The sequence below is a fragment of the Heloderma suspectum genome, chromosome 15 (genome assembly GCF_057233095.1).
Source record: "Heloderma suspectum isolate Gila_16-S chromosome 15, 16-S_ref, whole genome shotgun sequence".
Lineage (NCBI taxonomy): Eukaryota > Metazoa > Chordata > Lepidosauria > Squamata > Helodermatidae > Heloderma > Heloderma suspectum.
This window is the reverse complement of record NC_139472.1, coordinates 18,604,465-18,665,412: the sequence shown is the minus strand read 5'-3', so window position 1 is coordinate 18,665,412 and position 60,948 is coordinate 18,604,465. Positions and strand designations below refer to the sequence as shown.

Genomic DNA, 60,948 nt, shown 5'->3' with positions numbered 1-60,948 from the left:
AAATAACTGTAAATAACAAATAAATAGCTCCGGCTGCAGGGCTGCACAGAAATGTAATAAGTAAATAAATAAGCAAGCAAGTAAAAATAACTGTAAATAACAAATAAATAGCTCCGGCTGCAGGGCTGCACAGAAATGTAATAAGTAAATAAATAAGCAAGTAAAAATAAATGTAAATAACAAATAAATAGCTTCGGCTGCAGGGCTGCACAGAAATGTAATAAGTAAATAAATAAGCAAGCAAGTAAAAATAACTGTAAATAACAAAGAAATAGCTCCGGCTATTGGGCTGCACAGAAATGTAAGACATAAAGCCATCAATCTGGGAGGGGGAGAATTGGCGTCAAAGAGAACCCGGAAGTTCTGTCTCCAAAAGAGAAGCGGACGCTCTAGACCTTTTGAAAGTCTATGGGTCGGCGACGGCGGCTTCCGTGTTAGAGCCGCGGCCGGAAATCCCAGCAGCGCGCCCCTCTATCCCCCATCTCTATGGCCGAGGCGCTGCACGCCCCCTCGGGCGTCATCAGGCGTCGCCGAGGGCGGCGCGGCGCTTCCTTCCCGGAAGTGGGTCGGAGGAGGACGCCGGACGCGGGTAGGGGCGGCTGGCTGGCGCGCCGCTCCGCTCCCCGGGAGCCGGACGTGGCGGCATTGCCACGGGGACGCGGGCCTTGGGGTCGGGGGCTTGCGGGGGGCAGCGCTGCGGGGGGGCGTCCGTGGCTGTGACGGGGAGGGGGCTGGGGGACCATGAAGCGGGCAGAGAGCCCGGATTTCTCTACGGCCCGTGCAGGCCGCCTTTCAGGCCGAAGGCCTCCCAAGGCGGCCTACAAAAGAGGCTCAACTTTCGAAAGGTGGTCCACTCCCGTAATCCCCCAGCCAGCTGGCTGGGGGGTTATGGGAGATGTAGTCCAGCACTTCCGGAGGGCTCCAGGTTGGGGAAAGGCTGACTTACACAAGAACGTAAGAAGAGCGGCCCTGCTGGATCGGACCAAGGGCCCATCCAGTCCAGCGTTCTCTTCGCACAGTGGCCAGCCAGCTGTTGATGGGAGGCCACGAGTGCAGTGGCACCCTCCCGCCCATGTGCCCCAGCAACTGGTGTACAGAGGCTCACTGCCTCTCACTGGAGAGGGCATGTAGCCATCACGACCTGTAGCCTCCTCCTCCAGGAATTTGCCTAACCCGCTTTTAAAGCCATCCAAAGGGGTGGCCATCACCACGTCTTGAGGGAGCAAATGCCATAGTTTAACTCTGCACTGCGTGAAGAAGCCCTTCCTTTTATCTGTCCTGAATCTCCCACCAATCCGCTTGATAGGATGACCCCACTGGGTGCTAGTATTTTGAGAGAGGGAGAAACATGTCTCCCTCTCCAGTTTCTTCACACCAGGCATAATTTTGTACACCTCATGTCTCCCCCAACCCTCCTTTTTTCCAAGCTAAACAATCCCAGCAGCTGTAACCTTCCCTTATAAGGGAGTTGCTCCAGCCCCTTGATCATTTGAGTTGCCCTTTTCTGCACAGAACCACCCGCCACAAGATGGGATGGACTGCCGCCTCAGAGACATAGCTGGCTTGGGGGTTATGGGAGTTGTCCATCACATCTGGAGGGCCCCAGGTTGGGGGAAGGCTGACTTGCAGAACCACCTGCCGCAAGATGTGGGGATGGACTGCTGTCTTGGAGACAGCCACGGTACACCACCCCCTCTAGAGCTGGCCTTTGTCCCCCCCCCCCCCGGATTTTTTGGGGAAAATTTTCTTCTTGCAACATGACAGACCATGACAGCCTCCATTTAAAGAATGACAGCTCGTTTTAAGAACAGCAGCAATTTAAGAATAGGACCCTCTGAAAACTTCAGTGAATTAGGCAGGGCGAGTGCACAACAGACTTCATTGAATTAGGCAGGGCGAGGGCACAACAAACTTTATTGGGAAGAGCTCCCAAAAGTCTGCTCGCTCAAGGCTTTCCCTGACTGAGGGTGGATTTTTCATGATCACAAGCACCCTATAGTTACGCAAGTGATTCTGAAAAAAACAGCCTGTATAGTAACATGACCCTTGAAGAGTTAACTATTAGAACTTTGTATTATGGGATACAGTTAGACTCCACCCCTTGGTTTTCCCTTTCCTCTGCTTTTGACTTTCAGTTGTGTTGGTCCAGCCAGCAATAAAGAATCATGTTTGTTTCCCTGCAGTAAGAAGTAAGAATGTGTTTATTCTGCAGTTATTATGATGAGCAGAGTGGGACTGGGTGCTTATTGCTAAAGGCTGAAATAAAGAGATAAAGTGTTCTGAAAAAATATTTTCCCTAAGTTGCCCTTTACTCTCTTAAAGCATTCACTCTGCTCACAATCATAGGAGCTATTTTCTTTTTCTTGAGTATTTGGTGGCAAAGGATGAAAACAGCCCTAGAGGAATAGAAACACTGCTGTGCACACCACTGTTAGGCTGTAACTCAGGCCTAATTTCTGATTTTCTCAATATGTGCAGCTCAGCATGAGGCCTTTTCAGGGTTTCTGGTTGACAAATCAACCCAGCAACCAGTAAAAAAAATACCAGTTGCTTTCCACAATTAGTTTCCAAGTGCTTAGTCCTTTATATAGCAACCAGTTTAAAAGTTTTCCCTTGATTGGAAGAAAAAACCAAAGGCCAGGAACAAGTCTAGAGGAGGGTCCCTCAAGGAGGAGTTAACAAACACACCTTAAAGTATTTATTTTCTCCTTGCCCTTCCCTAAACGTGTAGTATGGACAGGTTTGTTTTTTGGCCAGACTCTAAAACTGAGATGCCTAATCTAGCATCAAAGCCATGCTCAGAAACTCACTGTCATTACCAAAGTAGTTCAGTTCATGAAGAATCAGAACACAGGGACAGACGATAGGTGAAAGAGCCAGCTATAGGCAAAGTCAAGCTTTTGAGTCTGGTATTTCTGGGGATCTGTCAAAAACGGGCAAGCCAATTCAACAGATTAAACTTAATTCATACCCCAAGAATGCTTCACTAGTGAAAGGGGGAGGGGGGATTGGCTAGTGCAATGTGCCTCCCCCCCCCAATTCCCCACCTAGAAATGTGGCTGCCCCACCTAACAAGGGGCTACAGGGTTGCTTAGAGAGCTTTAAAAGGGGATGAGGCCATTTTTATGGAGGAGGAGAGTAGCCATGATGGCTGGATGGAGGTAGAATGCCTCTTTATGTTGCAGTTCTGTGGTTATTTACCTGGGAGTAAGCCCCACTGACCTCAGTGAGGCTTGCTTTTTAGTAGGCGAGTGTAGGTTTGCACTGTTAGTCCCAGTTGTTGGGGGAAGGGGGGATAAATAGAGGGAGAGGGCTATTGTCTTTGCGCCTTGTGTGTGGGCTTCCCACTGGCATCTGACTGGCCGCTCTGGGAAGCGTTATGCTGGACTATTTATTATTTATTTATTATTAAATTTATTAATCGCCCATCTGGCTGGTCACCCAGCCACTCTGGGCGATGTACAACATACAATAAAAACAGTTTAAAACAATAGAATTCTACAATAAAAACATTTTCTAAAATACCCTAACCCACCCCAAATGCCTGCCTGAACAACAGCGTTTTTAATGCACGACGGAAGCTCATTAAAGAGGGGGCATGACGGAGTTCCCTAGGGAGGGAGTTCCACAGAGTGGGGGCCACCACAGAAAAGGCCCTCTCCCTTGTCCCCACCAGTCTAGCTGTCCTGGCTGATGGGACAGAGAGAAGGCCATCCGAGGCTGATCTTGTTAAGCAGCCTATCTGGTGCTGCTGGAGGCGCTCCTTAAGATAGGCTGGGCCGGAACCATATAGGGTTTTAAAGGTCAAAACCAACACCTTGAATTTGGCCTGGAAAACAACTGATAACCAGTGCAACTCCTTCAGCACTGGATCTTTGGTCTGGTCAAGTTGGGCTTTTCCTGTTGAATTCTTATGTTACATTTTTTAACCTGCTGTTCCTCCAAGGAACTCAAAGCAGCGTGCAAAGTTCTGCACCCCCTCACAACAGCCCAGTGAGGTAGGCTAGGCTGATAGTGCCTAGCCCAGGGTCACCCAGTGAGCTTCATGGCTGAGTGGGGATTTGAACCCAGGTCTCCCCAGTCCTAGTCTGACCATGCTTACTCTCTGTGCTAGTTCTTATGAGCTCTTCCTCAGCCTGACACCTTCCAGATGTGCTGGATGACAACCTCTATAATCTCCAGGCAGCTGGGGATGATAAGAATTGTAGTTCAACACACCTGGAGGGAGACAGGTTGTGGAAGTTTGAGCTAGTGGCTGGAAGATATCTTGGGGAGCTGGATATCGGGGTCTTTTGGCTGCAGCAGGTGTTGCCTGAAAGAACTGTAGCTACTTTGTGTATTGTGGCACCTTGAGCAGAACAGCTTTGCTGTGGCGTTGTCTTTCACAGACTAGAGCCCTCTTCAGTGGATGCATAAAGTGTTAGCCTTAGTTCTGAGTGAAGTTACCTGCTTTGTGCAACTGACAGTGTGGGTTATGACAGCTGATGCCACAGTGAACTGGCTAGTCTTAAAGGGGCTGCTAGATAATTTATTTCAAGAATAGTAGGTAGCCAAGCTAGTCCCTTACATGCACAGAAGTCCAAAAATAATGGCAGTGTCCAGTGGCCTCCTTGAGTGGCACTCCTGCCACAGCTGCTAATTTTTGGCTTTTTCTTAGCCCTTTTATTGCTTTTGTTTGCTGTTTCTTTCTGTTTGCTGTTTTTATGATTGTATTCATAGTTTTTAGGATAACTTGGGGATCTAATTTGTCCATGAATTTTTGTGGGAGCTCACTGTGGACTGTAAAAAAGCAGCGTATACATACTTCAATAAAACATATGACACGATAACACATCTGGTTGTGTAGTACTGGGGCTATCTGTTCAGATCAAGAATCTATATATTCTAGATATGGATTCTTGATCTGAACCGATCACCCCTAGATTCTGGAAGGTTATCTCTCCTGCAGATAATAAGGCAAGACTTCAGTTGAACTGGTCCCACAAATGATCAGGCCACGTTCCAGATTTCAGCAGCCTGCTATTATCTTTGAAATCTTAGTGCTATAAAAGCTCACCATAATGAGTGAAGAGAACGAACATTTTCTGAGCCACGAAAATCCTGTATAAATGCATATCAAGGTGAGGTTCTGTTTACTTGCACATCTGCTGTATCCAGGCTGGATAGCTATATTCTAATTTTAATTAAGCTTATAGTGGCTAAAAGCAAGCATCATACTGGTACAGTTGGCTATTACCTGCTTTTTGAGAAATTTCTCTCTTTCAAAACTGAAGAGATCCCCTGATTCCCTACTGGCTTGCTTGGTTGCTGTGCTCATCCTGCTAGTGGGCCAAGATTTCGGCGGTCCGGTCTGTCATGGCTTGGAATAGGGCCTTTAATATTGTAGCGGACACTCTCTGGAGCTCCCCACCACTACAAATTAGGCAGATGGCAAACCTGAAAATATACCCTTTCCAACAGGAATTCCAAGGAAGGTAATCTTGTCCTCTCTGAAGACTTTTTTTGCACATTGCTTAGACATTTCTTTGATGTAAGAGATTCATAAATATAGTTAAATAAACAAAGGGAATAAACTTGCCTCAGTCCGTTAATGCTGTTTGTGAGAATTTGAGTGCTCTTGCAAAGGCGTTGAAGATGAGTCTGGAAGGGATGGGATGGCTTGTTGGTGGGAGGGATTGGGAGGAGCAAAGTGCTGAAATGAGAGATCAGGGACAGCCCTGGGGGTTGGGGTTGTAGATGGGGCAGGCTACAGTATTGTGGGCAGTTGTGGCAGTAGAGATAACTGTATCAATGGTTCCACCAACATTTAAAATGGCTAGTGCTTCCCGGCTGAAGAATGTAAAGCTGTTCTCTCCTTTTTTATCTCCAGACATATATACTAGAGTGAAATTGTAACAATGGATGCTGCCGGGCATCCTTCAACAGGCCAAGTTATTCTCCTGGCGACGAGTTCAGCTGTAACCGCAGTTCTGTATGCCATTTACAGACACAAGTCAAAAGTTGTCCACAGCCTGAAGGTCAGTCCCTGCTTAGAGGTGGACTACGCCTGCATATTATTTTTAACACGCATGTATGTATTTCTTGACATCTGGCCCGCTTCTCGACTAACACGTTCCCAAAGCAGCTACACGTTCCGTTAAAAATCAAATGTATAGAAGATAAACGCCTCAGTTAACACGATGGATTGAAAGTAGAGCATCCCCAAACCTTAAGCCACCTAGAGATAAATAAATCCAAAAGGTGAGAAGGAAAGCAAAACATAACAAGGCCAATCGGTTGTGGATGCTGTTTTAAAACAATGTGAAGACCAACCAGGAAAAGCCATTCGTAAAAGCAAGGCCTGTGCTGGCGTCCATTTTAATTTGTTTTGTTTGCTGGAAGCGGGAGGAGGAAGCTCTCGTGGCAGGCCCCCTCCCCCTCCCCAGGCCTGCCATCCATGCGCTGGTTGGAACACGTGTGTTGTGGCCTTCGGAACATTGGGAGCTGTCTTATACTGCGTCACACCATTGGTCTAGCTCAGTACTTCCTACACCAGGAGTAGGCAACCTTTTTCCGCCAGGGGCAATTGGAGAAACTCTCCTGGGCACCGCCACACATGGGGCTTGCTGCAGACAAAAGTATCGTCCTGCTGCCAGCCACACTCTTCATTTCCTAGCATTGTCTCTGAGCCCCTTGTGCGGCCCAGAGACGTTCATGGGAAAGGAAGATGGGAGCAGCTTAGAGGCTCTCACTTTGCTTTGAAGCGTTCCCAACTGCCACTAAGAAATTCTGTTATTTAAAATAACAATAAAAAGCAGGGGGCTAGCGCACTTTGGCTGGCACCAAGAAAGGTGTCCAAGGGTGCATTGGTGCCCATGTGCGCCACGTTGCCTACTGCTGTTCTACACTTGACTGGCAGCAGCACTCCGGGGTGTCAAGCAGTGGTAATTAGGGATGGCGGAGAATTCCGCCACGGATCCCAGTGAGGCTGAATGCCACCACATTTGGCCCCCCGGAATCTGTGACGGAGCGAAGCCCCGCCACCCCGCGAAACGTGCGTGAAATGGAACCTACCTGGTGCCGTTCACCGGTGGGTGTTCCTCGAATGGCGGCAGCATCAGCGGCTGCCATTCGCCTCCCCAGGAATGCTGTAATAGGCTACGTAAGTATTTACGTAGCCTATCACGGCTAAAGCAGGGACGCAAATGGCGCAGGGGATGCCATTTGCATCCCTGCTTTAGCCGTGATAGGCTACATAAATATTTACGTAGCCTATCACGGGCTAGCGTAGGGATGCAAATGGCGCCCCCTATGCAGGACGCCATTTGCATCCGTAGCAGCCCGGCAGCAGCTGCAGGCCTCGCTGCGGGTTGGCCCGGCTGGCGGCTCTGCAGACTGGCCATGGAGCGGAGCCGGCCGGGCAGGATTCCAGGGGGGAGGAACGGATCACCTCTCCGCCCCCGTTGAGGATTCCAGGGGGAGGAACGGATTGCCTCCCCCCAACTGCGGACCCCAGTGGAGCCAGGTAAGCAGGGTTTCGTACACCCCTAGTGGTAATTCCCAGCCATACCTGGAGGCGCTGGGAACTGAGCCTGCGACTTTTTCGTGCAAAGCATGTGTTCTGCCATTGATGTACGTACGGCTGGGTCCGCACAGCATACTAACCCACCCAGGGCGGGTTGTTGCCTGAACACAGCACTTTTTCCACAGGGTACATTATTGTGTTGTCCGAATGCAGTGCTTTTTCTGCAGGGTTGCTCGCTAACCATGCACTGTGGCTTGGTAACCACCCTGAACAACCCAACAATAAGCCATGGGTTCTCAAGGTGGCTTGTTCAAGAAAAATAAACCATACTCCGTGGTTAACAAGCCACCCTGAGGAAAACACTGCGTTCAGACAACACGATAACCCACCCTGTGGAAAGTGCACTGCGTTCAGACGTGTTAACCCACCCTGCGGAAATGTGTTGCATTCAGACAACATGATAACCCATGGTGGGTTACTGTGTTGTGTGAACCCTGCCGTTGTGTCGTTAGAGTCTATGCAAATAAGCCACTGCATGTGCGCAAACGCATGGAGGTTGAATGTGTGGAAAGGGCGGGTCTTACGCTGTGACTGCAATCCCTTCCCCGCACAAAATGAACTTCTGCCCTGTCAGCTTCCTAAATGTCTGAATGGATCAGCCTAATTTCTCAGGAGGTGCTATAGTTGCTGCTATGGAGAAGTCCCTGTTCTAAGTCACATTCTTTGCCCATCAGCTCAAAGTGACTGCTAATCAAACAGGGTAATTGCTTCAACAGTCTAATAAAACAGCAGCTTTTACAGTAACAGCACCCCCCCCTCCCCCAAGAACAGATTCCAAATATCCTTTCAGGTGCCGGCAAAGGTTTATAAATCGGAGAATGTTTTTACCTGCTGGCCAAATGCCGTTGTCATTTGCATATTGTATTCTCTCCTCAGCGAACTTGCCGACTGAAGGGTGGTTCTTACAAATGTTCCTCTTTTCTTTCCCCCCTAGGGAGCCAAAAAGGTCTCCCTAGACCAGGACTTGAAGAGTGCCCTTATGGAAGCACCAGGGAAGTGTGTTCCCTATGCAGTGATAGAAGGTAACGTCTGTGAACTGTGTAGATTGCCAATGGTGTGTGCCTTTTTGATCATTAGACTTCTAGTCTGCTCCATCCGTTGGGATGGATTATGGTATCAATGCACACTAAAATACAAACACGCATTTTTTTCTTATTTTAAAACATTTCTTAACCACATTTCTACAGCTCAAGAAGGTTTCCATGATAATTAAAACTCAGATACAACAAAACACAAACAAACAAATCATCAGGGGGCTGGAGCAACTCCCCTATGAGGAAAGGTTTCAGCGTTTGGAACTGTTTAGCTTAGAAAAAAGGCGAGTAAGGGAAGACACGATAGAGGTGTACAAAAGTATGCATGGTGTGGAGAAAGTGGATGGGGAGACCTTTTACTCCCTCTCCCGTAATATTAGAACCCAGTGGGGTCATCCCATGGAACTGATTGGCAGGAGCTTCAGGACAGATAAAAGGAATTGCTTCTTCACACAGCGCATAAACTGTGGAATTCGTTACTGCAAGGTGTAGTGATGGCCACCAATTTGGATGGTTTGAAAGGGGGATTAGACAAATTCATGGAGGAGAAGGCTATCGATGGCTACTAGTCCTGATGGTGATACGCTTGTATCAGAGGTAGTGCACCTGTGTATACCAGTCGTTGGGGAACAGGAGCGGGAGGCATCTTATGACTACTTGTGGGTTTCCTATGGGCAGCTGGTTGGCCACTGTGTGAACTGAATGTTGGACTAGAGGGACCTTTAGTCTGATCCAGCAGGGCTTTTCTTATGTTCTTAACGCAGAGTAAGACTGCTGCTCTTCTGTGGGGGGAGACAGTTCCGCACTGCTGGGGCAATCAGTGTGTTGTTGTTCAGTCGTTCAGTCGTGTCCGACTCTTCGTGACCCCATGGACCATAGCACGCCAGGCCTTCCTGTCCTGCGCTCTCTCCCGGAGTGTGCTCAAGTTCATATTCATTGCATCGGTGATGCTATCTAGCCATCTCATCCTCTGCCGTCCCCTTCTCCTTTTGCCTTCAGTCTTTCCCAGCATCAGGGTCTTTTCTAGGGAGTTTTCTCTTCGCATTAGGTGGCCAAAATATTGGAGCTTCAGCTTCAGTATCTGTCCCTCCAATGAGCACTCAGGGTTGATTTCCTTTAGGATGGACTGATTTGACCTCCTTGCAGTCCAGGGGACACGTAAGAGTCTTCTCCAGCACCACAGTTCGAAAGCATCAATTCTTCGGCGCTCAGCCTTCCTTATAGTCCAGCTCTCACAGCCATACATTACTACTGGGAAAACCATAGCTTTGGTTAGACGGACCTTTGTCGGCAAGGTGATGTCTCTGCTTCTTACTATGTTGTCTAGGTTTGCCATAGCTTTCCTCCCCAGGAGCAAGCGTCTTTTAATTTCATGGCTACAGTCACCGTCTGCGGTGATCTTGGAGCCCAAGAAAGTAAAATCTGTCACTGCTTCCATTTCTTCCCCTTCTATATGCCAGGAAGTGATGGGGCCAGATGCCATGATCTTAGTTTTTTTAATGTTGAGTTTCAAACCAGCTTTTGCACTCTCCTCTTTCACCCTCAACAAGAGGCTCTTGAGATCCTCTTCGCTTTCTGCCATTAGGGTGGTATCGTCTGCATATCGGAGGTTGTTGATAATTCTCCCGGCAATCTTAATTCCAACCTCTGATTCATCCAACCCGGCATTTCTCATGATGTACTCTGCATATAAGTTAAATAAGCAGGGTGACAATATGCAGCCTTGTCGTACTCCTTTCCCAATTTTGAACCAATCGGTTGTTCCATGTCTGGTTCTGACTGTTGCTTCTTGACCCTCGTACAGGTTTCTCAGGAGACAGGTAAGGTGGTCTGGTACTCCCATCACTTTCAGAATTTGCCACAGTTTGTTGTGATCCACACAATCAAAGGCTTTAGCGTAGTCAATGAAGCAGAAATAGACGTTTTTCTGGAATTCTTTTGCTTTCTCCATGATGCAGCGAATGTTGGCGATTTGATCTCTAGTTCCTCTGCCTCTTCTAAACCCAGCTTGCACTTCCGGTAGTTCTCGGTTCACATACTGCTGAAGCCTAGCTTGTAATATTTTGAGCATCACCTTGCTGGCATGTGAAATGAGCGCAATTGTGCGGTAGTTTGAACACTCTTTGGCGTTGCCCTTCTTTGGAATTGGAATGTAAACTGACCTTTTCCAGTCTTGTGGCCACTGTTGAGTGTTCCAGATTTGTTGGCATATTGAATGCAGCACTTTAACAGCATCATCTTTTAGGATTTTAAATAGCTCGGCTGGAATACTGTCATCTCCGCTAGCTTTGTTGTTACTAATGCTTCCTAAGGCCCACTTGACTTCACTCTCGAGGATGTCCGGCTCAAGTTCAGTGACCGCACTATCATGGCTATCAGGGACATTCAGATCTTTCCTGTATAGTTCTTCTGTGTATTCTTTCCACCTCTTCTTAATCTCATCTGCTTCTGTTAGGTCCCTGCCTTCTTTGTCCTTTATCATGCCCGTCTTTGCACAAAATGTTCCCTTGAGATCTCCGATTTTCTTGAAGAGATCTCTAGTCTTTCCCATTCTGTTGTTTTCCTCGATTTCTTTGCATTGTTCATTTAAGAAGGCCTTCTTGTCTCTCCTTGCTATTCTCTGGAGCTCTGCATTCAGTTGGGTATATCTTCCCCTTTCTCCCTTGCTTTTCGCTTCCCTTCTTTCGTGAGCTACTTGTAAAGCCTCATCAGACAGCCACTTGGCTTTCTTGCATTTCTTTTTTTTGGGGATGGATTGAGTTGCTGCCTCCTGAACAATGTTACGGACCTCCATCCATAGTTCCTCAGGCACTCTGTCTATCAGGTCTAATCCCTGAAATCTATTCCTCACCTCCACTGTATATTCATAAGGGATATGATTTAGGTCATACCTGAACGGTTTAGTGGTTTTCCCGACGTTCTTCAATTTAAGCCGAAATTTTGCAAGAAGCAGCTCATGATCTGAGCCACAGTCAGCTCCAGGTCTTGTTTTTACTGACTGTATGGAGCTTCTCCATCTTTGGCTGCAAAGGACATAATCAATCTGATTTCGATATTGACCATCTGGTGACGTCCATGTGTAGAGTCGCCTCTTGTGCTGTTGGAAAAGAGTGTTTGCTATGATCAGCATGTTCTCTTGGCAAAACTCTATTAGCTTTTGTCCTGCTTCATTTTGTACACCAAGGCCATGCCTGCCTGTTATCCCGGTGATTTCTTGACTTCCTACTTTAGCATTCCAATCCCCTATGATGAAGAGGACATCTTTTTTTGGTGTTAGTTCTAGAAGGTGTTGTAGGTCTTCATAGAACCGATCAACCTCAGCTTCTTCGGCCTCAGGGGTTGGGGCATAGACTTGAATTACTGTGATGTTGAATGGTTTGCCTTGGATTCGTACTGAGATCATTCTATCGTTTTTAAGATTGTACCCCAATACTGCTTTTCCCACCCTTTTGTTGACTATGAGTGCTACTCCATTTCTTCTAAGGGATTCTTGCCCACAATAGTAGATATGATGGTCACCTGAATTAAATTCGCCCATGCCTGTCCATTTTAGTTCGCTGATTCCCAAGATGTCGATGTTCAATCTTGCCATCTCATGTTTGACCACCTCCAGCTTACCTTGATTCATTGATCTTACATTCCAGGTTCCTAAACAATATTGTTCTTTACAGCATCGGATTTTCTTTTCACCACCAGACACATCCACAGCTGAGTGTCCTTTCGGGTTTGGCCCAGCCGCTTCACTCTTTCTGGCGCTACTTGGAGATACCCTCTGCTCTTCCCCAGTAGTATATTGGACACCTTCCGACCTGAGGGGCTCATCTTCCGGCGTCATCTCTTTTAGCCTTGTGATACTTTCCATGGGGTTTTCTTGGCAAGAATACTGGAGTGGGTTGCCATTTCCTTCTCCAGTGGACCACATTTTGTCAGAACTCTCTGCCATGACCTGTCCGTCTTGGGTGGCCCTGCACGGCATAGCTTATGGCTTCACTGAGTTACGCAAGCCCCTTCGCCACAACAAGGCAGTGATCCATGAAGGGGCAATCAGTGTAAAGGCCCCAATTCTAGCAGCAACAGTTCTCATGTCACAGGTGGAAGGAAGGCAGAGCAGGGCCTGACTGGACGATGGAAGCTGGTCTCAATAAACACAAGACTAATTCCTGTAAAGCACAATTGCCGTGTTGGACACTTAAAAGTGGGCACTTGAAGCAGTCCAAATTTCCCCACCTAGGCTCTGGAACCTGGTTCCAAGGGAGGCCTGTCTCACCTCTTTAATGACCTTCCGGGAGGTAGTAAAGACTTTCCTTTTTAGGAAGGTATTCAGCCTGTAAATTTAATTGGTGTTTAAGGGTGCTGTTAAAGATTAAAGGCTTACAACTCCCAGCATGCCCCAGCCAGCCATGCTGGCTGGGGCATGCTGGTTGTTGTAGGCCTTTTTTCTGTCTAAACATGCATATGATTGTGCTTTTAAGTGGTCTTTTTTTTTAACATTTTAAATATTTCGATTGCTGTCGCGTTGTCTGCTGCTGCTGTTTTTGTGTTTTATGTCATGTAAATGGGAAGGTTGTTCTTAATGGTTAACTTACTGACTTTGTCGTAAGCCACCTCAGAACATCTCGGGAGATAAGGCGGTGTATACAGTCAGGGCCAGAAATATCGGAACAAGGATGACTGTTTTGGCAGTTAGCTTCTGTACACCACCACACTGAAGTTGAAAGGAAACACACCCAGATGGGAGTGAAGTCAGGACTGTCAGCTGTAATTCAAGGCATTTGACAAAAGTGGGGCACTAACCATTCAGGAAGGACAGCCAGTGGCATACACCCCCCCCCCCCATCGTTGGTGGCTTAGAAGTAATGGAACGAATGGCCGACAAGCAGCTGCATGGCCAGGTGTGGCCTGTTTCCTGGGTGCCCCATGACCAATCAAGCAGATAAAAGGCCTGGAGGTGGTTCTGAGTGTTACATTTGCATTTGGTAGCTGATCACTGGAACCCCCAACATGAGGTCCAAAGAGGTGTCCATGCAAGTGAAGGAGGCCATCGTTAGGCTGAGGAAACAAAATAAACCCATCAGAGAGATCGCAAAAACAGTGGGAGTGGCCAACACAACAGTTTGGAACATCCTGAAAAAGAAGGAATTAACTGGCAAGGTCAGCAACAGCAAAAGGCCTGGAAGACCACGGAAGACAACTAAGGTGGATGACCGCAGAATGCTGCTCATGGTGAAGAGGAACCCTTTCACAACATCTAGCCAGGTCAAGAACACTCTTGCGGAGGAAGGCATGTCATTGTCAACATCTACAATCAAGAGACGGCTTTATGAATGTAAATACAGAGGCTTCACAACAAAGTGCAAACCACTGGTAACGCTTAAGAACCGAAAGGCCAGATTAGCCTTTGCCAGCAAACACCTAAAAAAGCCTGCCCAGTTCTGAAATAAGATTCTTTGGACTGATGAAACCAAGATTAACTTGTACCAGAATGATGGGAAGAGAAAAGTATGGAGAAGGAAAGGAACAGCTCATGATCCAAAGCATACCACATCATCTGTCAAACATGGTGGAGGTAGTGTTATGGCATAGGCGTGTATGGCTGCCAATGGAACTGAGTCACTGGTATTGTTTTATGACCTGACTGCTGATAAAAGCAGCAGGATGAATTCTGAAGTGTATAGGGCTATACTTTCTGCTCAGATCCAGCCGAATGCTGCCAAACTGATAGGACGCCGCTTCATATTGCAGATGAATAATGACCCAAAACATACAGCAAAAGCTACCCAAGAGTTTCTCCAGGCAAAGAAGTGGGGTGTTCTTCAATGGCCAAGTCAGTCACCTGATCTCAGCCCAATAGAGCATGCTTTTCACTCACTGAAGACAAGACTGAAGGCAGAAAGACCCACAAACAAGCAGCAGCTGAAGGCAGCTGCAGTAAAGGCCTGGCAAAGCATCTCGAGGGAGGAAACTCAGCAGTGGGTCATGTCCATGGGTTCCAGACTTCAGGCAGTCATTGGCTGCAAAGGATTTTCATCCAGGTATTAAAGGCGATCCTTAAGTTTGGAATGATGATGGTTTGTTCCATTACTTATGAGCCACCAACGATGAGTGTGTGTGTGTGTGCCACTGGCTGTCCTTCCCAAATGGTTCGTGCCCCACTTTTGTCAAACCCCTTGAATGACAGCTGAACGTCCTGACTTTGCTCCCATCTGGGTGTGTTTCCTTTCAACTTCAATGTGGTGGTGTGCAGGGGCCAACTGCCAAAACAGTTATCCTTGTTCCAGTATTCCTGGCCCTGACTAAATGTTGTAAAATAAATGAACAAATAAAGGAAGGGACTCTCTGGGGCCTATTCATTGAATGTAGGGTCCTAGCTTTGGTCCTGGCATAATTTCTCTGTAAATCCGCAAACTGAACTCTGTTCAGAAAAGAATTCTTTTCTTTGGCACTGGTGCTGCCATACCTGCGTTATCCAGGTTCCATCGCTTCCATCTCAGAATGCTGGGCTTCAGTTGGTGTGATGCACAGATGAACTGACTCAAGAGTGAAATGAGTTTGTGTGTGTGTGTGTGTGTGTGTGTGTGTGTGGAGTATAATCCCTTATTCTCCTATGCCATTTCTGGTTTGAGACCAGTTTCTTTCCCACCAGATGAGTCAGTTAGACGTTTCATGTGGCCTAGATCCTCATGGCTCATCGAAAATGTTCCAATTCTGAGGTCACCCACTCAAAATCATGAAACGGACATACCGAAGGCATTAGGGTTTCAAAGGTTGGGGAGTGTAATTTGTCTTCTGAGTGCCTAAGGTACGCAGCTGGATGTTGTTCAGTCGTTCAGTCGTGTCTGACTCTTCGTGACCCCATGGACCATAGCATGCCAGGCCTTCTTGTCCTACGCAGCTGGATGACATCTTGTTAAATGTCCCTCCTGCTCGTCTGTTCCATTGTCTCATTATTTCGAGCTCATACGTAAGAGCGTTTTGGCATGGTGCCGAGCTTAAAAGCTGTACTTGCTGACGTTACACCATCCTTAGACTCTGGTACTTTAAGGGGTTGTTGGCCATTGTAGCTATTGGTCTTGCTGCTCTTTCATGCTATAAGGATTCTTCTCAGCACTTTTTGGTTGTTGGTGTCCCCCCCCCCCCCCAATAGGTGTCGTGCGGTCTGTTAAGGAGACTCTCAACAGCCAGTTTGTGGAAAACTGCAAGGGAGTGGTTCAGAGGCTGACCCTGCAGGAGCACAAGATGGTCTGGAACCGCACCACCCACCTCTGGTAGGTCCATTCCACTCCTAGGCTTGAAAATAGGCCAAGAGAGTTGTTGCATTCATTGTTTTCATGGGGCTGGTAGCTGGGAGTGGGGGAGCCTTTATTGGAGAAGGTGGGAGAAATCCTTGAGTAGACCAGATGCCATTTTGTGTTTTATTTATCTTAAAGATTTTTACCCTACCTCTCAATCTAAATGATCCCCAAGACAGCTTATAACAGACAAATTAGTACAAAGCTTTGACTTATCTCGGTGATGGGTCAACCAAGACAGGGGCGCACACCTGTGCAACCACAAAGGGAGGGTCCTGCATGATACCACTAAATTATAACTTATAAGGAAGTTAAATTGTATCATCTGTAGCTTGAATTGTGATAATGGTTTTCTGTCCCCATCAATTGCTGCTGTTGTACATACATTTTAAGCCTTAACACAATTGCCACAGAGTGTATTTTTCTGCAGTTCATTGTGATCTGACCTCATTGTGGACATACTTTTCCTGTGCCCATGTGTGTACCTGCCAACTGAAGATAACATTGTGTATAGATATGATGAAATGTGCTCTAATCCATAACGGTTTATGCCATTATAAATTTGTTAGTCTTTAAGATGCCGCAAGACACTTTGCTTAACTCAGGTTTGGGGAGCCTGTGACCTTCCAGATGTTATTGGACTCCACCTTCCATCAGCCCCAGCCAACATGGCCAGTGGTTAGGGAAGATGGGACTTGTAGTTCATCAACATCAGTTTATTTATTTATTTAATTTCATTTCTATACTGCCCAATAGCTGAAGCTCTCTGGGCGGTTCACAAAAATTAAACATCAAGTTCCCCACCCCAATTTAAACTTTCTAGATGCTGTACAAAGACGTTTTAAAAACCACACAGTGTGCCTGCCGGCCTACTATCGTAACAGTCATGATACAAAAGAAAAAAGGGATGAGAAGGGAAGAGGAAAACAAGCAAATCGGGGCACTTCTTCTTCATAGAGTTTATATAAGGTGACAGAACTAATGGGCTGTCTTTTGTTTACAGTGCTGGATTAATGTCTTGTCTGGTTCTTGCTTCCCAGGAATGACTATGAAAAAATAATCCACCAAAGAACCAACGTGGCAGCTTTTGATCTGTTGCCCCAGGACGGAGGAGCTGATGTTGCCGTGAGGGTCCTGAAACCCTTGGATGCTGCTGAACTCAGCTTGGAGACGGTGTATGAAAAGTTCCACCCCTCCGTCCAGTCCTTCACAGATGTGATTGGCCACTACATCAGTGGGGAGAGACCAAAAGGCATCCGGGAGACGGAGGAGATGCTGAAGCTGGGGGCGGTGCTTACCGGGGTGGGGGAGCTGGTCCTTGACAATCACACCATCAAACTGCAGCCCCCCAAACAGGGCTTGCGCTACTACCTCAGCAGCCTGGACTTTGACGCCTTGCTTCAGAAGCAAGAGTCGAGCGTCAGGCTCTGGAAAATCCTGACCGTCCTTTTCGGCTTCGCCACCTGCGCCGTGCTCTTCTACATCCTGCAGAAGTGGTACCGCCGGCGGCAGGAGAAACAGCGCCTGCGCCAGATGCAGGAGATGATTGCGGCGGGCGGCGGTACGGCCAATGCCTGCGTCATCTGCTTGAGCGACGCCCGCTCCTGCGTCTTTCTCGACTGCGGGCATGTGTGCTCGTGCGACAAATGCTACCAGGCCCTCCCCAGGCCCCCTCACTGTCCCATCTGCAGACAAGAGATCGCAAGGGTCGTGCCTTTATATAACAGCTGAATCGCCGCGCCTGCAGAAGTGGTTTTCCTCTGCCAGGAACCTCCTTATGAGTATTGCTGCAGTGCCGAGGGGCGTGGCTGCTGCCCTTTGCACATGATCGACGGAGCCAAGCCATGTAGCGTCAAGGTGCAAACAAAGATCCGAAGTGTTTGATGGTTGCTGTGCCTTTGGAACTGGACCGCTCGCTGTCGCTTTGGATATTATGCCAAAATGAAGGTTCTTCTCCATTGAGAATTCACATGTACACAACTGTGTGTGGTGTCTCTAACAGCCTTCCCCAACTGGCTCCCCTCCAGATGTGTTGAACTACAGCTACATCCCCCTGGCTGGGGGATTTTGGGAATTGTAATCAAACATCTGGAGGACACCCGGCTGGGGAAGGTTGCTCTAACGATTCCTTGTCTTTTTCCCTCATGAGAACTAACATGATCATGTTTCTAGATGTGTCTGCTTTTTTTGAGTTACTACTTGCTAGCGCTGGGTGGGTTCTGCCCTGAAAACGTTTCAAGATCCCAGTTCTCTACTAAGAAGCTTCAACTTCCGTGCCCAGAATAAAATCAGCTTGCGTTGCATGTCTTTTAATTTTGCTTCCAGCATTCCTGAGATCAAATGATTTTAGATGGTTTAGCAAGGAGGTGGCAGAATGTAAGCAAGGAGGAGGCCAGAGAATGGAAGAAGAGCCTGTGGGAAGTGCAAGGGGGGCAGCAACCCTAAGACGGTGATGGGGAGCATGCCCTCTCCTCCAACCCACATGCACCAGAATGCATGCTTGACCCCCCTATACTTTCTAAGCATTCACTAAAGAAAAGGAAATGCCTCTTCACACAGTGCATAATTTTTTGGAATTCACTGCTGAGATGTCATGATACGATCACTAGCTTAACTGGAGTGGCTCAGATCCTACAGTAAGTTAGGGCTACCTTAAAAGATGGTTCAGAAGCTTCAGCTAGTGTGGAATGCAGCTTCCCAGATGCTACTGTTCAGAGCAGACTATTCCAATATTACAAGCAGCTAGTGCAGCTGGTGCTTGCTTCCCAGCCCAATTCAAAGGTCCCCTCAAGAGGCCTTTAAAGCCCTGAATGGACTGGGACCAGGTTACTTGATGGATCACTTGCACTCATCTCAGCCTGCTTAGGCCTTGAAATCTCCCTGTGTGCCCTGCTTGCCAGCCCTCTAGTAGATACAATCAGGTTGGCAGGAACACGAGGTAGGGCCTTTTCTGTGGTGGCTGCCCAGTCATGGAGCTCTCTTCCTAGAGGTAACATGTTTGGCCTCCTCCATGTTCTTTTAATGGGCCCTAAAGATGTTGTTTCAACCTCAAGGAAGGGGCCGTGGCTTAGTGGTAAAGCACATGCTATGCATTCAGGAGGTCGCAGGATCAATACGCGGAAACTCCAATTATGGCTGAGAAAGGCCTGTCTCAAATCCTAGAAAGCCGCCGCTGCCAGTCAGTGTCGACAATGCTGGGGTGGATGGCCCAATGGTCTGGCTCCGTATAGGGCAGCTTCCTATGTTCTTAATCTGCCTTTGGTTAAGAAATGGGGTTGGTTTAATTATGATCGCCCTTCAATTATTTGCAGAGTATTTTTTGATGCTGTTATGCTGGTGTTAATGGGGTATTTTATGCTGTTCTTCTGGTCTTTATGCGTAATTGGATGTTTTATTATTATTATGTGTTTATTTTTATTTTTTTGTCCGTGAGCTCCTTTGGGGAGATTTGGTTTTGAAAAAACTGCATAAAAACCTCGTGAATAAAATAAATATTAAGGAAATTGGGAAGCTGCCTTATACTGAGGCAGACTCTTGGTCCGTCTAGCCCGGTATTGTTGACACTGACTGGCAGCAGCAACTCTCCAGGGTTTCAGGCAGGATTTGTTCCTAGCCCTACCTGGCGATGCTGGGGATAGAACCCAGGAGCAAGTGCGTGCCAAGCGGTTGTCCCACCACTGAGCTCTCCCTCCCAAATTCATGGAAGCAAAAGTTTATTGTAATTAGCAGCCAGCCATTATACAACTTCACACAGATGTATTACATCTGTTCCCTTGGCCTTTGCATGCGAGTGCAAGACCACTATAAGAAATTTAGCAGTTCTAAAAGTTATATATTTGTTACAATCATTTAATAAAACCAACTTTTCAATAGGTGACTGTCCTTTCCTCCGAATCAACAAGGGAAGGATATATATTTTCCTAATATCAGAATAGGCATCTGAAGATTGTATAATAGATATAGTTTTTAAAAATAGAATACCATTGGAGGTTGGGAGATATTGGAGTTTATTTTTCTTTTTTCCTTTCTTCTCTTTCTATTATTATGGTGTCCTAACTAAAATATTGTATGGATGAGAACTGAAGTACTGAGTAGGTTGTTGGTAACTTTGGTAGTGTTTATAAAGATAAAATAAATAAAAATATATTAAAAAAAAAAAAGAATAGGCATCTGTATTGCTCCTGCAGTAGGCTTCAAACTCATAATTTAGAGGTGCCAAGATAGTGATAAATCAGATCCAGGTTTACTTACAAGGAGATACTATATTGAGTACAACTAGCACACAGGCATACCCAGTGGTTGGGTCAGACAGCTTCTCCGAACCCAGAGACATGGGGTATAATGGGTTTTATACCATACCTGTTAGCAGTAAGGCAGCATGACAACAGCAAACGTTAATTGGCATCCATCTACCACTTTCCCATCATAGACCAGCAGTGCTTGTTCAGAAGGAAAACAACCTGAACTTTCCCACTACAGACCCCTGGTTGCTTTAAGGCAAACAAGCTTCACTTCTCAGGTGCATCCTGATAATGCCCTCTAGCTCATTAGTCTGAAATGCGCTTGAGGGCACACCATCGGCCTTCTCGCTCTTCGACTCATCCTGGTAAATCAAGAGGCCTGTTAGGGAAAACAGCAGCCTTCTGAACCAAAGTCAGAGAGCATTATGGGGCATCTAAGCCCCTCTAAAATGACTAATAGCTTGGTTCAGGCCTGGGGCCTTACACTGTCACATTCTAAAATAAAATGTGTAATATCTTCCCAAATTAAAGGATTACAAGAGCAAACTCTGCCTTCCTTGGGGATACCCTGAAGGCGCCCCATACAGTCTGCCAATGGAAGTACATTTAGCCTTGCCCAGGAAAAGACTAATCTCATCTTACTAGAGGGTAAGTCAGAGAAATAATGCGGAAGTTTAAGAAACGAAGGGACTAAATTCCCATATACCTTGTTTGATAAACAGCTTGAAATTTTGGCCGGTTGGGACTGCATCTTGAGATCCTTTAAGATGTTGCAGTAGTACTGACTTTGCTTTACCATAAGCCAGTGTCAGTAAGAAGGGTATATGTATTGGCCCCAGGAGCGTAGCCAAGTCATTTGTAGTGTTAGAGGGGCCTAGAGATCCATAATGCTTGCTGAAGTTCGTTATTGGTGCAATTCCTGTGCTAGTAAGCCTCTGAGCATGTGAAGATGATTCAAAGGGTCAATAACAGCCTCCTCAGCGCATTCTGTATGAATGAGTAGAAAGCCTTATCAGGCCATGCCTGAGAAGTGAAGCTGTGTGTTTATGCTGAGCTGCAGGTGGCTGTGCGGAGAACCAAACACTTCTAGCCTGTGCTGGGAATGAACGCCAGGGGCGCTTGCTAGTGTCGTGCTGCCTCATTGCTGACATGTATGGTGCAAAACCCATCTGACCCCATGGCTCATGGTTCAGAGAAGCTGTCTGATCCAACAATTGGCTATGCCTGTGTGCTGCAAGTTAATCAAGTCTCCTTGTAAGTAAACCTGGATCTGGTTTATCACTGTCTTGGCACTTCTAACCAAAGAGTCCAACGCCCACAGCTGGGACAACACAGTTGGCGCAGTGAGCAGGGTGCCAAAGAATGCTGCTATGTTCAGATTCAAAGGGAAGGAGGATTGGGGGGTCAGCGTGTTAAACCGACCCCAGGCTGGCTGCAGTTGGAGCTGTGGGGTCCAGCCGCAAAGCAATTGGCAGTCCTGAGTGGCCCGATTGTATGGCAAGTTACTCCATAAAGCCTCCTTGTAAGTAAACCGTTGAATCTGATCTATCATGATCTTGGCACTTCTAACCTAAGAGTTCAACGCCATGGCCGGGGCAACACAGCATAGAAAACCTCATATTTGCAATAATCAAGAAAATCTTTTGTCTCCAAGAACTCACGGAAGAGAAAAAATCCTGTCCCCTCTGGAGTGCCCTCTCATCTCACATTCTTCAGGAGCCCCCCCGCCCGATCCCCTGGGGAGGCTTGTGGGTGTGTCACAGATAGGGATGTTGGAGAAAGCCGCAATAGAACCAAATGAGTTCAGATTTTTATGAACCCAACCAGCAGATTCCTCAGTGGACCGGCTTCTCCCCATCAGGTGGATTCTGTGGACTTGGGGACTAGTTTTTGAACTTTCCCAAATTTTGCACAAATGTCATGGAAAAATACCCCCCCCAGACCAAAAATGTGTATTCCACCCACTGTCTAAAGCTGTGAAAATGCTCATTTGAGGGGATTCGTGCCTTTTCTCACATGCATTTGCAAAAATGTGCATTTGTGCAAATTTGGAAACAAAAAAAATCCGATTCTGATGGGTGGAGGACAGAACGAAAGGTGCCTGACAATCCACGAAACACAGAATGGATTTTACCCGATCTGTACATCTCTAGCCACAGATAGCTGCAGGGTGGGCCGTAGGAAAGGAATATGTTTGTTAGTGAACTAACTGAACCTCCATTCGCTTGGGTCCTAATGTAAGTTAACGTAGGGTGCAGCCCTACTGCGATGATTGTAAGCCCCCAACTTGCAGTCTTGCAGCAAGGTGGGAGGAGTGGTGGAGGCGATCTTTGCCTCCCTGTCCTCCCACTTGGCATTTTTGCTGGACAGGCTTTTTGCCTGTCTATCAGAAGAGTCTCGGAGGGGGAGGGAAGGAGACTGGAGGAGGCTCAGGGTAGCTCATATACTGGCTTCTCTAGACCCCTCTCCAGTCCCCTCTGCCCACCAAAATGCCCCCTTTCCCCCCTCTCCGAGGTTGTGTTCCTGACCGAGGAGAGGCAGTCAGCGTGGTTCTGCGCTGGCTGAAAGGGGGAGGGTGGGGGTCAGAGCTCTGATTCCCAGCTCCAAGGTCAGAGCACCGTGTCCCACCTTTGATCTGGGGATCTGAACCATCCGATAGCCCCTCAGACGCTGTCAAGGGGCCATAGGATCATTCCCTCCAGGAAGTTTCCGGAAGGAAAGTTTTCCATCCCCTTCTCTCCCCCGACCCCCAAAAGCCTATCTGCAGAGTTGGGGGCAGGGGGCTGGCCTGAACAATTTGGGATGGGGTGGAGGGATCTCTACAAAATTTGGAAATAAAACATGGAACCATGGAGGATGCTGTCTGTATTTGTTTCCACCTTGCGATCAAGGCCAGATGATTTGGAGCTCCACAGTGCCGGGGAAAATTTAGATGCAGGGAAAGAGAAGCATCCCTCCCTTTCCCCCCACCACAGTGGATCTTCCCCAGCTAACTTTAGCCTCTTTATGCTGCTGAGCTCCACCTAGCACTTCCAAATGACCAGCGCTCCCTTTGTGGAGTGGGAGGACAGAAAAGGAAGCAACTCTCTCTTGTCAAGTGCTTTTAAATTACAAGCTGCCTTGGGCATTTATAAATGCAGCAACTGTGTCTTGGGGAAAAAGCGACTGATGGTTTTTATGAAGATGGTGGTAGCGACATCTGCTGGAGCACCAGAGAGGCCACGTAGGAAGGAGCTTGACAGCATCCCTGGTATATTTTTAATTAATTTTTAAAATAACTCTTCTCTTCAAAATGTCCTGGGTGGTTTATGCTACCTCATCAAGTTCAGTCAAGCAGTTCACAACACTAAAATGTCGCATAGATGGCGGAGACAGAGGGTCTCTGAGGAAGATCTTTGTGTTGACGTGGAGGAAGACAACCCCAAACCATACATCTGGGCTTTATAAAGATAAGTAATGACATTTTGAGCTGTGCTTCGAATGGGCTGCAAGCGGATGGAGCTCTTTCACTACTAGCGTGATGTGTTTTTCCTCTGCGATACATGAGATGGTTACATTTGTGGGGTCCCAGGTTCAATTCCTGGCATCTCCTGTCTGAAACCCTGAAGAGTTGTTAAGAACATAAGAACCTAAGAAGAGCCCTGCTGGATCAGACCAAGGGTCCATCGAGTCCAGCATTCTGTTCACACAGTGGCCAACCAGCTGTCGACTGGGAACCTGCAAGCAGGGCATGAGCACAACAGCACCCTCCCGCCCATGTTCCCAGGAACAGGTGCACATAAGCTCACTGCCTCTGATACCGGAGGTAGCTCATAGCCATCAGGACTAGTAGCCATTGATAGCCTTCTCCTCTGGGAATTTGTCCAACCCCCTTTTAAAGCCATCCAGGTTGGTGGCCATCACTACATCCTGCGGTAGCAAGTTCCATAGTTTAACTCTGCGCTGTGTGAGGAAGTCCTTTTATCTGTCCCGAATCTCCCACCAGTCAGCTTCATGGGATGACCCCATGGGGGTCTAGCGTTAAGAGAGAGGGAGACAAATGTCTCCTTATCCACTTTCTCCACACCGTGCAGAATTTTTTAGACCTCTGTTATGTAGCGATGTTGGAGAATTCCGCCACGGACCCCAGTGAGGCTGATTCTAAAGAATCCGGCCCCCCAGAGTCCATGGCGGAACGGACTTCCCCCCCGCCCCCTGAAATCCCCCCGGAATCACGGCTTGGCAGTGACACAGCCGGGCTGCAGCCGGAAATCTGGCTGCGGCCAGCCCCAGCCTGCAGCTCCACAGCCTTGCCGCGGAGCAGAGCCAGCCGGGGAGGATTCCAGGGGGAGGGACGGATCGCCTCACCCCACTGTGAACCCCAGCGCACCGAACCGGATCACCTCCCCCCTCCTGCAGACCCCAGCAGATGGCGGTAAGTGGGTTTCAAACACCCCTACTGTTATGTCTCCCCTTAACTTTCTTTTCTACAAGCTAAACAATCCCAGCTGTTGTAAGCTTCCCTCATGGAGGAGATGCTCCAGCCCCTTGACCCTAAGCTGCCCTACTCTGTGCTTTTTCTAGCTCTACAATATCCCTTTTTAGGTGTGGTGACCAGAACTGCACACAGTATTCCAAGTGTGGTCGCTCGCACCATAGATTTGTATATGGGCAGGATGATATGGGCAGTTTTATTCTCAAGTCCTTTCCTAATTATGCCTAACACGGAGTTTTTCTTTTTTACAGCAGCTGCACACTGGGTTGACGTCTTCATTGAGCTGTCCACCACAACCCCAAGATCTCTTTCTTGGTTGGTCACCGCTAGCTCAGATCCCATCACGCTATACTTGAAGTTGGGACTTTTTACCCCAATGTGCATGTTTCCGGTCAGGGCGGGCAATGCTGAGCTAGACAGACCCATGGCAGATGGGCCGGTAGGAGGCTGCTTCCTACGTCCCTATGACAAGGGGCTGTTTGATTCTAGGTGGGGGCAGCTAGAGTGGCTGTCGCTGCTTTGCTTGTTCTCATCAGGGCCCTCAACAGGCAGGAAAACCTGGTTCAGGATGCTTCTCTGGGGCAACAGCTGTTGTGTACAGGTGGAAGAGGGCATCCCCTCTGCTGCTCTGGCCACCCTGTATCTCTTCGAGCCCAACTGTGTTTACATTCTGCCAGGCCTGGGTGCCCCCGACTGCCTGGTGCTTGAATGATTTGGCTGAAGTGTGTGTGTGTGTGTGTGTGCAGAGATGGGGAGCTCTTCCTGAAATCTAGAAGCCCAGCCCTTCCCATCTTTAGCCAAAGACTGGACCTCCACCCACCCCGTAGCTCTTGTACGTGCAGTCAGTATGGGAGCCTGCAGGGCCTGCTCCCGCCCCCCTGTAATTCATGCGCTGAACATGGGTGGATTTGGAGAGACAATCTGAGCAACCGAAGCAGTGCGGTGCTGTGGCTGAGCCAAGCAGGGTAGTTGTTATATTTACTTCTCCGGCCGTACCTCTTTTCCAGTCAGCTCGCAGGGATGGCGGCCGATAATTCTCCCATTCCTCTGCATTAGGTGTGATTTGAGCAGGGTTTTTGTGTGTGGGGTGGGGTGGGGTGGGGGGTGTTTGCTCTGCCACAGCAAGAGGCAACAGCAGCAACTGCGTCAGCAGCCTGGCCCCCATTTTACATCCTTCACAATGTCCTATACTTAGCATTGTTCTGGGGCATTTGGGGGGAAGAGAGGGAAGGCGGCCACCATATGAAATTAATTGATGTGTGGGAAGCCAAGGGGGCTGCAGGCTGCCAGAGAGATGATTGTACAATGAAAGACAGGACACTCGCACACACTCCTTGGGCACCTCCTAAGTAAGGTATGCACATGAACCCCAAACCCAGCCCATGAGGATTTCTCCAAAATTTTCTTCTCTTTTGAATTTCTTTTCAAAAGCAATTTCTTTTCTATCAAATTGAATGAGAATGGTAAAAAAAATGTGGGGAAAATTTTTGGCACGGTACTAGTACTAGACATTCACTCACATATATTTTGCATGTAGCAGCAGCACTGGCTCCCACTGGCTCTGGGTTAGTGTCCCTGATAATTATGCTGCTTTGCCCACCCACCAGTTGTCCCTCCCTCCTGCCCATGCACAAGGAACTCTGGGACTGGTAGTTCTTGAGAGAGCATGTCAGAGAGAGAAGCCCTAATCTCTGTCTCCCAAACTTATTGCAAGTCCTGGTTTAACTGCCCAAGCGCCAGAGAAAGGCACGGGTGCTCTGCTTCCGATTCGCTCCAGCAAATCTCACAAGATCTGGACAATGTATCTATCTATCATCTATCTACTCTGTGTATCTATCTGTCATCTGTCTGTCTATCTACTATCCATCCATCCATCGATCGTTCATCCATCCATCCATCCATCTCTCAATCATCCTATCTATCTATCTATCTATCTATCTATCTATCTATCTATCTATCTATCATCTATCTATCTATCTATCTATCTCTCTATCTCTCTATCATCTATCTATCTATCTATCTATCTATCTATCTATCTATCTATCTATCTATCTATCTATCTGCTCCATCCATCCATCTATCTACTCTGTCTGTCCGTCCGTCCGTCCATCCATCTATAAATCATCTATCTATAAACTCCATCCATCCATCCATCCTTCCATCCATCTCTCAATCATCCCATCCCTCCCTCCCTCCCTCCCTCCCTCCCTCCCTCCCTCTATCTATCATCTATCCATCCATCCATCCATCCATCCTTCCTTCCATCCATCTCTCAATCATCCCATCCCTCCCTCCCTCCCTCCCTCCATCATCTATCCATCCATCCATCCATCCATCCTTCCTTCCATCCATCTCTCAATCATCCCATCCCTCCCTCCCTCCCTCCATCCATCCATCCATCCATCTATCTATCTATCATCTATCCATCCATCCATCCATCCATCCATCCTTCCTTCCATCCATCTCTCAATCATCCCATCCCTCCATCCATCTATCTATCTATCTATCTATCTATCATCTATCTATCCATCCATCCATCCATCCATCCATCCTTCCTTCCTTCCATCCATCTCTCAATCATCCCATCCCTCCCTCCCTCCCTCCCTCCCTCCCTCCCTCCATCTATCATCTATCCATCCTTCCTTCCTTCCTTCCTTCCTTCCTTCCTTCCTTCCATCCATCTCTCAATCATCCCATCCATCCATCCATCCATCCATCCATCCATCCATCTATCTATCTATCTATCTATCTATCTATCTATCTATCTATCTATCATCTAGCTATACCTGTCATCTCTCTCTCTCTCTCTCCAGGGAAATAACTTTCCAGAAATTTCCTCAAGCACGATGTACACAATTTAGCCTCATCCCCCTGGCCCCAACATATGGTAATAGGGTTGCATTCTAAGCTCCCTCCGCCCAGATACCTACAGACCCTGCTAATGCGTACCCTTTTCCCTACCCATGCTGGGGCCCTGATCTCTGCATACATCTGTGTCCTGGCTGGGCTGGTTTCCTTCTAGTCAGGAGGATATCCAAAACAGGGACTCATGCAGAAACATTTTGGTACCAATGTATAAAGCCCTGAACAAGTTGGGACTGGGATACCCGAGAGAGCGCCTTCTTCTTTATCAACGTGTCTGGTCACTGAAGTCATCAGAGGGCACACTCCTGGCGGTTCCACATGGACCTATGGCCCAATTGGAGTCCACCCGGAGAAGAGCCTTCAGTGTGGTGGCCCCTGTCCTGTGGAACTCCCTGCCTCTGGAGGTCAGGCAGGTCTGAACACTGGGATGTTTCTGGTGCCTCCAGAAAACATCTTTATTTCAGGGAGCCTTCCTTAACTGGTTTTATCGGAATTCAGTTTCAATAATAATGATGATGACGCTTGACATGGATTTTTATTCTTTTATTTTATCTTGTATCTTTTATTGTTCACTGCTCCAGAATTTGTCTAGATATATAAATGTTATAAATAAATAAATAAAATAAAAGTGGGCTCCTCTAACATGACAGCATTTTTTTTCTGTTGCAGCTCAATGAGATGTGGTGAAAATCACTCAAAGAGACGTGGTGAAAATCACACAACCAGTACTTGTGTAACTAGTTATGTGTGTGAGTTTTTTTTAAAAGCATATTGTGCCTGTGTGGGAGCTCCTGATCTCAGTTTGGGGCCGTGACAGGGTAAATAAAGCAAGGGTGGGCAATTTGTGCCCCTCCAGATATTGTTGGACTATAACTCCCCTCAGTCCTAGCTAGGATAGCCAAGGGTGAAGGATGACAGGAGTTATAGTCCGACAACGTCTGGAACTTGCCTGCCCATGGGATAAAGGGTTAACTCCCCCCCCAGATGTGATCTGAATCCTGTGGCTGCTATTTACTTAACAACCGTCACACAATTACTAATTTCACGATTATTGTCACAGCTATTTATGGCCCTCACATATATTTTATGGGTGTAAAGATTCAAACATGGGGCCAATGTGTATGTGTGTGTGTGTGAGAGAGAGAGAGAGAGAGAGAGAGAATTTGCCCCATCACCTCTTTGGGGGACTCAGCGATTATCTTCCCAGATAGCTATTGCTGCCATGAGCTCACCAGCCCGAGTGCAAGCTGAAATTTGAGCCCCTGTATTATTTCAGAACCGGTGTTTTCTTTGTGTTTGCCAAGATGCTGCATGCTCCTCTAGATGGCGGTACATCACTGTGATGCTGTACCAATGTGCAGTGCACTCCAGGAGAACAGAATCCCTTCGCCTGCCAGCCTGGGCATCCATCACATCAGTCCTTTTCTCCAAGCAAAGACGGGGAGGTGTAAACAGGGACAGCTAAGCACAGCAAGAGCGAGAGAGAGCTGTCACTTGAAGCTATTTCTATCCCACCGCTCTTTCACTCCCACAGCTATAATACCCCTGGACCTCTGAATCTGTTTTCGAGTAAGAGGGTGTCTTCTGCACTCCCCGCTCCTCCAGCCACCTGTTTCAGTTGCAAAGTCAAGCAGAAATCTATCAGGGATGGCAAAAGGCATAATATCATATGCGAATGGGCCCGTGCGCGCGCTTGCGCTTGTGACTGTGAGTGTATGAGTTTCATACTCCCAGCTTAAAGTGGAGACAGGCAAACCTGTCTATTCCTGTCCATGCCACTTTTGCCTGTTTTTACCCAAAATTCACTCTGCAGTAAATGGTTTTCCACTGATAAAAGCCAAGAGGCATACCTTTGCAAGCCACAATTGGCCTATGACATTTACCGAGGGTGGTTGTTATTTATTCGGTCAGTTGCTTCCGACTCTTCGTGACTTCATGGACCAGCCCTCGCCAGAGCTTCCTGTCACCACCCCCAGCTCCCCCAAGGTCGAGTCCGTCACCTCCAGAATATCATCCATCCACCTTGCCCTTGGTCGGCCCTCTTCCTTTGGACTTCCACTTTCCCTAGCAGCAGCATCTTCTCCAGGGTGTCCTGTCTTCTCATGATGTGGCCAAAGTAGTTCAGTTTTGCCTTTAATATCATTCCCTCAAGCGAACAGTCTGGCTTTATTTCCTGGAGTATGGACTGGTTTGATCTTCTTGCAGTCCAAGGCACTCTCAGAATTTTCCTCCAGCACCACAGTTCAAAAGCATCTATCTTCCTTCGCTCGGCCTTCCTTATGGTCCAGCTCTCGCAGCCATAGGTTACTATGGGGAATACCATTGCTTTCACTATGTGGACCTTTGTTGTCAGTGTGATGTCTCTGCTCTTCACTATTTTATCAAGATTTGTCATTGCTCTCCTCCCAAGAAGTAAATGTCTTCTGATTTCCTGGCTGCAGTCAGCACCTGCAGTAATCTTTGCGCCTAGAAAGACAAAGTCTGTCCCTGCCTCCACGTTTTCTCCCTCTATTTGCCAGTTATCAATCAAGCTGGTTGCCATAATCTTGGTTTTTTTGAGGTTTAACTGCAACCCAGCTTTTGCACTTTCTCCTTTCACCTTCGTCATGAGGTTCCTCAGCTCCTCCTCGCTTTCAGCCATCGAAGTGGTATCATCTGCATATCTGAGATTGTTAATGTTTCTTCCAGCAATTTTAACTCCAGCCTTGGATTCATCAAGCCCAGCACATCGCATGATGTGTTCTGCGTACAGGTTGAATAGGTAGGGTGAGAGTATACAGCCCTGCCGTACTCCTTTCCCAATCTTAAACCAGTCCGTTGTTCCGTGGTCTGTTCTTACCGTTGCTACTTGGTCGTTATACAGATTCCTCAGGAGGCAGAGAAGATGACTTGGTGTCCCCATACCACCAAGAACTTGCCACAGTTTGTTATGATCCACACAGTCAAAGGCTTTAGAATAGTCAATAAAACAGAAATAGATGTTTTTCTGAAACTCCCTGGCTTTCTCCGTTATCCAGCGGATATTGGCAATTTGGTCTCTAGTTCCTCTGCCTTTTCTAAACCCAGCTTGTACATCTGGCAGTTCTTGTTCCATGAATTGCTGGAGTCTACCTTGCAAGATCTTGAGCATTTTACCTTACTGGCATGTGAAATAAGTGCCACTGTTCAATAGTTTGAACATTCTTTGGTGCTTCCCTTTTTTGGTATGGGGATATAAGTTGATCTTTTCCAATCTGTTGGCCATTCTTGTGATTTCCAAATTTGCTGGCATATGGCATGCATCACCTTGACAGCATCATCTTGCAAGATTTTAAACAGTTCTGCTGGGATACTGTCATCTCCTGCTGCCTTGTTATTAGCAATGCTTCTTAAGGCCCATTCAACTTCACCCTTCAGGATGTCTGGCTCTAGCTCACTGACCACACCGTCAAATCTATCCCCGATATTATTATCCTTCCTATACAGATCTTCTGTATATTCTTGCCACCTTTTCTTGATCTCTTCTGCTTCTGTTAGGTCCTTGCCATCTTTGTTTTTGATCATACCCATTTTTGCCTGGAATTTACCTCCGATGTTTCTAATTTTCTGGAAGAGGTCTTTTGTCCTTCCTATTCTATTATCTTCTTCCGCTTCCGCTCATTGCTTGTTTAAAAATAATTCCTTATCTCTTCTGGCTAACCTCTGGAATTTTGCATTTAATTGGGCATATGTTCCCCTATCACTGTTGCCTTTTGCTTTCCTTCTTTCTTGGGCTGCTTCCAGTGTCTCAGCAGACAGCCATCTTGCCTTTTTGGTTTTCTTTTTCTTTGGGACGTTTTTTGTTGCCGCCTCCTGAACAATGTTGCGAACTTCTGTCCATAGTTCTTCCAGGACCCTATCTACTAAATCTAGTCCCTTAAATCTATTCTTCACCTCCACTGCTAAATCTTCCCTATTCTCTTTAGTCTGATTCTAAATTGTGCAATAAGAAGTTCGTGATCTGAACTACAATCAGCTCCAGGTCTTGTTTTTACCGACTGCATAGATGTCCACCACTTTTGGCTACAAAGGATGTAGTCAATCTGATTTCGGTGTCGACCGTCTGGTGAAGTCCATGTATAAAGTCGTCTCTTAGGTTGTTGGAAGAGTGTTTGTTATGCACAGTGAGTTGTCTTGGCAAAATTCTATCAGCCTATGTCCTGCTTCATTTTGTTCTCCCAGACCATGCTTGCCTGTAATTCCAGGTGTCGTTTGACTACCCACCTTAGCATTCCAGTCTCCTGTAATGAAAATAACATTTTTTTTTGGCATACTATCCAGTAGGTGCTGCAGATCCTCATAGAACTGATCTACTTCTGCTTCTTCAGCATCTGTGGTTGGGGCGTATATTTGGATCGAGGGTGGCCACCCCCAAAAGAGGAAATGCAAGGCCAAAAAAGAGGACAAAAGGGGACACCAATTTGCATATAATGTGCATATGCTAATAGATAGATAATGTGCATATGTTAATAGATAGATTGATAGATATGCATGTTTAGAATTTAATTTTTGTGAACCGCCCAGAGAGCTCCGGCTATTGGGCGGTATAGAAATAGATAGATAGATAGATAGATAGATAGATAGATAGATAGATAGAAATAATTATTACCATTTAAATAGAAATACAGTACATCTCACCATAATGGCCAGGTGATCATAGAATCATAGAATAGTAGGGCTGGAAGGGGCCTACAAGACCATCAAATCCAACCCGCTGCTCAATGCAGGAATTCAAGTCAGAGCATCCCCGACAGATGGCTGTCCAACTTCATCTTGAATGCCTCCAGTGTGGGAGAGCCCACTGCCTCCCCAGGTAATGGGTTCCCTTGTCGTATTGCTCTAACAGTCAGGAAGTTTTTCCTGACGTTCAGCCGGAATCTGGCTTCCTGTCACTTGAGCCCATGATTCCGTGTCCTGCGCTCTGGGATGATGGAGAAGAGATTCTGGCCTTCCTCCCTGTGACAACCTTTCAGGTACTTGAACAGCGCTCTCCTATCTCCCCTCAGTCTTCTCTTCTCCAGGCTAAATAGGCCCAGTTCTTTCAGTCTCTCCTCGTAGGGCTCTGTTTCTGGTCCCCTGATCATCCTTGTTGCCCTCCTCTGAACCCTCTCCGGTTGATCTGTGTGCCTTGCTCTGTTTGCTGTCGAGGCACTGTTGATGGGCAACGTCAAGGCCTCTGCTCTCCTGTCTTAAAGTTCTTTATCTTTAAATTGGACTTGGACTGGACAGCCCTTCAAACAGAGCATTATCCTCTGTCAAAGAAGGCACATAGTCACCCTAGAGAACTTATCAACAGTGCAAAAGAGACTTCAGTGCCTGCATCCTGAGCTGCACATGGTACCTTAGTGATGGCTTTAAAAGGGGGTCACACATTCACGTAGCACAGGGGTGGACATCTTGTATCCCTCCATATGTTTTGGCCTACAACTCCAATCATCTCTCACCACTGGTTGTGCTAACCAGCAGGGCCGGCCCTTCCATGAGGCAGAGTGAGGTAGTTGCCCAGGCAGCAAATTCTGGGCATCATAAAAGGCCAGCAAATAATCAGTTATCTACAGTGTTGTTATTGTATTTCTACTTCCATGGAGGGGGAGAGGCGCTGATGGCATTTTCTGCCACAGGTACAATAATTTTGCTCACTCTGGGTACTATGCACCTTGACTTGGGTGGGTTGGTGGGGGGCACTGTTTGCTGCTCTGCCTCAGGCAGCAAAATGTTTTGGGCCAGCCCTGCTAAACTAGGGATGATGGGAGTTGTAGACCAAAACATCTGGTGGACCAGAAGTTGCCCACCCCTAAGTAGGATAAAGCTATCGATGGCTACTAGTCATGATGGCTATGTGCTACTTCCAGAATCAGAGGCAGTATGTAGAGCTGAGCTGAAATTCCTCAAAGTCATTGTTTTTCTGGGGGAAAAATGTCTGACATTTTTCTTTTTCTCACCCCCTACAAGAAGGAGGTCACTTTCCAGAATTTCTTCTTTCCGGCACCAGGTGAACCCCTTTTTTTTCTCACCCCCTACAAGAAGGAGGTCACTTTCCAGAATTTCTTCTTTCTGGCACCAGGTGAACCCCTTTTTTATTTTCCCAGGCATTTTTAGCATTTTAGCATTCTGAGTTTTTTTTAGCGCTGCTGTCTTAAATCTGCTATTGCATTTTAAATATCTGCACTGCTGCTAGGTTGTATTTTTATTCTGTCGTTTTAATCTATCATATTTTATATTGTATTTTCTGTTGTGTTTTGCGGTTTTAATTCTGTGAACCACCCAGAGAGCTTCGGCTGTTGGGCGGTATAAAAATGAATAAATAAAAGTAATAATAAATAAAGAATGCAGTTGCTCCTTCTGTTACTTACAGCTGCAGCAAAAAAAAAGATAAAAGAATCTATGCTACTGCTAATGGTTAGTGTTCACCCCCTGAGAAACATTGGAAGAATTTCTCTTCCCACTGGAGACATTCAGTGAAATGGCCCCCCAGTTCCTCAACCCATAAATAGGGTTGATAATTTTGAGAAGCCATTTGTGCACGGCTCTAGCAGCATGCCTCTGAATTACCCCTTGCTGGGACAGTGCGAGAGGGTTATTGCCCTCATATCTTGCTTGTGAGCTTCTTAGAGGCATCTGGTTCAGAAACAGGATGCCCTTTGAATAGGCCTTTTGGATACAGTGTTATAGCGCGATAACCCTATCATGCTGTTTTTTTAAGCAATTAACGCCCCCCCCCCTTCAATGGCCATTGAAGTGAATTGGACCTTCCTTTTCTCCACCTGCTGCAGCTATGTCACCCCCACTGGTGTGGACATAATAGAGCGGGATGCAGAGGAAAAATGGCGGTGTAGAAAGTCAGTCGTGATTCCGCTTGCAGCTCACAACGCAAGAACAATGCTTGGTGAGCATTGGCTGCCCCCATCTGGAGACAGCCTAAGAAGCTGGTCAGTTCCATGGGGCAGCGGCCTTTTTTCCTTCCATCGCGAGGAAGAGACAAATGCTCTTTGCTAGGCTGATCAAGGGGACAGAAGCTGCCCTACCATGAAACAAAGGCAGGCAGGCCATCCCTGGTAGGGGACTTGAGTGACTCCATGAAGTTGGCTTAGACGGGACGAGGCTGCCTGGCTATCTAAAGCAGGGGTGCACAACCTATTTGGCCCTGAGGGTTCCAACAGAGTTGGCAGGGGGCCTGGGGGCCCACATAACCTTTAAGCTGCTCCTAGCGATCCTGCTCCAGATCGTCGGGGTGGGGTGGGGATACTGCATGGGGGCACTAAGGGAGGCTGGCGCTAAAGCCTCCTTCCACCTCCCCTGCCCCCACTTGACCTCAACAGCTTCATTAGAAGTGCGGAAGCAGTGATGGAAGCCACACCTGGGTCACTGGCATGCCCCCCCCCCCAGCTTCCACACAACCAGCTGTGGCTTTGCCTACCTCCCCCTGCAAGTGACCCCACAATGCATCACTTTTCTTGTGATGCAATTAATGGTGTGGAAGCAGCGATGCTGATTGGCGGGGGTGTGTGTGTGGGATTTTGTGATGGGGAAGGCATGGGTACCGGCCAACTCACACCTGGGGGCCGCATGTGGCCCATGAGCCATGGCTTGTGCACTCTTGCTGCAGAGCCCATTCTTGCGTGCTCTGACTGGCAGCAGTGGTCCAAAGTCTCAGGTCTTTCCTATCACCCATTTATCTGTCTATGGATCTCTCTTCCCATCACCTGCATCTTCAGATGAATTTACCCGGAGATGCCGGACAGACATGGAGCCTGGGCCATTCTCTGTATGGAAGCACGTGTGCTACCACTGAGGGACCCTTCCAAGCATGAGAAATAGCAGAGATGGCCCAAGACATTGGAGTGCCTAACATGCCTTGCTACCCCTTGCCCCATGGTAGTGACAATCTAACAGTAGACTAAAGAACTGGCCATTTAATGGGCACCCCCAAATGAGCTTCCTCCCTCTGACCAATGGTCGAGCCAGTCCAAGGCGGTAGACAGAGCTGAGCCCTGGGGTGCCATCCCACCAGCCAGTTTTCTTTCGCCGACCTCAATGAAACAAACGGGCGTAGCAATGTAGTCTCATGCAGCTTCTGTTTATTTCCTTGGGGCTCACCCAGGAGAATTTCCTGGTGGATTGGGTCCCATCTCAAGGAGTAGGAGTGTGGGGCCATGAGGATTTCCCCACCTCTGATGTCCAGAAATCTTGAGCTGGGCCAGGAAGGAAGTTAGTGAAGTAGTTCCAAATCTGGGCAGCAACCACCAAGAATGCCTCTCACCAGGGCTTTCCATGTAAACGTTGGGCTTCTTCACATGGAGCTTTTATCCTGCTATTGAGATTGGTTACTCGTGGATGTTTGCGGGTCCTTTAGATGACATCGTCTACCTCCAGGGCGTCTCCTGCACTAAATGACCTCTACTCCGTTTGTACAAAGATCAGAGATAATATTTTAAATTGTTTTACTGTGTGTTGTTTGGTTTTAATTTTTGTGAACTGCCCAGAGAGCTTCGGCTATTGGGCGGTATAGCAATGAAATAAATAAAGAAATGAAATAAATAAAATAAATAATGAGCTATTAAATCACCGTGCTTGAGTTCCGCTTGAGTTCCCTCCGCGAAAAGAGGAAAACCCTCAATAAGAGGAGCTAGACCACAGCGCCATCTAGCGGCTCTATAATGAAATATATGGTAGACCAGATAAGGGAGAAAAGGAGGGGGAAAGTGGATGAGGGCGGGGGGAAGCACGTGTCAAGGGCGTCCGTTGTGATCCTGCATTTAAAACAGAAGCAGAAAGCCCCGTTTTAGATGCGGGATTTTAGGCTGGTGTAGAGATGCTCCTCATCTCACTCCTTTAGGCTGCTCTTTTCTGAAAACAGTGGCCTGTCAATGCAGCCCTTTTTCCCCCAGATCTTCTGAAGGCATTTCGTGGGAGCGGAACCCATTTGAGCCCTGTGAATTTCATACTGAGCCCAGATGCTCTGGCTGTTGCTGAGAAATAAATTACTCCTGTCATTTTGTCGTCTGTGAATTGAGCTCCACCGGACTCCAGGAGTCAACACAGCCTTCCATTTAAAAACCGCACAAGCTTGCTCAGGTTGGGAGGGAGAGCCTTTTAAATCTGGATGATATTGCTTTCTGTATTTAACCAGATTTTTTTTAAAAAAAAACCCAAATTATTAAACTGTGAGATGGAGCCAGGCGGAATCCATCTGTTAGCTGAGGAGGTGAGACTGAAAAGATTTGTTTATTCTTTTTAAATGAGGTTTGGGGGGTGAGTCCTCGTATGTTGAGAGCATCAGGTGTTTTTCTGAGGGGGGAAGAGGGACTAATTGCACTTTGAGACGTGATAGAACAGCCAATTAGACCCAGAAGCAAACAGCACCTTTTGCATCTCCCATCCACCCACGCTGGGCTGTTTCAAGCAATGACAACAAATAAGTCTTAATGCATGCACCTGAAAAATTATGCTGGCCAAGAAACCGATTGCATGATTCTCCCAACCACACACACACACACACACACATGCTCAGAGGCACCACCAGAACTGGAAAAATAGATTTTATCTCATGCGAGGGACTATCCAAATGGCTGCTAGGGAGGGACAATTCAGTAATTTTCCAGCCTGGGTTACTTTTGCTTCTGTTCGCTCCTAAGTCTGTTTTGTCCCCATTTCTGCATTACTCTGCAATTCAGGGTGTTTTTTTTTTTTTTAGAAGTTTGTACAAAAATCTTCATTTAAATGCATTTTGAAAAACGGAACGGATTTTAAAACTTATTTTCTCTCAAAATCTGGGTTTCTAAATGTGCTTACCCCTCAACGAGAGGCGTTTTTAATGTATTTGATGCTTCCTCTTTTTTTAGTTGAGAGAACTGCATTAGAACATTTGGGAAGTTTGAAAACTGCTGGGCATCTTAGGGTGCAATCCTATGCATCTCTAGACAGCTGGCTGGGGAATGCTGGGAGTTGTAGGACTTTTTGCTGTCTAAACATGCATAGGATTGCGCCCTAAATTCTGATCCATACATTAGTCCTGGAGGGGTTATATCAGAAATCAGCATATATCAGAAATCACAATGTTCCGATTCCTTGAGCGTCCCCAGTGTTAACCATTTTATTAAGACGTAGTTCTAAGAAGCCACATATAGGATTGCACTGTTCTTTATCCAGCATCTTTGGTTAAGTGTTGGTTTTGTGAATGGTGTGACAATTGTGTAAAAATAAACAAATCTGCTCTGATCTGTTCAATGTTAGTGTGGCAGAAGCTTTTGTGGACTGATGAAGTGGTCTCTAGTCCACAAAACCGCCAGCCCCAGTAACAGTGTGAATCTTTGGGGATCTCTGCACCTCAAGTTTATTGCACAGTATGTTCAAGCATCCAATCCCTCCTCCAAGGGAGGCTCAGAGGGTCGCAACAAGGGACAAGGCCTTCTCCGTGGTGGCCCCCCGATTGTTGGAATGATCTCAATGAGGCTCGCCTGGTGACAACATTGTTATATTTTCGGCGCCAGGTTAACATTGACCTCTTCTCTCAGGCGTTTGGCAGCATATAATAGGTTTTCAATCAGGTCCTGGATAGTCTTTGGTTGATTGTTTAAAAACTGTTTTTAGATATAATGTTGTTTCTCTGTGCACTGTCTGTTTATATGTTTTATGTCAATAGTTTTGCACCTTGTCTAATGCATTTTTAATGGTTTTTAATCTGTGTGAACTGCTCAGAAAGCTTTGGCTCTGGGGCAGTATAGAAATAGAATTAATTAATTAATTAATTAATGATCCCTGCCTGGAACCTGGAGAGCCAATCAGTGCCTGTTCATACAGACAGTGCAGATCTAGACAGATGTGGAGTTCCGTGTTAGATCAGACCAAAGGCTTTTCTAGCCAGCATTCTGTTCCCACAGTGGCCAACCAGATGTCCCAACGGGAAGCTGACAAGCAGGACACGAATGCAGTAGCATCTTCCCACTCATGGTCCCTGCAGCCAGCCGGTACTGAGTAGCACAGGGCCTCTGAAACGGAAGATAATATACAGCCTTCTTGACTAGTATTGACAGCTTTATCCTCCATGAATTTGTCTAATCATTTCATTTTCATTTTTCATTTCATTTCATTTCTATACCGCCCAATAGCCGAAGCTCTCTGGGCGGTTCACACAAACCCTGCTGCCGCTCACACGTAAAACCGGCAACCAAATTTAGCGTTGTCGAGCACGCTCTGCGGGTGTAGGTAAAAGAGCTCGTCGAGCGTGGGGGGCACCCAGCGTGTGGTGTGGAACAGAGACTCACCGACCTGCCAGCCGGGGATGTCCTTCATGATCTCGGCCTCTTCGTCGAGATTTTGACGCAAGATGCGTAGCATCCTGCGGTCATCCTCAGCCATAAGAAGGGGAAAGATGGCCACTCGCGTCTCCAGGTCCTCGATGTTCAGGCGCCGCCTCTCTCGGTTCCATGTCACAAGGGAATAATAGCCATAGACGAGGGTCCCAGTTCCAATGGCGAACAGGCTATAGCCCGAGAGCCCCCGCCGAGGCAAGTTCCTCTTGTAGTCAATGGGCCCGTATCCGCCCGGCGGCGGCATGTCCTGCTTCACCTTCCCGGCTCCGGCCGCCATCTTGGGAGCGGCCCGACTCAGCCTCCTGTGTTCCTGCTGAAATTATACATTTATTCAAAACTATGAGGACTGGAATCTTGCATTATTTTCAGGGGAAGAGCCATAGCTCTGTGCTGGAGCATGTGTTCTGCATGCAGAAGGTTCCAGGTTCAAGCCCTGGCTTGCCCAGATAGGGCTGGGAAACTGGTAGCCCGCTCTTCAGCTGGTGGCTTCTACACCTTGAGGTGGCTTCGTGACAAATATAGCCATTGGTAGAAGCCTCTTCCTCCATAAGTGTGTCTATTCCCCCTTTATCTAAAGTAGCCATATAATGATTTATTTGTATTTCAAAAACCTGTATCACGCTCCCTCCCTCCGGCCCCAAGAGAAACGGAAAAGTGCCTTAAACACACATACAGTTCAACGAAATCTGTAAAATGCTATTGCTGCGTCATGCTGTGGGGAGTTCCATAGATGCGACAAGAGTTATGTCATTGTTTAATCTCCTACCAACATGGTCTGCCCAAGACATTTTGTTGTCTGAGAGAAAGAAGGTGTCTCATCCCACTCCATGGACAAAAGCCGACTGGACTGGCTGTTGAATATTGCTTTCTGTTCTGGAAATGGGACGGCACCTTTCACGGCACCTGAAGGGAGCAGAGAAGCTTAGGGGACATAAGGCTGCTTGCAGGACAGACAGCTCTTTTCTCTGAGCTGCCACCTGAAGTGGCCACCTCACTTCACCTAATGGTAGGGCCGGCACTGCTTGCCAATGAATTTCACTGGATGAGCTCAGATTCTAGTATTCAGGGAGTGGGAGGAAAACTTCTCTCTATCCACTTCCTCCATATCATGCATGATATGATAAACCTCATGTTTATTAAAAAATGAGGTTTAGCAAATTATGTTGTATAACCTCATGTTTTTGCTCATGTCATGTTCCCCCCCATCCTAGTCAGCATTTTTCAAAACTAAAAAGCCCCAACTGATTTAGCTTTTTCTCCAGCCCCCTGATCATTTTAGGGTGCTTCCAGATGGAGGGTTCCTTGCGCTCCCAATCAAAAGGCGTTGTGCAGTTATTCTGTCTTTTCCTCCTTAACCAGTTCAGTTCAGTCTCGATTTGCTTAAAACCAACGGTCATCCGAAAACAGGAGAGAAGAAAGAGGAGCCCCCCCTCCCACAAATCCACAATAAAGGATCAAATCACGTAATCTCCAGCATTTATAAATATAATTATACGTAATCCCATCTACTTTTGAAAGCAGCTGTTGCAAATAACGGAACTTGGCATGGTATTTGTTCCGGTCAGCCAAAAGCATACAAATTTTCTCAAAATCTGACAGCTCAGAACAAGAAATAAAAGGTTACAAATCTCTCTCTAGGTGCCCTATGCAATGATAGATATCTTTCCCCTCCCACCGCCCACAAACAGAGAGACATTGATTCCATGAAACTTTAAGGACCCTTCCTTCCAGACAAGCACTACGGATGGTTTGAAAGTGCAGCTTGGTTAAAAAAAGCCTTAACCATTATTTTGTGCAAACAAAAAGACAGAAGAAGTGGTGGGAAAACACGGGAGGGTTACATATTGAAGGCAACATCATCTGGACACCCCCCCCCCCAACTTCCATGAATGAGGAAGGGCAATTGCACAATAAATGTCTTGTCTGGAAGCACCCTTAGTTACCGTTTTCTGCTCCTTTCCCAGCAATAAATTTACTTTTTTTGAGACAGCGTGACCAAACTTCGGGAAGCAAAGTGTTCCAAGTGCAGCTGCACCATTGATCAAATCCCTCTAAAAGCACTACGGTTTTATTTTCAGCCGGTTTCCTCCTAATCCCTCGCGTGGCCCACCTTGACTGCTTCACGTTCACTGAAATCCTGTGAATCCTTGTGTGAGGTGCAGACACCCCTGTGAATTTTAGCGGTGCCCCGAAAGTGCCAGACTTTGCGAGCTGATGCTTCACAGTGCTTGTGCAAAAAGGAAATAGCGAGCGGGGCTGCAGAGAGGCGGCAGCGGCGAAAATGCAAGGTGTGTGTTTTAAAGACTGGGCTAAGTGATCCTGCCGTGGGGAGGAATCGTAGTTCAGTGGCAGAACGCATGCTTTGCGGGCAGAAAGTCGCAGGTCAAACCCTGAAATATCTCCGGGTGAAAGGTAGTTCAGCTGGGAAAGACCCATCTGTTTGAGATGCTGGAACGCCCCTGGCACTTAGAGAAGACCGTATAGGGCTAAATGGGACCAATGGTCCGAGCACAAGAATGCTTCTTATCAGGGCTGTTGAACTTCAGGCCCACTGGCTAAATCCGGTTTGCCGGTTTGGATGGAACAGGGAAATGCAGCTTGGGCTAAAGAAAGAGGAGTAGGCAATGAAATCGGAGCGTACCAAGGGAATTGGGAGCTTGCAAGCCCCAAGGGCTGGGTTGCCTAGCACCAGACCATGATTTGAGTTCCATGTGAACTGCTGTGTGCGTGTGAACCCAGCAAACAAAATTAAAATTGCATCAAATTAGTCCATTGCTGACATGTCCCCATCCTTTCCAGACCTACCCGTAGCCTCCAAAGCCCAGCGCAAGTAGGTCTTAGGAACAAAGGAAACTGCCTAGGGCAGCATTAAGGGTAGGCATGGTCAGGCCCCTGCCAAGGGCCCACACCCCAGTGGGGGCCCACTGACGAAAGCAGTGAGGCTGGTGGCTCCGATGTTAGTGGGGTGGTGAATCCGCTCCGGGTTTCAGTCAGAACCAGACAGAACTCAAAAGGAGCGATTCTGACTGAAACCCACAGGGGATTTACTACCCCGCTGACATCGGAGTCATCAGCCTCCCCTGAGTTGCTCCTCTTCTACACCCTTGCAACCTGCTTGTTCCCCTGCCTCTCGCTCTGGCCCAGACAACAGTGGTGGTGGTGAGGAGGAGGAGGAGATGCCACGGCTTCCTTGCTCTCTGGCTCTCTGCCTGTCAAGCAACCACGCGGAAGCCGTGATGAGAAAGAGGATAAGGAGCTGGTGACCATGGTGGTGAGAAGCCAGACTCACTGAGGGAGAGGGCCCATGGAGGGCGTCTTGCCCAAGGGCCTACAAAAACCTGGAGCCGGCACTGCAATTGCCCTATGCTACAGGTCCATCTTGTTCAGTATCGACTACATCGACTGGCGGCGTGATATGGGGGATGGAACCTGCGACCTTTTGCATGCAAAGCACGTGCTCTGCCACTGAACCGCAGCCCTTTCCTCTGGATGGGCCGACGCTGCGCAGGCTGAAACTGGCCAAAGCAGGAGTTATTTGTTGACACCTTCCCGAAGACGTTTGCATTTCGACTTTGGCCAGCCTCCGTAGCGGAGAGCAGCGCTGTCGTTGGAGGGCAGCCGGGGAAAGCCGCTCTTTGGACCTGTGCTGACGGAACCCGATGCACCGCTGCGTTCAAGGGCGTCTCCGGCGTTCTCCGAGATCGAGAGCTGAGGAGGAGATAAGCTGGGCCTAAGCCATTCTCGCCTTTACAGCCCCTTGAATTGTTTGTGGAAGAGAAGAGGGAAGGGTGTTGGTGCAGTGGCCAGGTCCGGTGTGCGTGTGTATACGTGTGTGTGTGTTTGTAGAGCACCGGTGGATCCCTTTTTCTCTCCCTTCCAGCTGTAAGAGATGCCCAGGTGTCAGGTTGTCACCCTGCCGCCACAGTGATGCCTTCTAGTCGCATGGGAGGTCTCCGTTGTGGGACTGTTCCTGCTTTCTCAGGTTACACAGCCAGCTGGAGCACAGACAGCAGCTCAAGGCAGGAGCTCCGCTGTGTGTGCGTCTCTCTGTGTGTGTTGTAGTCTGTGCCTCTGGGGACTGCTTTTAAAGGCAGGCGTGCGAACGAATTCATACTAGATTTGTTTGCTTGTTCATTGGGGGGATTTGTATGCTGCCCTTCTGTTTTTTAACCCCAGGGCTGCTTACAGGCGGCATAATAAAAAACAATACAATAAATAATAATCATAAACGTTAAAAAACGGAAGCAACGATAAAAGACAGCAAACTTGGCAAAATGACATCCAAATGAACTCTTGCTTGGCATCTGATGACAAGGTAGGCACCGAGGAGAGCTGTCCCCAGGTGGGGAGCCACCACTGAGAAGGCCTGGGGCATCTCTACACCAGCCTAAAATCCTGCATTTAAAACAGGGCTTTCTACTTCTGTTTTAAATGCAGGATCACAACTCCCTTTTTCACCCGCTTCCTTTCCCCCCTCTCTTTCATCCTTCCTTCTCCCCATAACTGAGCCTTCCATTATCTTTCATTGATCTCGCTCCTCTTTTTGCTGCTTTTATTCTTTTCACGGAGGGAATTTAAGCAGAACACAATGGGGTAATTTGATAGCTCATGATCTGTGACCTATTTAAAGACGGAACAAGGGGCATTTAGTGCAGGAGACGCCTTGCCTTGGAGGTTCACGGCATCATGTAAAGAGCCCGCAAACTTCCGTGAAGGAGCCATTTCAATTGCAAGATAAAAGCTCTGTGTGAAGAAAGCCCTGGTCTTGTCTTCTGTTGTTTTTAATGCTGCATTTTATTCCACTTCCTTTTATCGTGATGCTGTTGTAGTTGTTGTTTCATTTTGGGAGGGCCCCCCCCCCCAAGCTTTTTTGGTATAGGGAAGCCTATAAATCACATGTATTTCAAAGTCGCTTTGCAGAAAGTGAGACAAAATGGATGGAAAGGGTTGGACTTTGTTGTTTGCTGGTTACTCGCTCTCATCCCGTTTCCTAGGTATAAAAAGCAAACGATATGGCATGATTTCTGCCCCACATGTAGAATGAGGACCAAAAATAGGCATCCATGTATTTTCCCCAAAGTGGGTAAAAGCATCTGAGTGCAGGCAGTAATTGGCCATGAAAACAGATCCAGGGGAAAGGCTTTAAAAACCATTTCCTCCTGCACTGGTCTTCTGCGTTAGCAGCTACATTGTATAAAGCAACACCACCACCCCACCCCTAAAAATAATCACAGAAGTACATGGAACGTTCCACTTTCAAAGGGCTCTTTAATCCCCTTCCATCCAGTGTCAAGAGAGGCTTTGTGCACAGGCTTTAGCCGCTCCTCAGTTTCATTTCCTTGGCACGTGCATCGGATGGAGAAGCTGAGGTGTTGTTCCTAACACAGGAGAAGTGGTTAAAAAGACTCCTTTGCCTGTGTCTCAGCTTGAGAGAAAGTGACCAAGGCACATAATAGAGCGCAGGGCTCTGTCCAAAGCCTCTCTTGCTGGTCCCACTGCAAGCAAGGGGGTTAATGAGCCCTTTGCTTGTGTCTCAGCTGGAAAGAAAGTGACCAAGGCACATAATGGAGCACAGGGCTCTGTCCAAAGCCTCTCTTGCTGGTCCCACTGCAAGCAAGGGGGTTAATGAGCCCTTTGCCTGTGTCTCAGCTGGAGAGAAAGTGACCAAGCACATAATGGAGCACAGGGCTCTGTCCAAAGCCCCTCTTGCTGGTCCCACTGCAAGCAAGGGGGTTAATGAGCCCTTTGCTTGTGTCTCAGCTGGAAAGAAAGTGACCAAGGCACATAATGGAGCACAGGGCTCTGTCCAAAGCCTCTCTTGCTGGTCCCACTGCAAGCAAGGGGGTTAATGAGCCCTTTGCCTGTGTCTCAGCTGGAAAGAAAGTGACCAAGGCACATAATGGAGCACAGGGCTCTGTCCAAAGCCCCTCTTGCTGGTCCCACTGCAAGCAAGGGGCTTAATGAGCCCTTTGCTTGTGTCTCATCTCAGCTGGAGAGAAAGTGACCAAGGCACATAATAGAGCGCAGGGCTCTGTCCAAAGCCCCTCTTGCTGGTCCCACTGCAAGCAAGGTTGTTAATGAGCCCTTTGCTTGTGTCTCAGCTGGAGAGAAAGTGACCAAGGCACATAATAGAGCACAGGGGTCTGTCCAAAGCCTCTCTTGCTGGTCCCACTGCAAGCAAGGGGGTTAATGAGCCCTTTGCTTGTGTCTCAGCTTGAGAGAAAGTGACCAAGGCACATAATAGAGCGCAGGGCTCTGTCCAAAGCCTCTCTTGCTGGTCCCACTGCAAGCAAGGGGGTTAATGAGCCCTTTGCTTGTGTCTCAGCTGGAGAGAAAGTGACCAAGGCACATAATAGAGCGCAGGGCTCTGTCCAAAGCCTCTCTTGCTGGTCCCACTGCAGGCAAGGGGGTTAATGAGCCTTTGCTTGTGTCTCAGCTGGAGAGAAAGTGACCAAGCACATAATGGAGCACAGGGCTCTGTCCAAAGCCCCTCTTGCTGGTCCCACTGCAAGCAAGGGGGTTAATGAGCCCTTTGCTTGTGTCTCAGCTGGAGAGAAAGTGACCAAGGCACATAATAGAGCACAGGGCTCTGTCCAAAGCCCCTCTTGCTGGTCCCACTGCAAGCAAGGGGCTTAATGAGCCCTTTGCTTGTGTCTCATCTCAGCTTGAGAGAAAGTGACCAAGGCACATAATAGAGCGCAGGGCTCTGTCCAAAGCCTCTCTTGCTGGTCCCACTACAAGCAAGGGGGTTAATGAGCCCTTTGCTTGTGTCTCAGCTTGAGAGAAAGTGACCAAGGCACATAATAGAGCGCAGGGCTCTGTCCAAAGCCTCTCTTGCTGGTCCCACTGCAAGCAAGGGGGTTAATGAGCCCTTTGCTTGTGTCTCAGCTGGAGAGAAAGTGACCAAGGCACATAATAGAGCGCAGGGCTCTGTCCAAAGCCTCTCTTGCTGGTCCCACTGCAAGCAAAGGGGTTAATGAGCCCTTTGCTTGTGTCTCAGCTGGAGAGAAAGTGACCAAGGCACATAATAGAGCGCAGGGCTCTGTCCAAAGCCCCTCTTGCTGGTCCCACTGCAGGCAAGGGGGTTAATGAGCCTTTGCTTGTGTCTCAGCTGGAGAGAAAGTGACCAAGCACATAATGGAGCACAGGGCTCTGTCCAAAGCCCCTCTTGCTGGTCCCACTGCAAGCAAGGGGGTTAATGAGCCCTTTGCTTGTGTCTCAGCTTGAGAGAAAGTGACCAAGGCACATAATAGAGCACAGGGCTCTGTCCAAAGCCCCTCTTGCTGGTCCCACTGCAAGCAAGGGGCTTAATGAGCCCTTTGCTTGCGTCTCAGCTTGAGAGAAAGTGACCAAGGCACATGATGGTGCACAGGGCTCTGTCCAAAGCCCCTCTTGCTGGTCCCACTGCAAGCAAGGGGGTTAATGAGCCCTTTGCTTGCGTCTCAGCTTGAGAGAAAGTGACCAAGGCACATGATGGAGCACAGGGCTCTGTCCAAAGCCCCTCTTGCTGGTCCCACTGCAAGCAAGGTGGTTAATGAGCCCTTTGCTTGCATCTCAGCTTGAGAGAAAGTGACCAAGGCACATGATGGAGCACAGGGCTCTGTCCAAAGCCCCTCTTGCTGGTCCCACTGCAAGCAAGGGGCTTAATGAGCCCTTTGCTTGCGTCTCAGCTTGAGTGAAAGTTACCAAGGCACATAATGGAGCACAGGGCTCTGTCCAAAGCCCCTCTTGCTGGTCCCACTGCAAGCAAGGGGCTTAATGAGCCCTTTGCTTGCATCTCAGCTTGAGAGAAAGTGACCAAGGCACATAATGGAGCACAGGGCTCTGTCCAAAGCCCCTCTTGCTGGTCCCACTGCAATCAAGGGGCTTAATGAGCACTTTGCTTGTGTCTCAGCTTGAGAGAAAGTGACCAAGGCACATAATAGAGCGCAGGGCTCTGTCCAAATCCTCTCTTGCTGGTCCCACTGCAAGCAAAGGGGTTAATGAGCCCTTTGCTTGTGTCTCAGCTGGAGAGAAAGTGACCAAGGCACATAATAGAGCGCAGGGCTCTGTCCAAAGCCTCTCTTGCTGGTCCCACTGCAGGCAAGGGGGTTAATGAGCCTTTGCTTGTGTCTCAGCTGGAGAGAAAGTGACCAAGCACATAATGGAGCACAGGGCTCTGTCCAAAGCCCCTCTTGCTGGTCCCACTGCAAGCAAGGGGCTTAATGAGCCCTTTGCTTGTGTCTCAGCTGGAGAGAAAGTGACCAAGGCACATAATAGAGCACAGGGCTCTGTCCAAAGCCCCTCTTGCTGGTCTCACTGCAAGCAAGGGGCTTAATGAGCCCTTTGCTTGCGTCTCAGCTTGAGAGAAAGTGACCAAGGCACATGATGGTGCACAGGGCTCTGTCCAAAGCCCCTCTTGCTGGTCCCACTGCAAGCAAGGGGGTTAATGAGCCCTTTGCTTGCGTCTCAGCTGGAGAGAAAGTGACCAAGGCACATGATGGAGCACAGGGCTCTATCCAAAGCCCCTCTTGCTGGTCCCACTGCAAGCAAGGGGGTTAATGAGCCCTTTGCTTGCATCTCAGCTTGAGAGAAAGTGACCAAGGCACATAATGGAGCACAGGGCTCTGTCCAAAGCCCCTCTTGCTGGTCCCACTGCAAGCAAGGTGGTTAATGAGCCCTTTGCTTGCATCTCAGCTTGAGAGAAAGTGACCAAGGCACATGATGGAGCACAGGGCTCTGTCCAAAGCCCCTCTTGCTGGTCCCACTGCAAGCAAGGGGGTTAATGAGCCCTTTGCTTGCGTCTCAGCTTGAGAGAAAGTGACCAAGGCACATGATGGAGCACAGGGCTCTGTCCAAAGCCCCTCTTGCTGGTCCCACTGCAAGCAAGGTGGTTAATGAGCCCTTTGCTTGTGTCTCAGCTGGAGAGAAAGTGACCAAGGCACATGATGGAGCACAGGGCTCTGTCCAAAGCCCCTCTTGCTGGTCCCACTGCAAGCAAGGGGCTTAATGAGCCCTTTGCTTGCGTCTCAGCTTGAGTGAAAGTTACCAAGGCACATAATGGAGCACAGGGCTCTGTCCAAAGCCCCTCTTGCTGGTCCCACTGCAAGCAAGGGGCTTAATGAGCCCTTTGCTTGCATCTCAGCTTGAGAGAAAGTGACCAAGGCACATAATGGAGCACAGGGCTCTGTCCAAAGCCCCTCTTGCTGGTCCCACTGCAATCAAGGGGCTTAATGAGCACTTTGCTTGTGTCTCAGCTTGAGAGAAAGTGACCAAGGCACATAATAGAGCGCAGGGCTCTGTCCAAATCCTCTCTTGCTGGTCCCACTGCAAGCAAAGGGGTTAATGAGCCCTTTGCTTGTGTCTCAGCTGGAGAGAAAGTGACCAAGGCACATAATAGAGCGCAGGGCTCTGTCCAAAGCCTCTCTTGCTGGTCCCACTGCAGGCAAGGGGGTTAATGAGCCTTTGCTTGTGTCTCAGCTGGAGAGAAAGTGACCAAGCACATAATGGAGCACAGGGCTCTGTCCAAAGCCCCTCTTGCTGGTCCCACTGCAAGCAAGGGGCTTAATGAGCCCTTTGCTTGTGTCTCAGCTGGAGAGAAAGTGACCAAGGCACATAATAGAGCACAGGGCTCTGTCCAAAGCCCCTCTTGCTGGTCCCACTGCAAGCAAGGTTGTTAATGAGCCCTTTGCTTGTGTCTCAGCTTGAGAGAAAGTGACCAAGGCACATGATGGTGCACAGGGCTCTGTCCAAAGCCCCTCTTGCTGGTCCCACTGCAAGCAAGGGGCTTAATGAGCCCTTTGCTTGCGTCTCAGCTGGAGAGAAAGTGACCAAGCACATGATGGAGCACAGGGCTCTATCCAAAGCCCCTCTTGCTGGTCCCACTGCAAGCAAGGCGGTTAATGAGCCCTTTGCTTGCATCTCAGCTTGAGAGAAAGTGACCAAGGCACATAATGGAGCACAGGGCTCTGTCCAAAGCCCCTCTTGCTGGTCCCACTGCAAGCAAGGTGGTTAATGAGCCCTTTGCTTGCATCTCAGCTTGAGAGAAAGTGACCAAGGCACATGATGGAGCACAGGGCTCTGTCCAAAGCCCCTCTTGCTGGTCCCACTGCAAGCAAGGGGCTTAATGAGCCCTTTGCTTGCATCTCAGCTTGAGTGAAAGTGACCAAGGCACATAATGGAGCACAGGGCTCTGTCCAAAGCCCCTCTTGCTGGTCCCACTGCAAGCAAGGGGGTTAATGAGCCCTTTGCTTGCATCTCAGCTTGAGAGAAAGTGACCAAGGCACATAATGGAGCACAGGGCTCTGTCCAAAGCCCCTCTTGCTGGTCCCACTGCAATCAAGGGGCTTAATGAGCACTTTGCTTGTGTCTCAGCTTGAGAGAAAGTGACCAAGGCACATAATAGAGCGCAGGGCTCTGTCCAAAGCCTCTCTTGCTGGTCCCACTACAAGCAAGGGGGTTAATGAGCCCTTTGCTTGTGTCTCAGCTTGAGAGAAAGTGACCAAGGCACATAATAGAGCACAGGGCTCTGTCCAAAGCCTCTCTTGCTGGTCCCACTGCAGGCAAGGGGGTTAATGAGCCTTTGCTTGTGTCTCAGCTGGAGAGAAAGTGACCAAGCACATAATGGGGCACAGGGCTCTGTCCAAAGCCCCTCTTGCTGGTCCCACTGCAAGCAAGGGGGTTAATGAGCCCTTTGCTTGTGTCTCAGCTGGAGAGAAAGTGACCAAGGCACATAATAGAGCGCAGGGCTCTGTCCAAAGCCCCTCTTGCTGGTCCCACTGCAAGCAAGGGGGTTAATGAGCCCTTTGCTTGTGTCTCAGCTTGAGAGAAAGTGACCAAGGCACATAATAGAGCGCAGGGCTCTGTCCAAAGCCTCTCTTGCTGGTCCCACTGCAAGCAAGGTGGTTAATGAGCCCTTTGCTTGTGTCTCAGCTTGAGAGAAAGTGACCAAGGCACATAATAGAGGGCAGGGCTCTGTCCAAAGCCCCTCTTGCTGGTCCCACTGCAAGCAAGGGGGTTAATGAGCCCTTTGCTTGTGTCTCAGCTTGAGAGAAAGTGACCAAGGCACATAATGGAGCACAAGGCTCTGTCCAAAGCCTCTCTTGCTGGTCCCACTGCAAGCAAGGGGGTTAATGAGCCCTTTGCTTGTGTCTCAGCTGGAGAGAAAGTGACCAAGGCACATAATGGAGCACAGGGCTCTGTCCAAAGCCCCTCTTGCTGGTCCCACTGCAAGCAAGGCGGTTAATGAGCCCTTTGCTTGTGTCTCAGCTTGAGAGAAAGTGACCAAGGCACATAATAGAGCGCAGGGCTCTGTCCAAAGCCCCTCTTGCTGGTCCCACTGCAAGCAAGGGGCTTAATGAGCCCTTTGCTTGTGTCTCAGCTGGAGAGAAAGTGACCAAGGCACATAATGGAGCACAGGGCTCTGTCCAAAGCCCCTCTTGCTGGTCCCACTGCAAGCAAGGGGGTTAATGAGCCCTTTGCTTGTGTCTCAGCTTGAGAGAAAGTGACCAAGGCACATAATGGAGCACAGGGCTCTGTCCAAAGCCCCTCTTGCTGGTCCCACTGCAAGCAAGGGGGTTAATGAGCCCTTTGCTTGTGTCTCAGCTGGAGAGAAAGTGACCAAGGCACATAATAGAGCGCAGGGCTCTGTCCAAAGCCTCTCTTGCTCGTCCTACTGCAAGCAAGGGGGTTAATGAGCCCTTTGCTTGTGTCTCAGCTGGAGAGAAAGTGACCAAGGCACATAATAGAGGGCAGGGCTCTGTCCAAAGCCCCTCTTGCTGGTCCCACTGCAAGCAAGGGGGTTAATGAGCCCTTTGCTTGTGTCTCAGCTTGAGAGAAAGTGACCAAGGCACATAATGGAGCACAGGGCTCTGTCCAAAGCCCTTCTTGCTGGTCCCACTGCAAGCAAGGGGGTTAATGAGCCCTTTGCTTGTGTCTCAGCTTGAGAGAAAGTGACCAAGGCACATAATGGAGCACAGGGCTCTGTCCAAAGCCTCTCTTGCTGTTCCCACTGGAGGGGAGAACATTGTGTTTGCCCCTCAATTTGGAAGGTGCATAATTGTGTGGGGGGAAGGATGTTTTCTTAGGATCAGGGGCTATGGGAAGAGTCAGAAGAAAGCCTTTGGGAACTGGATTTGGATATCCCGGTTCTAGCCAAAGTTGGCTACATTTATATTACAGGCTGATCCAAAAATGCCCTCCCTGTTTCTCCCAATTCCCATTTAAAGAACAGGAGGGAGTGACTGTGACTTTTATTATGCAGGACTGTTTGGAGGGCAGAGGATTCATTTTTTTTAATGAGCTAGGATTCATGCCAGACTTGTGCTGGCTGGAGGCGATAGGATTTGAAGTCCAGCACCAGGAGGGCACCAGGTTGGGGAAGCATGGTCCAGATGCTCTCTGACTGGCCTGGAAGTCCTCTTCCTTAACCCCAGACAGGACAGGGTCACACAGTGGGAGGAGAAAAGTTCTTTGGATACAGCCAGGGATGCAAATCTCTCCATTTTTCCTTCCAAAGCTGTTGCAAGGCTCAAATTCAGACCTGCTGTGTGGAAGGGCAAATGGACTGGCCCAATTGAAGTGCTATATTATAAACAGGCACAATCCTATGCAATCCTCAGTGAGGACTAGCATTCCAAAAACAGGTTGAAGAAGCATCTTTGGACGCAAAACTCTTCATGTTTAGACAGCATGGCTGGTTGGAAATGGCTGGGAGTTGTGGGACTTTTTTCTGTCTAAACATGCATAGGACTGCATCCTAAGATGCTTTTTCTTCAACCTGCTTTTGGAATACTAGCTCTCATTGATCAGGAGTATCTGCTGTTCCTTGCTTTATTTGCTTTTATTTTGGGCTGTGTGCTTTTGTGCTTTTAGCTGATTTGGAGGGAGGGGTAAATCACTGTTTTAAATTTTATTTTCTTGAAACCATCTGGTGACGGAGAAGTAGCATATACATTTGACATATACACGTACAAATAAATCAAAACAAATAAAAAGCGCCATGAATGTCTTCCCCCCTTCACACACACACACACACACACACACGTATGCAAGCCACACCGCAAAGATGGCGGAGAGTCCAGCTTGCAGGCACTGCAAGGAAGGGATTTGTGAACTTTGGACATGCCCAAAGGCAACCTTTTCGTTATGATTCCTTCAGAGGAAATTGTGGGGCTGAACTCCCACATTAAATTCAGGCCTGCCGTGTACAAGGGCAACCATATTGGCCAATCAGGGCCAGCCCTACCATTAGGCAGAGTGAAGCAGTCGCTTCAGACAGCAGACGCTGGAAGGCGGCAGCAAGGTGTTGAAGAAGAGTCCTGTGTGCCATGTGGGCTGTTCTGCGCCCTCTCAGTTAGCTTGCTGTCCCCAGGTTCAGTGGAGGATGTTGTAACCTGCTACTTCAGTTGGCTTTTGTAAGTGGAATAGGAGCAGGCACCATCTTGTTCATTGCCTCAGGCAGCAAAATGTTTGGGGCGGCCTTGTGGTCAATTTAGAGCGCAATCCTATGCATGTTTAGACAGAGGAAAGCCTTGCTGGCTGGGGAATGCTGGGAGTTGTAGGCCTTTTCTCTGTCTAAACATGCATAGGATTGCACCCTTAAAGTACTATATAATACACGTGTAAAAATGCTTTTAAAAACGACATTATTAGCCTGTCTTTCCTCCAAGGTGCTGAGAGCTGAGGATATGGTTCTCCACGCATTCACTTTATCTTCATAACAGCCCTGTGAGGTAGAACCATAGGGTTGGAAGGGGCCTAGAAGACCATCGAGTCCAACCCCCTGCTCAGTGCAGGAAGCCTAATTCCCTGGTGGATCAGACACATCCATGGTTTGTTACATGTTGTGTATATCTCCTGTTTCCTGCTGTCTAATTTTGTTTGCATTGTCGTTGCTGTGTTATAGATTGTTTATTGAGTTGCAGTTTAACAGGCAACAATGGTCGTTTCACAAGTTATTTCCTTGAGAAAACAGCTGGAGAAAAAGCATGGCATAAAACTGGCGAAGAACTATCACGCATGCATGCATCCAGGTTAAGGAGTCAACCTGCATGACATGGATGCTTAATGCTGTTAAGCAAGTGATTTCCTTGAAAAACCAGCCCGTGAAAAAGCAATAGGTTGGTTTGGCAAATAAATATCCAACTCACGCACACATACATACGTACAGGGCAAAGGGTGCTGTGGAATTCATGATGGGTTGTTTAGTGCCGGTTGCATTTTATTTATTTAGTTCCCATAAACCGTCCTGGGAATTTTGAATCAAAGGGCAGCGTAAAGATGCTTTAAACTAACTAACTGTGCAATCCTGTGTGCTTCTACTCAGAAGTAAATCTGAGTAAAATCGTGAACCGCCCCGAGAGCTTTGGCACTTGTGGGGGGTATAGAAATGTAATGAATAATTACATAAATAAACCCCATTTAGTTCAGTGGGGATTACTCCCAGATAAGTGAGTACAGGATTGCAGCCTCAACAAATGAAATTGTTTTCTGGGAACCTGCCGCTGCGAAAGGCGATCTGTTCGGCAAAGAAGTCTCACGCAGGCGCGCGTGCACCCGGACTCGGTGGTACGGGATGCGGGGCCGGGGGCTGCTTCTCCTGGTTTGACATCTTGCCGTCTGGAAAAGCCACCTGGTGCAAAAGCGAGGGGCGCCTTTGGCAAAGGAATACAACGCAGGCGCACAGGGCGAGGAGGGAGGTGGTTGTGGCAATGCGCCTCGCCGTCCTTCTTCCCCTCCGTCGCAGACATGCGCGCAGGGACAAGGCGAGCTGCTGGAAGGAGCCTTGAGGCTGCATTAAGCTCCAGGCCATCTCTCCCTCTCTCTTTTCCCACCCTCCTCTCTCTCTCGCTCTCTTTTCCCACCCCTCCTCTCTCTCTGGCCCCACCCTCCTCTCTCTTGCTTTCCCCCACCCCTCCTCTCTCTCTCGCTCTCTTTTCCCACCCTCCTCTCTCTTTTGCTCTCTCTTTCCATCTCTCCTCTCTCTCTGTCCCAACCCTCCTCTCTCTTGCTCTCTCCCGCACCCCTCCTCTCTCTCTTGCTCTCTCTTTCCACCCCTCCTCTCTCTTTTCCCACCCTCCTCTCTCTCTCGCTCTCTCTTTCCACCCCTCCTCTCTCTTTTGCTCTCTCTTTCCACCCCTCTCTCCATCTCTCCCTCCCTCTCTCTGACGCTGTGGTTTTTCCAGGGATCTCGGGTTCTCTTTCCCTCTCCTCCCTCTTTCCCCTCCCTCTGCGCGCGCGCTCTCTCTTCTCTCCCTCTGTTCTGCATGTCAGTTTTCTGAGCGCCTTCCCTACGCACCTTCCTGAGCCAAGAACAGCCCCGAGCGAGCGAGCAAGGCAGGGAAGGGCAGACGAAGGCGACCCAGCCTCGAAACCCCCCACTCCCCGCGCATTGTCTGATCCTACTACTGCCACCATCCGCACTCTCCAGAACCCTCCGGGTCTGCCCAGGGACCCTCCTGCTGGAGCTGCTGTTGTTGCTGCAGTCCTACCTGCTGCTGCTGCTGCTGCTCGAGCTCTTTCGCTCCTGCCTCGGTCCCAGGGAGCCGGTCGCCCCGAGCGGAGCAGGGAAGATGTCGGAGGTGTTGCCTTACAGCGAGGAGAAGATCGGGCCCTACGGGGATGGCGGGGACGTGGGGCAGATCTCCTTCACCTGCCGCCTGCAGGACACCAACAACTTCTACGCGGGGGGGCAAAACAAGCGGCCCCCCAAGCTGGGGCAGATCGGCAGGAGCAAGTGCGGTAAGCGGAGCGGGGTAACAATCCGGGGTAGGAAGCGGAGTGTGGGTGTGTGTGCGTGGACTGCAATCGCCTGGATTGTTTGGTACCCAAGAGAGCAATCGGCGTGTGTGTGTGTGTGTGTGGCGCGGAATCTGAATTACCAAGTCACCCAATTCCTGTGGGGTAAATCAGAATTGCTGGTGAGCCCCTATCTTTCGCCTCCCTGGAATGTGCAAAGGCACAAACTCCGTGGACCTTTTCTGGATGGGTTGTACGTAAGGGTGAGGGCACGCATCCATTAAAAAACAAAGCAAAACAAAACTTCCTGTATTACTTGCAATTATGTTTAATACCCCCACCTTTATAGCCTCTCCAAGTGTCCCTTCCTTACTTACAAGCAATCTTGTGGCTGCTTACTGGGAAGGAAGTTTCCCTGATGTTCAATAGCGGCTTGTTTCCTAAGCAGCATGCTTAGGATCACACAGCCCTACAGTCCCAAGGAGTCCAACAGATCCTCCGTTCTTACCCCTACCATCACCCCACCATGAATTAGGACACCCTTAAAGTGCACCCCCACCCCAAACAGATGCATGTCTGTTTTACCCTTTCTCCAAACCTCCCATTTGCTCTACAGCTGGAGTGGGAACCATTTGTGGCTGCTGCTGCGGCGGCTGCTGCTGTTGTTGTTATTTCTAATGCTGTGCTGATTAAATGTTAATCATAGCCCCATTGAAAGCTACATCTCTGTAGCCATTTCATGCATCCACATTCCTGCCCCCTCTCCTTCCATCCCTCTGGCTGACATTTTCTACCTGCCTGCCTGCCCCACAGTATCCCAGCACACCTGCCCTTTTGTCCTGTACAGAAATCTTCCAAATTGTGTCTGTCAGGTACATGCAGAATGCCATGTGTTCTGCAGTCCTTCTGTGCTCTCTCTGTGTGTGTGTGTGATAGCAGACAGAGCTAGAAAAGGAGTACCCCCCCACACAAAAGATGGGCAGGGGGAGAGTATGAGAATTCAAAATCCATAACCTCTCCTTCCTTCCTAGGAAACAATGCAGCAGGGCTAAAAAGGGCCATTGATGTGTGCTTGATTGGAGACAAAGTGCTGAGTGAAAGGGGAGGGGAGGAGATCACCATCTCTACTGCTCCTGCTCCTTCATCTTCTTTTTCTCTTTGTCTTCTTCTTTCCCCTTCTTTTTCTCTTTGTCTTCTTCTTTTCCTTCTTTTTCTCTTTGTCTTCTTTCCCCTTCTTCTCTTTGTCTTCTTCTTTCCCCTTCTTCTTCTTCTTCTTCTCCCCCCTCCTCCTCTTCCTCCTCCTTCTTCTTCTGTAATCATAGCAACTTAGAGCAGGACTGCTCCAGATGTGCTAGACTACAACCGCCATCATCCCCTTGGCCATGCTGGCAGAGGGCTGTGGGAGTTGTAGCATGACACGTCTGGAAGGCCCCATGTCCGTTAGGCAACCTAGACAGGTCACTGTTCCCTCAGGTATCTAAAATCGACAGTGAGGAAAATGGACAATAAGGGATGGCATGTGGGGAAACGCCATGACATGTACTTCAAAGTTTGCTTGGTGCCCAGAATGATATTTAGCCCTACCAAGAGACTTGTGGGACCTGAAAGACTAACCCATTTATTATGGTGCAAGCACTTACGCCCTAAGAAATGAGTAAGGTGCCAACAAGTCTCTCTGCTGTTTTTGTTTGAATAGACCAATGCGACTTCTCCTCTGGGAATTTAAAATTATGGAGGTGAGAGTTTGTAGGTCAGGCTGTCCATGGTCACATTTTTTTTGGGGGGGGGGAGCCACAGGCCAGCCCATAACATTCCTATTGTTGTAAACTATCCAGAGAACTTCAGCTATTGGGCAGTATGGAAATGTAATAAATAAATAAATAAATAAATGGCAGGCCTACTACACAGAAAGTGCCCCATATCTTTAGCGCAGCCTTTGCTACCCCACAGCATGAGGAGGTTCCTCAGATGGTTCCACTCAATCACAGTTTTGTGAAACTAGCCAGGACAGAAGAGGTAGCAAGCTTTGGAGTTGAACAGAATTCCGCGTCTGGCTGAGAATCCTGAATGGCTGGAGACAGCCCTTGCTGAAGGTTGCATGCTGCCCCCCTCAATTCTTATGTCTGGTCCATTGATGTGAAATCACCTGATGAAGTGAACATGATTTGGAGACACCTGGTCTTCACTGGATTCCGTCAGAGAAATAAGTGATGGGGCCCTTTTACAGACAGTTTTCTGTTGTGGCCTGAAATAACCTGATGATCTGAATTGATTTTTCGTGAAACAAGAAGATCTCACCTGCTGACAATTAGTAGAAGGAGTGTCTGTGTGGAGCATGGGTGTGTGTGTGTGTGTGGGGGGGGGAAGAGTCCAGATATGCAGATTCTGCAATTAATTTAAGGAAAGTTGCGTTAACCAGTTTGCAACTTCTCCTTCACCATCATCCTTTTACACTCTGCAGTTGAAACTTGGTCACCCTTGTGGTCAAGCATTTGTGTTTTTGTTTTTTGTGACCTTGGAAAGACGGGATTAAGAATGTAACCTTATCTGATGGGTAGAATTCTTGGCACTGGTATCACACAAACACCCTTCTCAAAATAGCATCACATCTCTGAACTGGCTGGCTCTTTTCTGAAATTGAGGTTTCTGATTAAAAGACATCATTGTCTGCTGTGTGTGTGTGTGTGTGTAAACCCTATGCAATGTGTGTGCACAGCTGAATGTGAATGAGTGTGCGTGTGTGGGGGGAGTGGGGTGGTGGTGGCCCCAGCCTTTGTTCTGTGTCACAGAGAAGAAATGTTTTGCGACTGCAATCCTAAACACACGTACTGGGGAGTAAGTCCCTATTGAACACAACGTGGTAAACATGCATAGGAGTTCACTTTAAGTGAGGCACAAATGAAGATTGGGCGGGGGATTAAAAATAATAATGTATGAAGATTCCCCCTCCCCCACCCCCAGATCCAACATCTATCCACACATTTTCACTGATCACCTTGGGAGCAAATCCACTGAGACGTTCTCCTGCATAAGTTCTGGAATGAATGGCCGTAAGAATAATAGAGTCATAGAGTTGGAAGGGATCTCAAAGGTCATCTAGTCTAACCTTCTGATGCAGGAAATCCACTATTCCAGCATTTTTTAAGCCCCTGCTTAAAACCGTCTCTGGCACAGCTTCTGTTCATTTTGGACAATATGCTGGCGAACTACCTGGTGTCAATCATGGCCCCGGCTCAAACCTTTCCCTTTCTCGTTCTACCACCTTTAATGCTCTCCAGCTCCGCAGATGTCCACCCCTAAGTGGCTGTTGAACTTTATCTCACAATAGGGTGGTGCCAGCGATTAAAAATGAAATGTCAGAAACTGCAACGTGTATTTATGGTTCTGTTTTTCTGCTTACAGTTGTCATTGAAGACGACAGAATTGACGATGTGCTCAAAAACATTTCAGAAAAACCACCTCCAGGAGTTTAAATCTCCTCAAAGAGACAGCTGAGTAAAAGGAGGGGCAAGAAAAATAATTTACCTTTTAACACATTAGTGGGGGAAAAAAAAGAAACCTGAAAACAAAATGCACTTTGAAGTTCTTCATTGCTAGCCTGTGGTCCACCTTGCAAAACCCGCAAATCGTATCTCAAACAGCAGGCTCAGATGCAGAAGAAGTGAGGCAAAGAAGGCGGTTTTACCTGTGTGCAAAAAATAAAATAAAATCACCCCCAAACCAGAAGCACCAAAATAAAAAAAAACATACTAATTTGAAATGTACTAGTAAGAGCTCAGTGATCTAAATTAGGGCTTATGTCCTTTTTCCCAGGGTGATCAATAATGTGCAATTTTCAATTTGGATTTTAAGAAGTTTTTAAACAACGGAGCAGCAGGAGAAAAAAAACAAAACAGTATTTTCTGATCCTGGCAAACATTGCTGGTTATAGTTGTTTTGAATAAGCACTTGTTTACATGGTTAAATCTTACAAAAATAATTCCATGCATTTGCATATAATATGATCTGCATTTCCTTTTTTTAAAATAAAAATCTGTATTCTTGGATGTTGGGGAGGGACCGAGGGAGGGGAAAAAAGAATGATCTATAACTATAATTATAAATAAATAAATAAATAAATAAATAAATATATTGAATTCTAGTTAGCTTTTAAAATCTCAACAGAATGTATGGAACCAAAACTTTTCTAAGGAATGGATTCTGTGGAGGAAGGATTCTCTTGGTTTTATTATTATTAGTAGTATTATTTTCTGAAAAAAATAGATTGTAAAGCTGGTATTTCACTGTCACAGCATGAACTTGCTCTCAAGCAAACAGAGGAATTTTATTTTATATGTGAAATGGGAGAAAATCGAAATACACGCATCGCTTTTTCTAATGACCACTAGCAAGCAGCCTGTAATGTGGGCAACTTCTGCGTTCTTTTTTAAAATATTGTGAAGGTTTATTCTTTTTCATAGAGTGAAATTAAATAAACAAATAAAAAGACAAAAAAACAACCACAACCCTATAACAAGAGTGCCAAATACTTTGAAATGCTAAAAAGCATTTTCTTTTCTTTTCCATTTCTTATTTAGTGATCTTGAGTCCACGTAAAGTTGCATTTTTGTACCTGAATAATTCTTTCTAAGACTCTTTACTGACATATACATATATGGGTATGTAAACATATATCTATTGATAGTTGACTTTTGGAATCTTCTGAATTTTGTTTCTTTCCATTCTTCTTTGATTTGATTTTTTTTTTTGCATGATGTGCTAAAAAGATAAAAATGTCTCTTGAAGCGAGGAAATTTTTATTTTTGCTGTTCTCTTTGCAAAAACTGAAATGACCTTACTATGGGTGGTCTGTTTCCTTTTCTTATACATATTGTGTATGTTGCACTTTTATTCCTCTGCACAGGGCTATTTCTGCAATGTATAATAAAAAGGAAGAAAAAAATGTCACAGCAATGCGACTGTTCTTGTGTTTCATCTCTTCCTCTTGTGGATTATATGCACATTATTATATTCCTATGCTGCCCCATGGAGCAGTGCAAAAAAGGCTGTCCCATTTGATCCTTAACAACAGCCCTGTGAGGTAGCTTAGGCTGAGATAGGGTGATGCTAGCCCTGTAGCTCAGTTGGTAAGCTACATGTGTGGATGAGGATTTGAACTCTGAACCCCACTTTAAACCACTGCATTGGTGGTTTTTAAACTTTCTGTCTTCAGTGGCAAAGTTCTATATTTGTTTTGGTTTGCCAGGAAACTGCTCAACCCCCAAATCTCTGTCATAATGTAGGTAAATGCCCTGCTCCCTCCCCAGGGCATACTTGTAACACACTTCTTCTCACACCAAGGACTGGAACCCAGGACCCCCAGCTTCCACCATTGCGTATGGCAGCATTCCCCAAGCTGGTGTCCTCCAGAGGTTTCAACTACCACTCCCATAATTCTGGGCCAGCATTGCCATTGGCCCAAATTCAAAGCATTTTGACCTTGCTCCTCTGCTGAAAAGTCTCCCAGGGTGGCTTATATGCGAGCAATCGAAACAAGACATTCCCCACGCACAGGTTTACAGTCTAGACAGACATGACACAAAAGGAAAAAGGGACGGGAGGGAAGAGGGGAGAAAATAGGAGCAAGTTCAGGCAGCAATTTGTAAAGTTAAATACTAATTCTTTAAAGATAAAGTGCTGATCTACTGACAGTAAAAGCCCAAATGATAATATTTCAGGAATATATATATATTTTAACAAACGTTTATAGTGTGAGTGTTCAACAGCTTAGAAAGAGAGCCAAGGATTTCAGTTATCTTCCAGTTCATCTGTCTTTATAGGCGCTGTGGAGACCAGCTCACTGCCAGAGAGAATGTGGGCTTCTTCAGACTGGGCCTTTATCCTGTGATTGAGAATGGTTACTCACAGAGGTTTACAGGTCCTTTACATGATATTGACAAGCTCCAGGACCTCTCATGTGCTTTCTGACCTTTATCCTGTTTTTTTTTTAATTGTGGATAATTAGCTATTTAAATATCATGAGTTGATTTTCTCTGTGAAAAGAGGAAGTGGCGCTATAACACAGCACCATCTAGTGGCTGCATAATAAAACATATGGAGCTTGCAGATAAAGGAACTCTCCAGGGGAAAAACAAAATGGGAGTGTGTGAAAAAGGGTGATCTTAATCCCACAAAGAATATGTAAGCAGAAGCCCAAGTAAAGTTGCGGGATAAAAAACCTGGTGTGGAGAATTCCTGCATCTTCCCTCCATTCAGAAGTGTAATTGCTAGAAATCCTGAAGGGAGAGAGGTGACCCCTGAAGCAACTTATTAAAATTTGAACAGGGCAAAAGCGGAGAGAAAATAGGGATGCAATTTACCATGGACAGGGATAAGAAGATTGAGGATGTCCTTGGTCCATAGGGACAGTGGGAGCATATTAAAGTGCTGTGCAG

The 60,948-nt window shown here is 47.7% G+C and overlaps 2 protein-coding genes and 1 pseudogene across 12 annotated transcripts; 2 read left to right on the top strand and 1 right to left on the bottom strand.

The window, feature by feature from the left end:
* The first annotated feature begins 546 nt into the window (after window positions 1-546).
* MUL1 (mitochondrial E3 ubiquitin protein ligase 1) lies at window positions 547-20,073 on the top strand. Of its 11 annotated transcripts, XR_014786060.1 has the most exons (8): window positions 547-589; window positions 4,949-5,120; window positions 5,274-5,474; window positions 5,870-6,017; window positions 8,499-8,586; window positions 15,743-15,863; window positions 16,928-17,834; window positions 18,000-19,761. XR_014786060.1 is itself a non-coding variant. In XM_084822220.1 (7 exons), exons 4-7 carry the CDS (start codon window positions 5,898-5,900, stop codon window positions 17,616-17,618), a joined length of 1,020 nt encoding a protein of 339 aa, XP_084678346.1. In that variant the 5' UTR covers window positions 547-589; window positions 5,041-5,120; window positions 5,274-5,474; window positions 5,870-5,897; the 3' UTR covers window positions 17,619-20,073. The 11 variants fall into 11 exon arrangements, 7 of the variants coding, with proteins under 7 accessions (XP_084678346.1, XP_084678341.1, XP_084678345.1 ...); XR_014786062.1 differs by lacking the exon at window positions 4,949-5,120; XR_014786061.1 differs by lacking the exon at window positions 5,274-5,474.
* An 18,560-nt stretch (window positions 20,074-38,633) lies between these two features.
* LOC146335439 (NADH dehydrogenase [ubiquinone] 1 alpha subcomplex subunit 13 pseudogene) lies at window positions 38,634-39,074 on the bottom strand (annotated as a pseudogene).
* A 14,454-nt stretch (window positions 39,075-53,528) lies between these two features.
* Window positions 53,529-58,614, top strand: CAMK2N1 (calcium/calmodulin dependent protein kinase II inhibitor 1). Its single transcript, XM_084822097.1, has 2 exons — window positions 53,529-54,517; window positions 57,917-58,614. Exons 1-2 carry the CDS (start codon window positions 54,349-54,351, stop codon window positions 57,985-57,987), a joined length of 240 nt encoding a protein of 79 aa, XP_084678223.1. The 5' UTR covers window positions 53,529-54,348; the 3' UTR covers window positions 57,988-58,614.
* Window positions 58,615-60,948: the final 2,334 nt, after the last annotated feature.

Bases quoted from the DNA above. Each gene is read 5' to 3' on its own strand.
- CAMK2N1 (XM_084822097.1), top strand. From the start codon at position 54,349: ATGTCGGAGGTGTTGCCTTACAGCGAGGAGAAGATCGGGCCCTACGGG. The intron at 54,518-57,916 runs GTAAGCGGAGCG...TTCTGCTTACAG, and splicing joins GATCGGCAGGAGCAAGTGCG to TTGTCATTGAAGACGACAGA.
- MUL1 (XM_084822218.1), top strand. From the start codon at position 5,898: ATGGATGCTGCCGGGCATCCTTCAACAGGCCAAGTTATTCTCCTGGCG. The intron at 8,587-15,742 runs GTAACGTCTGTG...CCCCCCCAATAG, and splicing joins TCCCTATGCAGTGATAGAAG to GTGTCGTGCGGTCTGTTAAG. The intron at 15,864-16,927 runs GTAGGTCCATTC...CTTGCTTCCCAG, and splicing joins AACCGCACCACCCACCTCTG to GAATGACTATGAAAAAATAA.